Source organism: Rhododendron vialii, chromosome 9a (genome assembly GCF_030253575.1).
Source record: "Rhododendron vialii isolate Sample 1 chromosome 9a, ASM3025357v1".
Lineage (NCBI taxonomy): Eukaryota > Viridiplantae > Streptophyta > Magnoliopsida > Ericales > Ericaceae > Rhododendron > Rhododendron vialii.
The window spans coordinates 1,302,937-1,373,905 of record NC_080565.1 but is presented as its reverse complement, the minus strand read 5'-3'; the positions used below and the strand labels follow the sequence as shown (position 1 = coordinate 1,373,905).

Sequence of the window (70,969 nt, the reverse complement as noted above, 5' to 3'; positions counted from 1 at the left end):
TACCCTGGTAATGATACCTCATGTGGCGTGTTCAGACATGTCTCCACATATTTCCGTTTTGTTGCGTGTCCTCGCAGTGTCAGACTACAAAGTCTATCCAAAAATTAAGAGAGCTACACAAAAGTGGGTATAAAGAATTAATTCACTCCCTGCTATTTTCACTCTGTCAAACATATATTTTAACAAATACAAAGTGAGCATTTTTTAGAGACAAATAACAAAAGTTATAGATCAAAAAAATTCCCATCCTAAACAACAAAATCAATTTTTTTTTTCTAAACAGCAAAAAAATTCCCCAGACATGTCTCCACATGTTATTTCCGCCATGTCGCGTGTCCTCGCAGTGTCGGACCACAAAGTCTATCCAAAAATTAAGAGAGCTACACAAAAGTGGGCATAAAGAATTAATTCACTCTCCACTATTTTCACTCTATCAAACATACATTTTAACAAACACAAAGTGAGCATCTTTTAAAGACAAAATCCATTTCCTAGTCTAAACAGCAAAAAAATTCTCATCCTAAACAACAATTTTTTTTCTCGATAAGACTCTCATAAAAAAAATTCTCATTCTAAACAGCAATTTAGGCCACATTAATTTTTCCACAGGAAGACCCTAAGGAATTGATTTCGTGGATGGCTGATTGGTAGGTGTGCGGGACGGCTGATTGGTGGAGGAGCTTTGTGGGCACTGTTTTTTTTCTTTTCTTTTCTGGAGCTCTGAGGAGTGGGTTCGGGGGTTTTCTGGAGCTCTGAGGAGTGGGTTCGGGGGGGGGGGGGGGGGGGGGGGGTTGAAGGGAAGGATGGAGGGAGAGAGTATAACTATGGAGGAAGAGGGGAGAGAAGAGAGGAAACACGATGGAGAAGAGGAAAACTGCTAGGTAGACATTCATGGGAAATAGGTTAGAATCAATGATTTAATTCAACGGTGGTAACCTACTGAAATTGTGATCCAACGGTTAGAGGGGTTCTCATATTTGTATGGATAGATAAAAAACCGCTCTGTTTTATAATATAGATGTTAATTGTTACTATAGTATATGACAATTCGATTGATATTTTGAGAATTTAATTGTTGTTTATCTATCACAATAGGTTAATACTAGAGGTCAGGGCACAGCGATGCGTGTACAAGTCGGAATTTCACAACATTTTTGTAAAACTACTTCCCACTTATTGTTTGATCAAATTTTCACAAAATGTTGTGAAACTACTTCCCACTTATTGTTTGATCAAATTTTCACAAAATGTTGTGAAAATCCGACAAGCACACGCATCACGTGTGCCCCATCCTCTAGTTTCATTTAAGGCCACTCAAATACTAGTTACTTTAAAATTACTGAACGTATGAGATAATTTGTGTGGGATCCATTATGGGCTCTCAAGAACGGTCTGTGCACAAACTATCGATTCCCATGTCTTAAGTAGCACTTTTCTTTTATCACTTTGTCCATTCTTTGCAAATTGGTAGATCAAAAGTCGGACTCTCTGAGGCTTTGACCGTGTGACAACTCAACCCAATTTTCCACTTGCTCACACTTGCAAATTGTTTATCGTAGGAGAACCATTTCCAGTAGAGTTGGTTGCTTATTTCTCTCTTCCAATGGTGACCAAAGTTCGAATATTCCACGTGTAGAGACCCGTATTAAAAAAAATTTTATTTTTAATGTTGGGGATATTAGAGGACCCTTTTTAAAAGAATTGATTATTATGGTGGATAATGAATTGGGGATTGACGTGCAAGAAGTTGAAAATTCGGTGCAATTGTGAAATATGTGAGTGTATGGCATGTGATAGATGTATGTGTGGGTGTAGGAGATAATTTTCTCCTCAATTATAATTCTCTCTTCTCTCTCACAGTAAACACAACACACACCCACGCCACTCTCTCATCTCTCCCACGGCTTCTCTCTCTCTCTCTCTCTCTCTCTCTCTTCAAATTTCTTCCCCAAATCTCAAATTAACCAAGGGATCTTGGAGTATTCTTCTCCTAGAGTCGAGTTCTAGCCGTTGATCGCGTTGGAAAGCTCGGAGGAGGTGTTTTCGGGAGAGGTTTTGCCTGGAGATTCTTGGGGTTTTAATTTCAACGTTCGAGGTAGGGATCTCCTGCCTTCTTTACATGTTTAAGTGTTGGTTTAATGTACGAGAATCAAGTTTGATCATTTATTTTGAGTCTTGAACAAATCTGGTATATGCTGAAAATTTCGTGGGTTTTGGAAATCTGTCTTTTGGGAGCCCTTCTGCTAGGAATCAATTTTTGGTGTCTTCATAACAGTTAAAGTACGTTTCAATACGAAGATTTTGGTACCAAGATCATGAAAAACCGATAATCACACAATTAGTTATGAATTTTTGAATACCGGCTGTTTCCTGGATACGCGAATCTGTGCGTGGCTGTCTTCTTTTAATTTTCTGGGCATGATGAACAATTTGGTGGCTTTGGGTCTTTTACAGGAGCTGCATGTTTAAGTTGGGAAAGGATTGGCGTTGGAATCAAGTGATTCGGTTAGGTATACAATTTTTGGTGAATTTCTAACGTAGGGTTGGTCGACTAGGGCGAAAATGGTTGCGAATCTGTATTTCTTTTGATTGTTGGGTTAATCTCCTCTTGTTTCTGAACCTGGGATTTTTACTGAGTGTAGGGCTTGTAGTGGTGCGACTTTTGGCATTGGTTTCAATATTTTTGGGTTTAAGATGAAAGAGTTATGATTTTTCAATCAATTTTACTTGTTCCCGCGTTGAATCTGACAGCACCAGCGGACTTTGGTAAAATGGCCATAACTCCTAGCTCGGGACTCGAAATGACGCACCGTTTGTTTTGTTAGAAACTAGACACATAGAGCTTTCCAACGATACATCCCATGCATCATGGGTATGTCCGAGCGATAACAGATTTGCATCCAAAGTTGACCTAAATTCTGCCTTCGCACCAGTTTTTACTGTTATGTTGAAGCTATAATCGCAAGGCCGTAGTTAGGTTACCCGAACTTTGTTTTTGATGTATGACCTATGGATTCAAAGAAGAAGAAGTCTACTTTTCAATGGTTTAAGTGTCGCCCTGGAATTCATATTGTTTAATTGGATATGGTCAAGTGTGAATGATTAATTTCACCTATTGGATATGTGGGGATATGATGAGTTGATCTAGATGATTAATTATTGGGATATGAGAACTAATGAGCATAAGGGTTAAAATACTTATAAACGATTGGAATAGAAAATGGATTAGATGGATGATACGATCGATGATAAATTAAGTTGTGGAATGTTTGACGCGATGTGTAAATTATTCAATGTCTTTCCATGAGATTGAGTCTTTGGGCTTGCGGGATACTTGCAGTGAGTTAAACAGGATTTGGTGAATCACTTGGCATGAGTGCATGGTTGTTAAGCATTGATGGGTACTACAAAGATGAGGATCTTTATAAGTATTTGCAAATTAGACTCTTGATGGAGATGTCACAAAGGGGGTTCATTAGGTGGTAATATGAGATGTGAAATAAATGGTTGATTTACAATGTGAAGGATGTGGGTTTTTGTGCTTTCTTTATTGAAATGATGAAGACAAGATTATTTACGTGTAACTGAATCTAAGGATTGGTGTGAGAGATGTGTTTTGCTATGTGTGGGGATTAGAGAAACGGTGGATAACGAGATTACTTGTTAGTGAGAATATGTGACACTAATTGAACGATAATGAAAGCCACGGATCCACCGTAAGGTGTGATGCCGAACATGGGACGTACGGGGGTCCTAAAAGCCCGGAATTGAATCAAAAGGATTTTAGTGGACGCACGGGGGTCCTAAAAGCCCTGAATTGAATCAAAAGGATTTTAGTGGACGCACGGGGGTCCTAAAAGCTCGGAATTGAATTGGACGCACGGGGGTCCTAAAAGCTCGGAATTGAATCAAAAGATTTTAATGGATGCACGGGGGTCCTAAAAGTCCGGAATTGAATCAAAGGATTTTAATGGACGCACGGGGGTCCTAAAAGCCCGGAATTGAATCAAAAGTATTTTAATGGACGCACGGGGGTCCTAAAAGCCCGGAATTGAATCAAAGGATTTTAATGGACGCACGGGGGTCCTAAAAGCCCGGAATTGAATCAAAAGGATTTTAGTGGACGCACGGGGGTCCTAAAAGCCCGGAATTGATTCAAAGGATTTTAATGGACGCACGGGGGTCCTAAAAGCCCGGAATTGAATCAAAAGGATTTTAGTGGACGCACGGGGGTCCTAAAAGCCCGGAATTGATTCAAAGGATTTTAATGGACGCACGGGGGTCTTAAAGCCCGGAATTGAATCAAAAGGATTTTAGCGGACGCACGGGGGTCCTAAAAGCGCGGAATTGATTCAAAAGATTGTAGTGGACGCACGGGGGTCCTAAAAGCCCGGAAATGAAATCGAAATATGTGACAGTGAAAACGGAGAATCTTCATAGTATTTAGCATCATACTAAGATTGAAATGTCAGTTTGAGTTGGTAACTTGGATTGTCCAGTATGTCAATACATGTTTTATATTCCTTCCTTTAGACCTCCAAATCATTGTGGCTTGTTTTCCTGATATGTGGTGGTCAATTTGTTTTGTGTGAATGCATATTTGGTACCTTGTGGTGCTATGCATTGCGAGAGTTTCATAAAGGAAATCTTATTGTGAAGAGATTTTTACTAGATGTTAAACTTGAGATTTGAAGATTAATTTGGGGTTGACGGGTGAGTTTCCTTATTGTTGAGGTGCGGTATTGTTTGACTTGTCATTGCTTACCTTATGTTCTAGCTCTACATGCCTAGTGTGTATATTTTTTGTGAGAGGTTGGTTAGTTGTATAAGAAAAGAAAGTAAAACATTTTGTTAAAGAACTCAGACTAATCTTTAGGTCATTAAAATGGAAATGAAAAAGCAGGGATTGGGTTGGGTAATGCCGTAGCGGTAAGCTGAGATATTTAAGAATATTGGCGTGTGTGGTTGAGAGTGTTGGTGTTTGAGAAATGGAGTTAAATATTTTCCAGCATGAGTATGACATTTTGAGCTTCACTTTTGACAAGACACGTATGCTTTTGGAAAATGTTTTCCCTTGTAATCTGTCTTCGCTTCTGCATGTAATTTAGGTATGGATATCTCTACGAGCTAGTGTAGCTCACCCTATCCTTTCAGGTACTCGCCATGGCACTTAGCTTGGATTGCATGGAGTGCACATGGAGACGTCTCTTGGGAGCTTCGTTGGAATTATTAAGGAGTTGTTTATCAACTAGTCTAATTCACGTTGTGTACTTCACCTGCAATTGAATGTGGTATCTTTTGGTTTGAGCATATGTAAAGCTATGTATAAACTCATCTCTTTGATTATTGTGAAGCCCTTTTAAATTGAAGACGTTTTGGAGACTTTACGTAAAAAAAAAAAAAAAAATTTAGAGACAAGAAGAAGAGACTTTGATTCTTTATTTGGATTGGCATGTCAGTTAAGGGTAAATATAGTTTGAGAGGAAGACTTTTGTTATAGAAAATGTATTATTATTTTAGCTGAAAATCGAGGGCGTGACACCACGTGGTGGGGGCTTTGAGGGACAGGGTTATAGATGATCTCTAGATCCCCTGTGCTAACTCTAACACCCCCTATTAACTCCCGTTGATATATACAATGCTGACAGAAAAAAATTATGGCAGAGGCGCTGGAGAGTAAAAAAATGGGGAGTGGGTTTTTTAATTCTAACCCATATTGAACCCATTTTTAACTCAACCCATTATAAAATATGGGCGAAGCCAAGATTTTCGAAAATGAGTTCGAAAATTTGAACTATGTGTAATTCACTTTTCTAGTTGCTAATTGAAAGAAACAGTTAGGATTAACAAGTTACTCTAAAAGTAGATATATATTAATAACAAAATTTACAATTGACCTCGACGATTTTTCATACTCTGGAAACAATGGATTATAGCCTCGTTTGTAATGGTTTCAAAAACATCTTTTTCTATATATACAATCAAACTATCATGCATACATCGGTCACACATATGATTACGAGCTTACTTTTTACAATCTTCATAGTGGAAAATACTCTCTCTACCGTGGCTATGAGAGAGAGAGGGGAGAAGGAGATTCTTACCTTCCATGGAAATTTTGGTGCAGAGCAGTCAGGCAGAGAGTAGGAGAAGAGTATGAAGAGATCATGTCGAACGAAACCGTTGATTTATTTTGAGGAATGAACAAACTAGCACTATATTTGATACTTTTGTGGGTGAAAATTTTATTTTGACTCATTTTTTCTCTAAGTACAAAATCTTCGTATAGGCTGGGGCAAAAACAAATTTTAAAGTGGGTCAAATTAGTAAAACTATGGTAAAAATTATATATATTCCTATGAAATTTAGCAACCGGTGGGGTTGTCTGTCCTCTCTTGCCCCTATGTTCCTCTGCCTATGTGGGCAGATAGAGGTGAGTTAAAAAAATATGGGTAGGAATTGCCATTATATCATCAATCTAGATTCATATTTCTCGTGGGCTTGTTGCCGTCATTATTTTCGATTTTTCAAAGATGAGAAGCTTAATTCGAGTATCTACACATATCGCATCGAGGTGATTTCTTGCAATACTCACCTGGTTTTTTTTATAAAAAAAAAATTATTAAACGAATCGGATCACTCGTGTGGACCCAAACGGCATGTGTTAGGCCATCCACAGCCGCATAATCAAAAATGGATAACCAAAAGTTGACACATCAGCTTTTGATTATTCATTTATGAGGTTGCTAAGCTTAACAATGTTGAGATCCACAATGGTCACTTCTAGTCCATAACTAAAATAATTGATACACTACAATTACACTCTCTCTCCCCTTGTGTTTTCCACCATTGATCACTTCCCTCCATTACACTTTTTTTTTGGCAAAAATATATCGATTTTCTCCTTTAATTTTGGGAAAAAAATTGGTGACTTCCTTTCCTAATATTATGAATTTGGAAAAAAAATCATGTACTCAAAAAAAAAAAAAACAGATGTGTTCTTGAATTTGTAAAAAAATGTAAGGTTCTTTATGTACTCAACCACAAGGAGAGGAACGAAAAAAAAAAAATAAAAACGGAAAAAAAAAGTGAAATACCTTAATGCGGCGACAAATGTTTTCCACCATTGATCACTTTCCTCCATTACAATTTTTTTTTGGCAAAAATATATCGATTTTCTCTCATAATTTTGGAGAAAAAATCGGTGACTTTCTTCCATCATATTATGAATTTGGAAAAAAAATTATGTACTCAAATAATAAAAAAAACAGATGTGTTCTTGAATTTGTAATAGAATGCAAGGTGCTTCATGTACTCAACCATAAGGAGAGGAACGAAAAAAATGGAAAAAAAAGTGAAATACCTTAATCCGGTGACAATGAGTTGAATTGTAAATGATTGAAAGATATGAGCTTCACTTTTGGAGGGAAAGAAAAAGAAAGAGTTTGTGGCCGAAGAAAATGAGATATAGAGCACGCGAAGAAAATAAGAAGAAAATACCATTTGAAACACGCGTGTACATAAATTTTAGAACCAGTTAACTTATGTGGTGTGATATCCACAAATTTTGATTAGTGAAAAAGGTTGCTAGTTTTGGTTATCCAAATTCCAAAATTTAATTATTTCTAAGAATATTGTTAAGTTTGATTATACCATTATGAGCTATCTTTTACCCCAATATTATTAACTTTAAAAATAATTTGCTTTTGATTATGCCATTGAGGATGGCCTTAGCCAACCACCGCTTTTTGCCTTTCGGCGACTGTAGTGCTTCTCTCTCTCTATGGTCATCAAAACTCCCTTATCTTGAATCTAACTGTTCACGCAAAAGCATTTCCATTTGATCCAATGTTCTTTTTCTCCTCAAGTGAAGAATAACCCATGGCTGAGTCCGTCCTCATCGCTTCTGCTCAGACAATCCTGACCGGCTTGATTCCCCTTGCAAACCAGCAGATCAGCCTAGCATGGGGGTTCAAGGCAAACCTCGAAAAGCTCCGCCAAAGGTTAACTATGATTCAAGCTCTGTTATGTGATGCTGAGAAACGGGAAGTAACATCACAACTCATGAAAGCGTGGCTGAAGAGCCTCGATGCTGTCACCAGCGATGCCGAGAATCTGCTGGACGAGTTGAAGTATGAAGCTAATCGAAGGGAGTTTGAGGTACGGAACCGATTGAGAAACAAGGTACGTGACGTCGTCTCTGTAAAAAAAAATCCAGTCGCATTTCGTTTCAAGATGGCTAATAAGGTCAACGATATCAACTTGTTATTAGATGATGTTTGCAATAGCGCAAAAGACATGGGTCTTACACCAGCAAATCACCTCGTAGGCACTAGTGGTGCCCAACCAAGGGTATTCCGGCGGACTGTACCGTACATAGATGAATCAGTAGTTGTGGGGAGGGATGTCGATGTTTCGAAGGTGATAGACATGTTGCTCCGTTACGATGTGGAAGATGATTTATCTGTCATTGCCATTGTAGGAATGGCTGGGCTAGGGAAAACAACCCTTGCTCAACTAGTTTACAAACACGAGGATGTTGTGAGAAATTTTGGTAGTGCGAGAATGTGGATTTGTGTGTCTGATAATTTCAAGGTTGAAAGGCTGTTGAGTGAGATGATTGAATCCCTTACTGGAAACAAATCAGAGATACAAAACGTTCAAGGACTAGTGAAAAAGCTTGGAAAAGAACTAAAATTGAAAAAGTATTTGCTTGTGTTAGACGATGTTTGGAATAGAAGTGAAAGCGAATGGGAGTGCGTGAGAAATTCGTTGCTAGGAATTGGTGGCTCCAAGGGAAGCAAAATTTTAGTCACAACCCGGGGTATGGATGTGGTATCAACCATGCAAAAGATATCACCCTGTCTCACTCATCGTTTGCCCGGACTATCGCCTGAGGCTAGTTTGACCATGTTTAAGAAAAAAACATTCGCCAATGGAGGACCAATGGAAACTCAGTCTTTGTTGGATATTGGTGCAAGAATGGTAGAAAAGTGTGAGGGTATGCCCTTAGCGATAAACGCATTGGGAGGCATATTGTGGTCTAAGAAGTATGAAAGTGATTGGCATGATGTCGAGAAGAGTGGAATATGGAGTACACTTGGAGATAGCAACCATATCCTACCAATATTAAGGCTTAGTTTCGATGACTTACCATCACCTTCTTTAAAGCATTGTTTTGCTTATTGTTCTGTTTTTCCGAAGGGAAAAATTATAATAAAGGATGAGTTGATTCAGCTGTGGATGGCTCTAGGTTATCTTCAGCCTCCTTTAGGAACAAATCGGATAGCGGAAGATGTAGGTAATGAATATTTTAACGTCTTGTTGCACAGGTCATTGTTCCAAGAAGTTGAATTGGATGAGTATGATAATATTACATGTTGCAAGATGCATGATCTTGTGCATGATCTTGCTCTGACTGTCTCGGAGGGTAATTGTTTGACTTTGGAGGCTAGTGAGGCGAAGGACTATCCTGATGTTAAACATTTGTGGCTGTATCTTGGAGAAGAAACAAGGTTACAAATTTCAAAAGAAAATGTTGGAAAACTAAGGACATTGTTTTTAATCGGGCATCTCCCCATAAACACAGAAGATGTCAAATGTATACGGGTCTTGAGTATAGTAAAATCTGGTTTGGAAGAATTTCCGAGTTCAATATGGAAGTTCAAACATTTGAAATATCTTGACCTCTCCAATTCTTCTTTTGAAAAAGTGCCAGATTGTATTACAAAGCTCTATAATTTGGAAACCCTCAAATTGCCATATGTCACAGAGTTTCCAAAAAAATTTCACAAACTGGTAAGCATGCGACATCTTTGTATGGATGATAGCAATTCTAGTACAGGGATTCCAGCGTTGATTGGGGATTTGACTTCTTTGCAGACATTAACTTTCTTTGTTGTGGGTGATGATAAGGGCCATAAAATTGAGGAGTTGGGACGTTTGAGCAAGCTAAGAGGCAAGTTAAAGATTTACAATCTCCAACAAGTTAAAGAGAGAGAAGAAGCAAAAAAGGCAAATATGTTGGGGAAACCAAGCATCCAAGAGTTGGTGTACCACTGGGCCCATGAGGACATTATGGAATTATGCGTTGAGCATGAAGAAGGGTTGGAAGGACTTCAACCACACAAGAACCTTAGGGGATTAATTCTTGCAGGTTTTGGAGGACTAAGGTTTGCGTCATGGATGCGAACAAGAGATGCTCGGTCTCTTCAAAATTTGGTGAGAATCAAATTGAAGGACTGCAGACTTTGTGAGCAAGTCCCAACACTTGGACACCTTCCACATCTTGAAATTGTTGAACTGGATGGCCTTCATAATCTGAGGCATATTGGCTCTGAATTCTATGGATCACGTGCTGACATTAACGCTAGTACTACCAGTAGCGGAGCAGCAGGAGCCGTTTTTCCAGCATTGAGAAAACTTGCTCTTCTTAATATGATGAACCTAGAAGAATGGTCAGAAATATCATCGTCGCCCGCCGATGCCACAAGTATGAAGGAGTTCTTTCCTCGCCTTGAGAATTTATCAATCTCGAGATGCCCCCGGTTGATAGCCATTCCTTGTAGTTCATTATCCATCAAGGCCATAAAGATTTCATCCTTGAAAGCCTTTCATTTGCCCCTCGAAATGTCATATAGCCTGATGCATATGCCCTCCTTGAATGTATTGACAGATCGGGAGTCGGAAAATATTCTGATTTTAGTTGAAGATCTGCTTGAAAAAAGCTGCAAATTCCTAAGATCTCTGGAAATACGGAGATTGAATAAGCTGCGTTATTTTCCGGCCCAATTACTAAAACTAACATTTCTGGAGAAGTTAAAGATAAGTGGTTGTGATAACCTAAGGTCTTTTTGTGAAGATACGGAAGCGGCAGTATTCAACAGCCTAAAGTCTCTTAAACAGCTCCACATTTATTCATGCCATCGGTTGATCGTGACAGACTCAAATGAATTGCACAGCCTCACATCCCTTCAGGATCTTACAATTCAATGGTGTCCAGGATTGGCAAGTTGTTGGGCAGAGGGGCTGTTCTGTCTCAGCAGCCTTCAAAGTTTGATGATAGGTGGATTCTCAGGGCTTGACTATTTCCCCTGGCCCTCCACAAGTGCTGATGCTCTATATTCATGGTATGAGAAAGAGTTCAAGCATTTGCCTGATCAACTTCAGCATCTCACTGCCTTGAAAGAGTTGCGAATTATGGATATCATGGAGTTGGAAGCTCTCGAGGATTGGTTGGGTAACCTTTCGTCTCTTCAATCGTTAACCCTTTGGAGTTGCCCTAACCTGATGAGTTTGCCCTCACTGGAAGCAATTCAATGCCTCACCAATTTACAAAATTTGAGTGTGATTGATTGTCCCCTTCTAAAGAAACGATTCGAAAGTGGCGAAGAGGGGCACAAGATCGCTCATATTCCTTCTGTCCAAATACTAGGTACATGATTTTGGGAATTGCTTATTTTCATGGTTCATTCTCTTCTCTTCTCTCTCTCTCCCTCTCTAACAAGATTTGCCATATTGCTCTTGTTTCTCTATCCGTCTCTTTCACTGTGTGCATAAGTGAAACTAATACATGGAAGATGTTGTCTAACCAAGTTTATTTTGCATTAATTTTCGAGCTTACAGATTGATAGATACTGCCATGAGCTGAATTGAACCCTCTTCAATTACATTTCATGAGGATAAAGCCTGAATAGTCCCCTGTCAATCAGGTAATTTCTCATTCTGCATTTTCTTTAAGTTGCGTTTTTTTGGAGTACCATCTCTGTTCAACTTTAATAATCGGCTCTATTTTATAGGTTTCGATCATACACATCAAGCCATTTTGATGAGATGATGTCTACCTCCGGTAACAATCAAAGAACAGTGGCAGTGAGTCGTGATAACATTTGAAATAACTCTGTGGAAGAAAGAAGGTTTCAAGTAGTAAATCTGATATAACTTCAAAGAGTAGAACAACAAATCAATTGTGCTTTTTTTTCCAAATCAATTTCAAACGTTTTCTTTTTCAGATTCTTTGCCATATGCAAAATCTAAGGCACTCAAGGCAATAAATATTCTCAGAGGTCTGATTGTTATATACTTTTATCAACACTCCACACAAAGGTCCGAATGATCAACTCTGCTTACGGATGTTTTCCTTTAAAATTGTTTAAGAATCTTTGCTTGCTGGTTTCTGGCGAATTTCCTAGACTAATAAAGCTGAGACGTGAGCAGTTGCTGATTGGAAAGAAACTTTTTAAGGGCCGCTCAAAAGTGAAGCTATTGCTCATGGACTACAATGCCTAATCTCCGTTAGCGACAAAAGCGAATAATTCATCGTAGCTGAATCGCTCTCACAACCTGAAATGGACATTGCATACAGTAAGTCAGTAGTTTTCTGTTTGATCAACCAGTCCATAATGTCTTAAGTAGCACTTTTCTTTTACCACTTTGTCCTTTCTTTGCAAATTGGTAACACTTATTAGATCAAAAGTTGGACTCTCTGCAATCAAATTAGGGTCCCATTTTGCTGATCGACTCCTCTCTCCCACTCTTTCTCAGATCCAGCAGTTTTACAGCCATTTTTTTTTTTTTTTTTATCTAAGACAAATTTGTACACACTGTCAAGCAGAATTTAAGGAGAACAAGTTGTTGTGGTACTTGGTCATGAACTTCGTGGGCTAGGTGAAAGAAGATATTCGTATCTTGCATCATAGAGGCCATCTAAATGGTAATTGCGAAAACAAATATTGGTTTTACTTTCTTGAACTTTGAAGTTTGATATTTTTTTTTCTTTCAAACAAAGTTATGAAGGCGCACAAGCTCTCTAACATGAGGTGCTTATCTTCAAGACACCAATGGCGGTGCTATTTATTAGCATGGGAATTACTGTGCTCTCTACTAATTCAAAAGGTTAATCTCAAAATCTAATCTTGTGGTTTTTCTTTACATCCTCAAAAGACCCTCCCATCACTATCAATATGACCCTGGCGTTCGAGCATTTAGCTTGTTGGAGGCGAGAGATTACATAAATCACGCACTCACAATTGCAAAAGAAGACAAGTGTAGGGAAAGACTTAGAATACTTTGATTTGACTCATATTATGACTCAAACGTATCATTCGTAGGATTCACCCATCCTAACATAGCTAAATCCTTTGCTTCTCCCTCGTCTTCTAAATTGCTAGAATACATGGCGGTATACAGGACCCAAATATATAACTAATGATATCTAATTAATATGCACTACACCCATGTTCTGCACTTACATATTATGCAAGCCCGTTCAATGCCTCTACCATCATTAATTTTTCACTTCTCCATTACTTGCAGTAATTTACCAAAGCTAGTGTCAAGAAAAGCGAAATCATGTATTGTTCATTGTGTCTAAAACATAACCCTAGCATGGTATCAGAGCTAGGTCTTAGATGGCCTCACCTCTTGTGGGAAAGTTTCTGTCATCTCTGTCGCCCAGGTCAATCGCTCAGCTGTTGGTCTGTCACCTCCACGTGCATTCGGGCTGCACGTGAGAGGGATTGTTAGACTTGTCCCACATCGCTCATTTAAGGCCACCCAAGCTTGGTTAATATATAGTAGAGGTTACTTCACCTATTGTCAATTGGTTTTAGGTTGGAACCCTCCAAGAAATTCTAACAGCTAGAAACCAAAAAATCCAATGTAATGGGTTGATGAAATGGTTTGGTTTATTGCTCGGGCTAGAAATATAAATATCCAATGCAATGCTTTGGTTTACATATGTGTCAAAGTATTGCAGCATTGTTCAAGGGAAGTCATACTTAAGTGGTATCGTGAATTTGTACGATGATACGATTGACATGACTATTTAAACCAATAATCGTTTTACAGGATCCCACAAAATGAACCTATTAGGATCCCTTCCGTTGATGACTAGCCCACGAGTCTCAATTGTAATCACTAATCCTGGCGAAAGAATCTCCCAGATATATACATACAGTCGTACACAATTAGTTATAGAGATAGGAGAGAGTCGCAAACAAAAAGGTATTACAATTATGTAAAAGTGATTCAGGCAAACTTTATCATCATCTTTGTTGCAGATCAGCAATGGCTTCGATTTGATTATGCTCACTCGATTATGGGGACTGAATCATAGCTAGCTGAAACTTGAAGTGATGGACTTCATGGACGCTCTAATTCAAGTCGGCTGCTTTGGTAAGTTGAGTTCCTAGGGTTCATTATTGTTTGGATTCGTTATGCTTGAAATGGTTCTGCTGGTTTGTTTGTGTGCTACTAATGGACCTTTTTGTTTTATTTTCTTTTGCGAATAGCCGTGATGCAGAGGGAGGAGAAAGGTAGCACGTCGGCTTGGTTTATCGTTTCTTCTTTGTCTTCTTTCTTCTTTCTCCCTCTCCAATGGAAAGGTAATGATTCAGGTGAAGAGATTCGATAAAATACTATAGCTTTTTCGACGATCAGTTAACCCCTGTATTCTTTGTAACTAACTACCCGTGTAAACCTTCTTATCCTACTGTTATCTAATTTAAAGAGGGTGAGAAAGGAGTTGATTTGGTACATGGTATTTGTAGTTTCAAACTAACTGCAATTTGCCGGTTTTTTCTATTTGTGATCGTTTTATATTTGGCGTTCTCTGTTTTTTGAGGGTTATTTGTGATGCTATGTTCTTTTCATTTGCGAAAGAATTTTAAAAAGAATGACTCCCATGCAAATTCTTGTCCTATTTGGTGTTTGCATCTTTTAGTATGTGCTGAATATTAATTTCCTTTGATGCAGAGTGGGAAGGGAATTAGAGAAGGGATGCTCCTTGCACTGCTCCAATTCAAGTTCTAAAAATTAGTGGTTTTTTGCTTCCCCGATCCTTTTGTTCGAAATTTCTTTGTTTGTACCGAACCTCTTGCAGAATTAAATCCTGTTCTACAAGAATTTGCTGTACATCCTCCTTGCATTTATGCCAGAGACGTCGCTAGTGCTATGGGCTTTGGCTTATGTAGATCACAAATGATGAATGAGATTGTGGCACTCCACTTGCCGCCGATGCGCCCAATCTTGTATATGGCAATTTGACGTAAATATGTTGATATATTTTATCAGAAATCCTATTGGTACCGACCAAACCATAGGGAAAATGCACCGACGGCCACCGGACGGCCGATCCGAGCCGTCCAAAAATTTTAAAAAATAAAACCGAGTGGGCCGTCACGAGAATCAATGGCATCCGAGATGTGTAGGGTATTTGATCCGAGCACCCCTTTTTCGTGTATATTTGTATATACGTGTATATACACGAAAAAGGGGTGCTCGGATCTAGAACCCTACACACCTCGGATGCCATTGATTCTCGTGTGGGGCCACTCGGTTTTATTTTTTAAAATTTTTGGACGGCTCGGATCGGCCGTCCGGTGGCCGTCGGTGCATTTTCCCTATGGTCCGGTCGGTACCAATAGCAATACTCATATTTTATGGAGGAAATCAAGTTTTGGGGTGTCTACAGTTTGTATTTTTCATTTTTTCTGCCTCCTACGGTTGTGGCAGTTGTTTGTACAGGGTTTTTTTTTTTTTTGAAGGCGAGAACTTGTATTGGCTTTGAATGAGGGAAAGACTAGCCCTTTTTTTGTTTAGTGGTCTTTACGAACTCTCACTAACAGTGCATTTTGCAAGAAGGTCATCCAGCCTGGAATGAAGTCAATGAACTCATAAAAATCAGACGTTCTTTTCTAGGTTGAAGATGAAGTCAAGTCTCTTTGACATGCTCTGTGCAAGTCATTACATACAATTTCCAAAGTGCACTCTGGAATGTTATGGTGCCATATTACTTGGTTGCTTTCTTATGCTTCTTGTTGATGCTGCAACTTTTAGGAAGAAAATATGACTTCTTTCCGTCTACTGGCATGCTTGTTGCTGTAGCTGTGCATTTGTCAATTAGGTTTTGTTTTTGATGCATATATATGAACTACAAAACCATAGATAACAAACTTTAAGCACCGGCCATAGAAACAGCGGCTAAGTTATCAGCATCTTGCACTTGCGCTCTAGGTATTTTACAAGGCATTCAGATGCCTTCTCTTCTTTAAGATCTTGAATCATTGCTAAAGAATTAGTACCTTAACCTGGTGTAAATTGCGATCCCAACACCAGTGTAAGGCTTCCAAACATGTCAAATAGTCCACATGCAATGGCAAACAGGCTTGGAGAGCTAAGCTTCTCTTGATCAAACCAAAACCATCTTGTCTCCTAATAACTCAAGCCATGCCCGCACCCGCCTTCCAAGACTGGGAATGCCATGCTTTGCCTTGTCCATTGGCAAGATATAGATTGTTTGATGAGGTATTCGATAGCCCTTCTTATAGGATTGAGATACCTCCAACTCCTCTTCCTCTGGGTTTACTAGTTGTTGATGGGAAGAAAGCTCTGATCTCATTCACCAAAGCAATTATATCTCCAGCCTCCAAATGAAGGTAGTTTTCCAAAATGAGCTTCGTTCTATGTATCCAAACTAGAGCATTGCCCGTGCCTACGACACAATGCTTACATTGAATCGACATGCTACACAACGGATAAAATGTTGGTCTTGGTGCAATATACTTTATCGCGTTTGTTATTATTGCGCTAAACTTTTAAGGAATTCTATATCCTCAGTTGTAATAAATAGTTACTAGTAGTCCTTTGGTAGCTATGCTGTGAAATGAGAGGTCGTGAAGTGAACTAGTACTAGTAACTACTATGCTTTTTATTTATTCGCCAACTATTATGTACTATATGAAAGTCTAGATGACACTCTATGCTTTTTATTAAGGAAAGCTGAAAGTGAATACAGAGGCCGCTGCTCATCGCTAAGCCGTACTCGACACGTACTTTCTCCGATGCAAAGTCAAGATGTCCTTGATATGGTATACATAAAAATGTACACCAATCCATACATTTCATTAGTTTCCATGTAATTCCAGTTTTTTTTATCTGTCTTAATGGATTGAATTTGCATGCTTAAGCAATCTACTTTCAAAATTTCGAGGAATGTTTCAAAAAGTCGAGCTTTTTCTGGACATAAAGGCTGGTATGGCTTGAAAGGGGGACATTGGACTCAGACCTGCCGGAGATGTCATACACCTTGGGCAGGGTCTGGGAAATGCAGTTCCTAGGATGGACATACCATTAGAACAGCCCATGCATGATCAACTCTGAAGTTTCTGATGATATCCTTCATTCCATCTGTAACTTGTAGTGCCAAGGAACAAAATTTCCACTTCGTTCCATCGAAACATTAGAAATGTTTTTGTTTCCTATGGGACTGAATGGAAACACTGGTAGAACCGCTAGTAGAGTCACAAAATACCAGTGTTGCCAGCAAAAGACAGCAGAGTATAGCGAAACACATGAAGAACAGGGGAGCATAGGAAAACAAAGGTTGTGTCTACGGATTTGGAACTTATTTGATAGTACTTGTCGATTATTGTTTCACAGTAGCGTATACGTTTTGATTTTATCTTCCTTTCTGGAATTAATTAATGTACGAATCTAACCATGTTTTGATTAAATCAATTATTAGGCTTTTGCAGAAAAGTAGTAGTATCGTTTTATGTTTTTCTGACATATCTTGTGTTTTTCAATTTCCTTTTGTTTCTTTGTAATATTTTAGAAACTTTTCAGAATTGTTGCTGACCTCTTCACCCATACACTTCGCCTGCGTACATTGCGACCCATACCACTTGTCTCGTGTTTTACCTCAGCTTCCTCTGACTGTAACAACCACAACTACAAGCCAGTATAGGCTGCCAATATCTGTCAAAGCAGGAGATCACTCTGAAAGAGGATTTCTTAAAAGGGGAGATTATGACAATTCCCCTAAAACAGAAAAGTAGGCCAAAATTGTTGGGAAATAATTTTGCTACTCCATTTTTTGTTAAGGCCACTTCACTGTAGGTGTATTTTTGCACCAAAAATATACTTACAGGGGAGTGACATTAACAAAAAAGAGAGGCAAAATCAACAGCGAAATTGTTTTGCATTTAATCTTGTTTATTGGAGTGGGTCCCCATGTGTGAAAAGAGAAAGGATTGGCAGCCTTTGTGGACTTGGTGGAACGGATGAGGTTGAGCCGAATTAGTAGAATTGGAAGTCCACGCTTGAAGACTTTTGGTGCCTTGCATGGCCATGAACAGTTGAAGAACTCCCCCAGTAAATTAGGATGATATCTTCCCTTGTAAGTGTGGGGAAATAAAGAGAGGGAGCAGAGAGGAAGAGAGAATTAGGAGCCCCGGCGGGGGACTTCCCCCACCACCGGTGGGAGATAGAGAAAAAAGAGAGTTGTGAGAGTGTGAGGTTGAGTTGGGAGATTTGTGTATTCTCCTCCCTAATTTCATAATAAAATCTGCGTACCCGTTCTTTGGAGAACCAAGTAAAATTTGTGTTTGCGTGTGTGTTCGTAGTCGCTTCCGCTTTCCAACAAAAATGTCTTCTCTTATTATAATTTATTAATCTGTATAGAACGGGCCGGACAGTTGACAATGACCAACTCACCGAATAGGAATTAGGAGTGGACCTTTTTTTTTTTTATAACAAATATAAGGCTGGACTTGATATTTCGGATTTATCTTCTCTAAGATTTTTTAAAAAAATTAGAGCATTCGCGTCATCTGACGCGAACCTCAACAAACTTTTAAAGGACGAATCTCATCCTCTACTAGTACAAGCTTACTTATAATTAGGACAAATTCTTGTATGAACTCGGCTCCGCGAAAATCAATAACATCTAATGGGAAAAAAAACTTTTAAGTTCAAATTGCATCGATCTCCCCGAGGTTTTAGAAAATCAGTGGTCTTCCCTACTTTACAAAGTATTATGCGATTTTCACTTGTTGTACAAAGTATTATGCGATTTTCACCTGTTGTCAAGTACACAAAGAGAGTGTTACTTTCGATGAGTAAAACTCTGAAATGCCCTTAATATGGATAGAAAATAATAATCATAAATGTGGGGAGATTAAGAGAGAATTTTCTTAAAAAAATGGATGATGCCAGAATGTCTCTCGTAGAAATGGCTAGATAGTTAGCAATGACCAACTCCTCGAATAAGAAAAAAGCGTGGACTTTTTTTTCCTTTTTTTTTCAACTATACGGCCGGACTTGATATCCCCAAATTATCTTCTCTAATATTTGATTTTATTTTATACTGCATCGCATTCGCGTCAAAGTATAAACAACTTGACAAATTTTTAAAGGATGAATCTCACATTCTGAAAATCAGGACAAACTCTTATATGAACGAACTCCAAAAAAATATTTAAAAAAAAAACACCTAACATATTCCACATCTAAAACCTAATGAGAAAAAACCTTTACGTTCAAATTGCATTGATATCCCCTGAGGTTTTGGGAAATCAGCGGTCTTTCCTACTTCACAAAGTATATGCGATTTCCACCGGTTATTAATGTAACGCCCCGAAAATTCAGAGACATTAAAAAAATATATAAAGAGATTTGCAATAATATTTTTCTTTTTCCCAGGCTTTGAAATTTCCAAAGACAATTTTCTAAAGAGAAATCCATAGATTTACTACGTTATTGTTCCAAAAGCCCAAGTCACCATATTACAACCATATCGAATGTAGTTTAAGTATTTTGAATTTGTCAAAATATTACAATTTCTAATGAACCAGAAAGCTCTCAAAATCAGGTCGATTTAAATCAGTCAGAGCAACTAAAGGACAGAATTCAAAGCCAACAATCTCTTCATTGGTCGTCATCAAATCCTTCTTTGCCTATGGCCCTTCTGTTCCGTCTTCAATACCTGGCGTTCGAGTTACCAGGGCAACATAGTACCGTGAGCGATGACACTCAGTAGCCAAAACCCACCCGAACCCATAACTTACACACGACAAGAAAAAGAGTGCAATGCAAATGATGGCGCTTCATTTCATTACTATCTTTCAACTTATATGAAAGTCTAGGATCTCCACCTCGAGATCCGTCCTATCCTCAACCTCAAGCGTAAGGCAACCCAGTGTGATTCAGGCTGCTCCTTGCCGTGTCCCGCTGATAGCTACCAAATTATTTACTCGAATCTACAGTCGACGCAACCACGCAAGGAAGGAACCAAACCTGTTCTCGCAATCAATCACCACTGTGCCCTACCTAGGGTTACATTTCTAAACAACCTGGGCCCCCGTTAGCACCCATTAACACAAGACTGGGCCCCTATTAGCATCCATCTTAGCACAAGACTAGGCCCCTGTTAGCACCCATCTTAACATCATAACTCAATCACTTTCCGATTTATCCTTTACTTATCAGCGTCTACGTGATCCTCTAATGGCATCCCACCCCGGGTTCTAATGTCCATTCTATGTTTTCGAAATCATGCATGTCCACTGTTAGCCGGAATTAAGCAAGAGACAAAAGAAATTATGCTTCACAAGGACTAATAACCATGTTCACCTTTCATTACCAATTACCACTCAAACAGAGTAATCAATCCAACACCAATCGTCTCTTAAACTAATGCTTGCATTTGGTAGGTTTAGGTCTCCACATCATTAGGAAATTTCAACAAAAACATGCTAACAACATTTAATCGCGCGATAAAAACAAATCATGTGATAGAATTAATCATGTGATTAAAATAAATTAAGTTATCCTTATTATTTTCTCTTTTCTTTTTCAAAACTAAAGTCTACGTTTAATCTACATCATCTCAAAGTGTTGCCAATATTAGAATAGTTTGTATTTGCAACAAAACTAGGATCAAATTGAAACTAATTAACTTTGGGGCTTATACAATTAGCTTTTTAATACTCATGGGTTTGATTTATAAGCTAATCTAACTTGAAGGACTAAACTGCAATTATTACATTTCCATTTCAAATTCCAGGGCCGTTATATTTCGGAAAAACGAACGAGGTTTCGGCCGGACTTCGACCGGCGACGTCGAGTTAGATTATTTTCATACCAAAATACGAAACAAACAATACGGAATATAATATATATTTAGGGAGGTGAGTTCGGACTACCTCTCGTCCGGTGAACGATTTACGGAGGAATTTTGGAAAGAGACAGCGGCGGGTCGGAGCGGCGATGGAGCTTGGTCGAAAGGTGGTGAGCACGGCTGGTGGTTGATCTCGGTGGCGGTGGCTGCTCCGGATGGTGATGAGAGATGGCGGAGCTCGGCTGCTTTTTGGACTGTTTTGCAGCGAGTACCGGAGCTTGAACCATAGTTTTAAATATCGGCCGATACGGTTCGTATCGGCTAGTTCGTACCGGTATATGAGAGTTTTGGTTCGGATATAGGCCGGTATAATGGGGAGACTGAAATTCACAGGTAAACCGGCCGATTCCCGATACGTATCGGTATGTAACGGATTTGTGGACCGGTTCGGCCAAAAAAAAAAAATTTATTGGATATTTTTGCTATTATGTAATGTAAAACCTCTATGGTGTGTTTATTTTAATGTCTTCATCTTATTTTTGCTATTTATGTCAATTATATCGAAATTCATAATGTTGCATTTTTCTCATATTTGTAAAATCTTATTGACTTGCGGGTTTTGATAAATTATCGAATATTTCACATGAAGAGAATGGGCTATTACATGTCTTAAATTAATTAAAATATGATAGTTTAAGCCAATATTGGGGGCAAAAGTATATTTTTCAAGTTTTATACATGTTGCTGATTATTTTTAAAAATTCACGACTGCGACATCCGATTCTCACGACGTATCACCGATACGTCCCGATACTGATATACGGCGACCGATACCGCGATTTAAAACTATGGCTTGAACGAGCAGATTTTTCGAGCCGTTTCGGAGAGAAAACGAAGCTGTGTTTCGGAGCCAGAATGGGACTGATTTCAGAGCTCGAAAGGATTGATTAAAAGGTGGGTTTCGTGACTGGGATGGGCTAGTTTTGGTGGTGGGCTCGGCGATGATGATAAGGAGGAGCGGCCGGTTATTCTTCTCTCTCTCTGCCGTGTATTTTTGCTGGGAAAAACAAGAAAGAAATGGAAGAAGGGATATTAAAAGGGTTTGGACTATTGCATGGGGGTTAATAGCTGATGGACAATTATGTGGTGTCTCAATGGGAGGGAATTAGGGAGGAATTAAGGGATTTTGGTACTCCCTCTAGCTACCGAAATAAAGGAATGGGAAAAGGGTTGGGTTTGGTCTGGGTAACACATGCACATACTGGAAAAATTACACGCAGGATACGCGCGTACACGATCGATTATGGGAATAAATGTGGCGTGATGACATAAACAATTTTTCGAGCAAAAATATTATTTTTGTTTTGATAATTATTATTATTTATTAAAAAAATACCCAGACTTTACAATTAAATACACAAGACGGTCTTTACTTTTGGTGAGTAAACACTGAAATGCCCTTTAATTTGCGTAGAAAAGAGTATTAATGAAAGAGGGGTGATGGAAAGACTGCCCCTAAAGAATTAAAGGACACCCAAACGTCTTCTCTAGTAATTAGCATAGAAATGGCTGGATAGTTGGCAATGACCAACTCCTCGAAAATGAAATAAGGGTGGACTTTTTTTTTTTATAATCAAATATAATAGGCTGAACTTGATAGACCCAAATAATCTTCTATAGAAAGTTTGATTTGCAAAAGCTTACTTAAAACCCGGACAAAGTCTTTTATGAACCCGCTTCACAAAAATCTATAACACCTAAGAGGTTTAATTAAACCGTAAAACCTCATATATAGGAGACAACCTCTTAAGTTTAAATTGCACAGATCTCCCCTGAGGTTTCGGGAAATCAGTGATCTTCAGAACTTTATAGTACTCCCTCTGTCCCAATTCTATTGTCCCTAGTCCTATTCTAACCGGCTAAAAAACTAATTATAACTTTTTGAATTGGTAATACCGATTATATGTAATATAGATCTTGTTTAATAGATCGATCTCATTGAGCTCTTTTAAACGGTGTTTTCAAAATTACCTAAAATATTATAGATTGCAAGATATAATCAATTGAAATGTGACACGGACTCCAAAAAGGGACAAAAGAATTAATTGGGACAGAGGGAGTATAACGTATTATGTGATTTTCACCTGTTGTTAAATACACCCATACAATGTTTTTTTTTTTTTTTGATAAGCACAATTCCATTGAAAAACTCAAACGAAATACAAACTAAAAGGGGCATCCCCCAGTATGAACTCTACAGACGTAATAGGGGCATTCCCGTAGGAAACACACTCTACTTTAAGGTATCTACTGTCTATACAAAGAAACAACATTTACATTGGAGAAAAGATACTATCCGGAAGCCTCCATTTGTCACCCAAAGCCCTGTTCAAAGTGGAGTTCTTAACACGTCTTCTGGAGCATAGAAAATCTCTGATAGAGTTAACCACGTTAAGGGACGCGACGTCAACTTGTTTGGAAAGGCCTTGAAACACTCTAGTATTCCTCTCAATCCAAATACCATACACTGCAGCTGCTAAGGTACTATGTAACACTAAATTCTTAAAAACCTTAGATGTCCCATACTGGACAAGCCAGTCCACAATGTCCACGAGGGTGTTAGGAATGCCTGGCACCAAAGTCCTCACTAGAACTTGTTGCCAGACCATAGAGGAGAAGGGACACTGGAAAAATAAATGGTGGTGGGTCTCTCTAGCGTTATTGCAAAGCACACATTTGTCGTCCACCTGCATTCCCCAATTAGCTAACCTATCCTTAGTACACAGCTTGGTTTGAACGGCCATCCATAATACGAAGGCCCATCGAGGGACCATTTGTTTGGACCAAACAATTGCTGCCCAAGGTGGGTTTGGCCTTCTGATTCGGAGTGCTTCCCATGCAAAGGCAACAGAATAATGGCCACTAGGATGAGGGACCCAAACAACATAATCCTCTCTCAAACTATCTGGCTTTAAAGTACTGGGAGTATACCTGATTATCTCTTGAGTAACTCTATTACGAATTCTGGGTCATCTCCACTCTCCTTGGAAAATAATGGAGGACACTTTTGCTTGAAGAGATCGCCCCATATTGAAAACCACTTCTTCCCCAAATCTCTTATGCAAAGGCCCCAAGGGATGCCAATTGTCATACCATAAGAAAGTCCCCGCACCATTGCCAATCCTATATTGGATCAAAGGTTGCCCCAAGCCCCTAATGCCAAACAATTTCCTGATGGTCCATGAAGCATCACTGGGAGTCTTCATTGTCTAGATATTCTGGTCTTTAATGATATAGGTATGAATCCATTTTACCCAAAGGGTGTCTGCCTTCATACACAAGGCCCATAGATGTCGTATCATTGCAGCTTTGTTCCAGTCCTTGATCCTTCTAAACCCCAAGCCTCCTTCTGCTTTTGGACAGCAAACATGCTCCCATTTAACCTTAGCTGATTTGTGATTCATGTCGAAACCTGACCAGAGAAATGCCATCAGAGTACCCTCAATCTCCTTTATCGTTTTACTAGGGATGATGAAAATAGAACTCCAGTAGACTTGAATACTAAACAAAACAGACTGAATTAGCTGAGCTCTCCCTCCATATGTCAAACGCATGTGGGACCACCCATGAAGTCGACTAAGTATCTTTTCTTTAAGCACAAGACAATCAGCAGCTCTTAACCTGGTAGAGATAAGGGGAACCCCTAGGTATTTCACAGGAAAGGTAGCTTCAGGAATAGGTAGAATGGCCCTTAAGGACCCCTTAATATCCTCAAAAACCCCGGCAAAAAAAGTAGAGCTCTTAGCCATATTTGGTTGAAGACCAGAATAGTCATGAAAATCCTTGAGCAACTGGTTAATAAGGAAGAATGAAGGCCCAGTAGCACCACAAAGAACAAATAAATCATCAGCAAACACTAGATGGTGAAGATTAATCCCATTACATCTGGGATGATAGGTAAACTGACCCGAAGCAACTCTGTATGTCAACAACGCAGAGAAGGCTTCCATGACTATAAGAAATAAGTAAGGGGAAATTGGATCCCCCTACCTTAAACCTCTTTGACCTTGAAAGAATCCCTCCAAAGACCCATTTATCACCACTGAGTATCGGACTGTTGTAACACATTGACGGACCCAATGGATATACAAAGCCGGGAAGCCCATAATTCTCATGGTGTCAAATAAGAAAAACCAATCCACTGAGTCATAGGATTTCATCAGATCAAGTTTTATGGCACATCTAGGGACAACATTATCTCTATGATACCCTCTCACTAACTCTTGCATAAGAAGCACATTATCGATGATAGATCTGCCTTTAATAAAGGTAGATTGGGACTTATTTATGATTGTAGGAAGAATGGCTTGTAAGCGATTTGCTAAGACTTTAGTAACACATTTAAGTGTAACATTGCAACAAGAAATAGGCCTAAAGTCTTTAGCACTCAGAGGGGCACTCACCTTGGGAATTAAAGAGATTGCAGTAGTGTTCCATTCCTTTAACAAGAATCGAGTATTGAAGAAAGTTGAAACTGCGACAGTTAGACTAGGACCCACCACTGACCAATTCTTCTGGTAAAACATAGAATTATAGCCATCTGGCCCTGGAGCTTTATCCCCATGTATAGACCACAATGCTTTCTTAATTTCCTCTCCAGTGACAGGTTGAACCAGCATGAGTTGTTCTGTAGCAGAAATCCTATTAGTGATAGCAAGCTGCAATTGATCTGTTGCATCCACTCTACCATCATGAGCTAACCCTAAAAGTCTAATGTAGTAGTCAAGGATAAGCTTTTTAACTGCTTCAGGGTCTTCAACTCTGTTTCCATTGGCATCATTTAAGCTAAGAATAGTGTTTCTTGCTCTATGGGCACATACCTTTTGATGGAAAAACTTGGTGTTTTGGTCACCCAAAGCCAACCATTTGATCCTAGACCTTTGTCGCATGAAAGACTCCTCAGCAGTCCTTAACTCTACATACTTGCCTACGAGCTCTTTTTCTTGTTGGCATAGGCCTTCATCAAAAGGGGCAGCAAACAAAAGAGATTGAGTGGACATCAGTTTTTCTCTAGCTTCTTCCACTCTTCTACTAATATTGGAATAACACTTCAAGTTCATATTCTTTAACACACCCTTTAACCTCTTCAGCTTAGCAGTCAATGCATACATAGGGGTACCTTCCACTTCCTCATTCCAAGAAGACACCAAAATATGTTGAAACTGAGGATGTTGCAACCAAAAGTTAAAAAATTTAAAAGGCTTCCTTCCACCAGTTGAGGGGACCATAGTAACAGAAATAAGGCAGTGATCAGATATGCCTGGAGGTAAGAATACTGCTTCAGCATGTGGAAAAGAATCAAGCCATTCAAGATTAGAAAGAACTCGATCCAACTTACTCTTACTATCCCCTGCTCCACCCCTTTTGTTTGTCCAAGTATACCAGAACCCCTTAATGGGGAGATCATCCTGACAAATATTTGTAAGGCATTGATTAAATTCTGAAGCGGCTAATGAATGAAAGCCCACTAGCCTTTCAGAGCTAAGTCGAACAGTATTGAAATCACCCATCTGAATCCAAGGGCTGGTAGAATGACTCTGATGCACAGCCCTAAGATCTTGCCATAATAATCTTCTATCCATAATGCTATTATGACCATAGACTATAGAAAGTAAGAAACTTCTGTTGTCGTGGCAAAACTCCACTTTAACAACTAGCAATTGTTCAGATTTACACACCAGGTGGACAGAAAAGACTTCCTTATCCCATCCCAACAAAATTCTAGCCACCGGGCCATTAGAAAAATTATCCAACCACAACCAATCTTTAGGGAAACAGTTATGAGCAGTTACTTGAATATTAGGTAATCGAACTTTAGTCTCTACCACACCCATCAAACTAAAATTATTAGAGAAGATAATACTTCTAACCTCTTTTTGCTTAAGGGGATCATTCAAGCCCCTTATATTCCACGCTCCAATCTTGACCATTTTAACGTTTGTTTTTCTTACCTCCACGTCCCTTGCCAGCACCCTTGCCAGCATTCCCTTTTGCTTTACTCGCTCCTTTCACATGAAGAATATCCACAGAGACCAGATCTTGTACCATGCCAGCATCAAACTCCTTAACAGAAGGAAGAAAAGTCTGATCCTCCTCCAAAGTCCCAGATGTATCTTGAAGAACTGTAAACTTGTTGCGAGCACTTCCAATATCTCCCACTTGTTCAGAAACAGGAGAGGAAACACCCTTCACGAATTCCTTCCTATGTAGAGATATATCCCCCTCATTATTGATGCTATGAATAACCATATCTGTGGAAACTCCAACTAATTCAGTAATGTCATGAGCTTGGTTCACTTCATCCACCACAGGATTATCCCCTGATTCCCCCAAGGCTTCTCTCGGTTTACCCTTAACCATCCATACTTGATTTTGTGGCACTGGGTTTGGTTTCCTAAGCACCTCCTGGCAAGATCTATGCCCAAAAACCTTGCATTTATCACATTTCAATGGCTTCCACAGATACCACACCTTAATAGTGTACCTAGCCCCATTTTCTAAGGCAACCTCAAAACTATCAGGCAAAACAGAATTAATATCTACTTCAACACAGATTTTGGCATAATTGAGACGCTTACAGCCCTCGGTCATCTGGTCAGCGTATAAAGGCCTACCAACTGCATTTGCCACATAGCTCAACCCTTCTGCAGTCCACAAATCCAATGGAACATTATAAAACTGAGCCCAAATTGGAATGTTCCTGAGTTGGTCTTTTGTCAAATCCATCTGTGGATGCCATTGTTTAAGCACCAGCAACTTTCCGCCAAAATGCCAAGGTCCAGTCTCAACAATGTCTAGAAACGCACCAACTTTGTTAAACTTGAAGAAGAAAAAACCCTCCTCATTGGACAATACTTCTACCAGACCAAACCTTGCCCATGCACTTTCAGCAATGGACTTAACGGCCTTAAAATGAAGCTTACTGTCACGCCCCGCCCCGGAACGACACCCGAAGTGGGCCCGAACCGACACGGCCACGTGGCATTCCACACAAAAGACAAACAACTATACGACAACTAAATAAAAAATAGAGTAAAACCCCAGCGGAAGACTTAACATTAATAATAAACAAGGTGTCTACGATAATTACAAACTTGCATTGTACGAACGACACCCAACATATTTACAAACTCGAAGTCAAAGAGTACTTGACAACATTAGTCACAAATGAGTTTAGCAAAAGTACGAGTTTGACCCAATACAACCAATTCGACCAAAAATACCAACACTCGATACTAATACAAGTGTCCCCAAAACGTCGACTGGCAGTGGACCAACTCTACGGCCACCTGTGACCTGGCAATCCAAAAAGGAAAACCAGAGTGTGTGAGATATAGAATATATTCAATAAAATATCACACAACCCGAAAGAATATCTCACTTGAATGTAATTCACATAAACTCAACACAAGTACTCAATTATATAACCACATGTATAAACATCACACACACAATGGCACGTCTGCCACATTCCCATGTAACCAAGGCATTGTGTCCCGCACACCACATTCCCATTCACCGTTAATTAGACGGCATGGCCCACGACATGGTGTGACTCACTCCACAACCCTTTAGCGGTTACAATCAACACCCAATAAACATATATCATTAGCTAAATCTCTAATAGCATGATATACAATCACCACCTTGTAACATCTCATTGAACATTACCATATCAAACACACTCACCTTCGTATCGACCAAAGTATGCCAAACTAAGATTTCGGCACCTCCTGAAAGACCGGCTCTTTACCTAGCCACAAGTTAACTCATATTAGTTACGAATTCCACGAATACTCGGCACAAAGTTACAAAGCTAACAAGAAGCTAAACGATGACTATCGAATACAAATATGTCCATGTCAACACCTAGAAGTGTCTTGAAACAAGCATAAAGTTCAAATATAAAATAACTCTTGAAATCGGTTTGAAAACTTATGATCAACTTGTCTTATCTTAACCATAACTTCTTATTGGCCTTGAGCTAGCTCTTGAGACCACCACCAATGGAAAGTACACTTTCGGTACATGAATTTCGATATATAATTTGCCCAAAACGGAGTCCGGATGAAAAAGATATGATCGTCCGAAGTTCCACAACAATTGCTGAAAGTTACCCGAGAGGTACGGGTACCACAAAACTCAGTACCGGTACCCACCCAAAATCGACCCAAAAGTTTCAGCACTGATCCGCCGGTACAGGTACCACCAAAAAGTGGTACGGGTACCAACTGGGTTTTTCAGCAAAAATCCAGCACGACTTCCTTCCGATTCCCAACCTTTTTCTCTACTCAAACCACATCTAAACTCAAACCACATCTAAAACTCCTCAAACTACACCAAATCATGCTTTAACTCATGTATATCAAAGAGCTACTTAAGAAACTCAAAACCTATGAATCAAAGAAGCTTAAAACATAAAAACACAAGAGATTCAAGAGGTATTCTTCTCATACCCAACTTAACTTGCATCACCTAATTAAGGCATGAACCCAACTATTTAAGCATGAAATTAGACTTACCCAAACATGAAATTCAACAATTAAAATATGAAATTACCTAAATGATTAACAACCTAGACAACCAAGAACCTTCAAGCTCTCCTCTCTTCTTTTCCTTCTTCTTCTTCTTCCTCTTCCTCTTCTCTCTCTCTCTCTCTCTCTCTCTCTACGTTGGAAGCAAGATGAGAATAGGGGAGAAATATCCCCCAAAATATCCCCCAGGATATTTGATAAAGGCTATGGGAAAATTATTGTATGCAATTGAAACATGAACTTACTTATGCTCCACCCATGAATCACATACAAGGCCCTCGAACTTCCGTCATAAACAAATCAACCCCAAAAACATATAATTCAATTAAAAGATGAATTAAATACTCTAATATTCGGGACGGGTATTACACTTACGATCGATGAAATACCCAACAACACAGTCCTTCCATTTATCCAGTCCTAGGTTAACCACATCAAGGGGGGACAAACAACCACCTTATCATCAACTATCGAAGGAGCAAAAGATGCATACGGTTAGAGGAATCTAAGGCAATTACCTTGTCCTTCCATGATGGAACAGATGGCGCCCCAGGGTCCGCCAGTGGTATCGAAGCCAGGAGCTTCTCCTTTTCCTCCAAAAGCCCCCTCAATTTGGACACCTCAGTAGTAAGATCCATAATCTGCTCCGCAACAGGCCCATCGGATGCAACCGTCGTCAAGTGAGTACAGGAAGGAGTCGTCACCTTCTCCAGCAAGCGGATGATATCAGTTTTCTGAGGAGACCTAGAAATCGACGATTCCGAAACCCTAATTCGGGGAGGATTGGACCGAAGAAGATCTGGAAATTGTTCGCCTGGAACCCCAGCCATGATGGCCAGGGAGGAGAAACCGCCAAACAAACCAAAGATCGAGCCCTAGAGGGAGCCCAGAGAACGGGAGAAATGGCGGGACAGTTGGCAAAGACAAACTCCTCGAATAGGAAACAAGGGTGGACTTTTTCGCTTTTTTAATCAAATATAAGATCTGATTTGATATTCCTAAATTATCTTCTCGTAAATTCTTTTTATCTAAGAGCGTTTGCATCAGATTATGGGAACCTCAACCCAATTTTAAAGGACAAAACTGATTGTCTACAGAAGAAGGTTAACAATAATTAGGACAAACTCTTGTATGAGAGAGAGAGAGGGACAAACTCTTGTATGAGAGCGAGAGAGAGAGACTTTTATATTTTAATTGCGCTGATCTCCTCAGAAGTTTTGTTAAATCACCGATCTTCCAAACTTCATATATCATGACGTCTTTTTATATTTTAATTGCGCTGATCTCCTTAGAAGTTTTGTTAAATCACCGATCTTCCAAACTTTATATATCATAACGTATTATGCAATTTCCACCTGTTGTTAAATACACGAAGACGGTGTTATATTTGGTCAGTAAAAGTTTGGGATGCCCTTTGATATGGATTGGAAAGAGGATTTATAAAAGAGGGGTGATTGTGAACAGAATTCGGAGAAAGTCTTGTATAAACTGATTCCACAAAATTGAATAATACCCGGGGAGTTTCAAATCTAAAACTTAATGGAAAACAAACTTTTTGGTTTAGATTGAATTGATCTTTCTTGAGATTTTGCAATTTCCTCTAGACAATGACGGTGTTACTTTTGGTGAGTACCATAAACATTTATGTGGGTGTTCGAAAAAGATACTCGTGGTTTTGAAATGGTAAACATTAATTTTGTTTATTCTCCGTAAAAGAAGGTGAACATTACCTTCTTTTCTATTGATTGAAATGACGTAGATCACACAACGAAGTGATGTTATGTTTATAGAAAAGTTTATTTCAGTGGTGCGATCTACACCATTTCAACAAATAAGAGAACAGGTAACACCCTTATTAGGAGAGAGAACAAAATTGCACTCGTATAGTGGAGGTGGATGTGTGTGCTTTGTTTGGCAAGCTTATACGACAGGTAACACAATGAGGAAGTTTAATGGGTAAAATATGATGGCTCTCAGTAGTTTCTGCCGCAAAAATGAACGGAGGTAACGGTGAGGATGTGCTGCTGCATTTTTCAGAAGAAGTTTCTGAAACTATCAAAAACCATAGGGGAGGTCATTGCAATTTCCCTATTTCTAAATTTCAAACATTGACCAAACATCTAGTAGCGTAGGAGTACTTATAGCAGTCCTTTGTTCCTATGGTAATCACAACTCCCTTGTCTTCTTGCATTCTCCGAGCCAATTGTTTCCCAATAGTAATTCCTGACTTTGTTCCAGTAGAGAAGATGGCTGAGTCTTACCTCATCTCCTCTGCTCTGGCAATCCTGCAGGCCTTGATTCCACTAGCGAAGCAGCAGGTCAGCCTGGCGTGGGGTTTCAAGGGAAACCTCAAAAAGCTCTGCGACAGGTTGACAATGATTCAAGCTCTGTTATCTGAAGCTGACAAAAGGAGATCAGCAATATCAGAACCCATGAAAGTGTGACTGAAGAGCCTCGATGCAGTAACCAGCGATGCCGAGAATTTGCTGGAAGAGTTGAAGTATGAAGACAAGCGAAGGAATATTGAGGTACAAAATCGACGGAGAAACATGGTACGCGACTTCTTCTCCACCAAAAACCAAGCTGCATTTCATTTCCAGATGGCTAATAAGGTCAACAATATCAACTTGCTGTTAGAAGAAGTTTACAATAGGGCAAACGAAATTGGTCTGAAACCAGCAAGTGACGTCCATGGTGTCGAACATATGGAATTTAGGCTGACTGTACCCTTTATAGATGATAGAGTAATTGTGGGGAGGGAGCATGATGTCTCTAAAGTAATTGAGATGTTGCTCGCCTCTGACGTGGAAGATGATGAGTTACCTGTCATTGCCATTGTGGGAATGGCTGGGCTAGGGAAAACAGCCCTTGCTCAGCTAGTTTACAAACAGGATAAGATTGTGAGCAACTTCGGTAGTGAGAGAATGTGGATTTGTGTGTCCGATATTTTCAAGGTTGACAGGCTGTTGAATGAGATGGTTGAATCTCTTACTAAAAATAAATCTGACATGCAAAACGTTGAAGCAATTGTGGAAAAGCTTGGAGAAAAACTAAATGGCAAAAAGTATTTGCTAGTGTTAGATGATGTTTGGAATAGAAGTGAAACCAAGTGGCAATGCATGAGAGATTCTTTGCTAGGAATTGGTGGCTCCAAGGGAAGCAAAGTTATAGTCACAACCCGCGATATGGATGTTGTATCAACCATGAAACAAACATCTCCCTGTCACACTCATCATTTGTCCGGACTATCGCTTGACTATAGTTTGACCTTGTTTAGGAAAAAGGCATTTGCGAACGGAGGGCCAATAGAAACTCAATCTTTGTTGGTTATTGGTAGAAGAATGTTACAAAGGTGTGAGGGTGTGCCCTTAGCAATAAACGCATTAGGAGGCGTATTGCAGACTAAGAAGTATCAAAGTGAATGGGAGTCCATTGAGAAGAGTGGATTATGTAGTGCACTTGGAGATAGAAACGGAATCCTACCAGTATTAAGGCTTAGTTTTGATGATTTACCATCTCCTTCTTTAAAGCGTTGTTTTGGTTATTGTTCTGTTTTTCCAAAGGACAAAATCATAATAAAGGATAAGTTGATTCAGTTGTGGATGGCTCTAGGTTATCTTCAGCCTCCTTCAAGAACAAATTTGGAAGTGGAAGATATTGGTAATGAATATTTTAATATCTTGTTGCGCAGGTCATTGTTCCAAGAAGTTAAATTGGATGAGTATAATAACATTATAAGTTGCAAGATGCATGATGTTGTGCATGATCTTGCTATAGAGGTCTTCGAAGGGTAATTGTTTGACTTTGGAAGCTATTAAGGTGAAAGACCATCCCGAGGTTAAACATCTATTGTTGTGTCTTGGGGAAGAAACCAGGATAGAAATTTTAAAAGAAAATGTTGGAAATCTAAGGTCACTTTTTTTTGTCTGGGAATCTCCCCATAAACACTAAAGATGTCAAATGTGTACGGGCCTTGAGCATAGCGAAATTTGGTGTGGAAGAATTTCCGAATTCAATATCCAAGTTCATATATTTAAAATATTTGGACTTCTCCAAGTCTTCTTTAGAAAAATTGCCAGAGATTATTACTAAGCTCTACAATTTGGAAACACTCAGATTGCCAAATGTGGTGGAGTTTCCGAAAGAGTTCCACAAGTTGGTTAACTTGAGACATTTTTGTATGGGTGAGAGTGAAGTGATGCCAGCACTGATAGGTGATTTGACTTCTTTGCAGACATTAAATTTCTTTGTCGTGGGTGTGAATAAGGGCCACAAAATTGAGGAGTTGGGACGCTTAAGCAAGCTAAGAGCTAAATTAAAGATTTGCCATCTCCAAAGAGTAAAAAATGAAGAAGAAGCAAAAACAGCAAATATGATGGAAAAAACAGATATCCAAGAATTGGTGTATCACTGGGCCAATGGGGATAGTATGGAATCGCACGTTGACCATGAAGGGGTTTTGGAAGGACTTCAACCGCACAAGAATCTTAAGAGATTTGTACTCGAATATTTTGGAGGACAAAGGATTGCCTCGTGGATGACAAGTAGAGATGCATGTTTTCTTCAGAATTTGTTGACAATCAAATTGAAGGATTGCAGACAATGTGAGCAAGTCCCAACACTCGGACAGCTTCCATATCTAGAAGTTGTTGAAATTAATGGCTTGCATAATCTGAAGTGTATTGGTAGTGAATTCTATGGATTGGATGTAAGTAGTAATAGTAGCAGCAGTAGGGCAGCAAGAGCGGGAGACGTTTTTCCAGCGTTGAGAAAACTCACTCTCGATAATATCCCGAAGCTAGAAAAATGGTTAGACGTATCATCATTGCCCGCTGCTACCATGAACATGAAGTTTTTTCCTCACCTTGAGATGTTATCAATTTTAAATTGCCCTCAGTTGACAACCATTCCGGGTAATTTGTTATCCATCCAAAGGATATGTATTGCATGCAATTCTAAAATCTTTCGTGTCTTTCTTTATGATAAAACGTCATATAACCCCTTCTTCCCCTTCGAGACTGATCCCTTGAGTTATGTTGAAAGACGTATAGCCCCTCCTTGAACATACTGGTAGATGAGGATTCAGAGAATTTTCTCATTTTGGTTGAAGATTTGCTAGAAAAAAGCATCAAATACCTAAGATATCTGGGAATTTTTGGCGTAACTAAGCTGCGTTATTTCCCGACCCAGCTACTAAACCTAACTTCTCTGGAGGAGTTAGTGATAGAATGGTGCAAGAACCTAACGTATTTTCTTCAAGACACGGAAGCAGCAGTATTCAACCGCTTAGAGTCTCTTAAAGAGCTTCGCATTACTAGTTGCTGGGAGTTGGGATGTTTGCCAAAGGGGTTGCTACAACCAACCCTTGAAACATTAGTGCTGGAATATTGTTCTCTTTTAAGAATGACTGACCCAGATGAATTGCGCAGCCTCAAATCACTTCAGAATCTGAATATCCAAAACTGTCCAGGATAGACAAGTTGGTGAGGGGAGGGGCTGTTCTGCCTTGGCAGCCTGCGATATTTGGGGATAGGATTATTCTTAACAGAGCATGAACCTTTCCTCTGGCCCTCCACAAGTGCCGATGCCTCCACGAGTGGTGATGATGCAAACGTAGAGTTTGTCGAGCAGTTCCCCTTCATCTCCCTGGAGGGTCTATATTTACTTGGTTTTGGAAACAAGCATCTGCCTGATCAACTTCAGCACCTCACCGCCTTGAAAAAGTTGCAAATTTCTGATTTCAACCACTTGGAAGCTCTCCCTGAGTGGTTGGGTAACCTTTCATCTCTTGAATCGCTGAAGCTTCAGACTTGCCCTAAACTGACGAGTCTGCCCTCAGTGGAAGCAATTCAACGCCTCACCAATTTACAAATATTAGATGTGTTAGAATGTCCCCTTTTAAAGAAACGATGCGAAAGTGGCGAGGAGAGGCACAAGATTGGTCATATTCGATATAAGAAGTTCAATGATCGGACAGTTAGAAGTTCAACGATCGGATAGTTTCCATATAAGAGGTACATTGCTTATCAAATTCCCTAATTTCTTGGTCTCTTCTGTTTGCCTCTCTTCTAACTAACTGATTCCATTTGCAATATTGCTCTTGTTTCTCTATTCGTGTCTCTCATACCAAGATTTCCATGGAAGATGTCATCTAACCTAGTTTATTTTGCATTTATTTATTCATTAGGCTTACAGATTTATAGACACCAATGGGCTGGAGTGAACCCTCTGCGATTATATTTCGTGAATCATGAAGATAAAGCATGACTAGTCCCTTTTCAATCATGTAATTTCTCACTCTCTTTTTTTTTAGTTTACATTTTTCCGGACTATCATCTCTGCCCAAGGTTAATATTTGGTTCTATTTTATAGGTTCTGATATCACGCATCAAGACATTTTGATGTGGTGATGTCTGCCTCAGGTAACAATGAATGAAGACTGATCGTGGGTGGTGACAGCATTTGAAATAACTCTGCAGAAGAAAGAGGTTTTCAGATAGTAAATCTGGTGTAATTTCAAAGAGTAGAACAACAAAAAAGTTGTTTTTTTCCGGATCAATTTTAATTTTTTTTTTTTCAGATTCTTTGAGGCACTTTGCACTTAGCAAAATCAGAGGAACTCCTGGCAAGAAAAATTCTCAGAGGTCTTATTGTTAAATAGGTTTGTCAACACTTCTCTACACAGGTCCGAACGAATCAACTCTGCTTTTGGATGTTTTTCTTTACCTATAACTTGTTTCCTTTCAAATTGTTTAAGAATCTTTCCTTGTTAGTTTCCAGAAAATTGCCAAGTGTTCAGGGCCTTAAGGCCTATTGCCCAGAGTTCACACCAATAAGGCTGGGATGTGAGCGGTTTCCGATTGCAATCAAACTTTTTAAAGGCAGCTCAAAGTGAAGCAATTGCTTATGGACGTCAATGCCTAATCTCCATTAGCGACACAAGAGAATAATCCAAAGTAGCCGAGTTGCTGTCCCTACCTGTCATGGACGTTGTATATGAGTAAGTCAATAGTTTTCTGTTCGATGAACCAGTCATGTTTTGATACCACCGCCTATGGTTGATGAAGATGGAAAGTTTCATAGGTGTCATTTTTGTGGAAATGAACTGGAATCAGCAGACCGAATCTCTTTTGTTGCGCTTTGATGGAAACTTTAAAAGACTGGTCAACCTGCTTCAAATGCTGGGGAACACAGCTGGACTTCTCCAATATCTCAAAGGGGGGATCTCTTTGAATGGGGAAAAGACTCTATCCCTTTTATTGTTTCGTGGTCTTTACGAACTCTCACTAATAGCGCATTTTGCAAGAGGAAAATCCAACCTGGAATGAAGTCAATGAACTCGTGAAAATCAGACTTTCTTTTCTGGGTTGAAGATGAAGTCCGTGCAAGTCATTACAATACAATTTGCAAAGTGCTCTGGAATGTTATGGTGCTATATTTACTTGGTTGCTTTCTTAGGCTTCTTGTTGATGCTGCAGCTTTTGGGAAGAAATATGACTCTTTTTCGTTTACTGGCTTGCTTGTTGCATATGTCATTTAGTTTTTGCTTTTGAATAGCTATATGTTATATGTGATAAGCTACTCAGATGAACCTCTTCTGCAACTTTGCTTCTCTCCTATCCCTTTTCAACTGTATGTGTCTACTTTTTTTAGTTAAAAAAATAGTACATTTCTTTTTTGATTAAAAAGTGTTCTTTTCTTGCTGATCAAAAAATTTATGTTCCTTTCTTTTCTTTTATGTTTTGGGAGAAATTTGCTGATGCCTATATATGCACTGTGAAAACATAGATAACAAACCTTAAGCACTGGCCATGGAAGTAGCGGAAGTTACGGCCTGTTTGGATAGAGGATTTGATTTTGGGTGGATATAAAAGAAGGGTGGATTTGAGGGTGGATATAGAATGAGGGGTGATATGTAAGAAGGGTGAGTCCACCTCATAAGAAGGGTGGATTTGTAATCCAGTGTTTGGATATTTTTTTGAGAAGGGGATATAGGAGGTGGATATGAAGAGATTAGTTGTCAAATGACTCAATTGCTCCCAGTTTGTATTTTAATGGACAAATTAGATTAATTTTATTATAATTGTGATAAATACATTTTTATCATTAGTTGTGGGATAAAATAAATTTGTTTTTTCTTATAAATGTTTAAACCTCATTTTTATTACAATTTAAAAAAAAAATTCAACAAATTTTTCAGGTCAAATTTTCAATAAATACCACTCATTGTTCTTCATCTCATCTCCATTTTTATCATTAATTGTGGGATAAAATAAATTCATTTTATCTTACAAATGTTTAAACCATATTATTTGTTAGAAAAATATTATTTTTTGAAAAAAATTAAAATGTAATTGAAAAGTGATTTTTTTATAAAAAAAAATATATAAGGTAAAAGAGATTTCAAAGGCAACCAGTTGCTACCTTGACCAAATTATTAATTTTTCTACAAAGAGCGTAAGGGACCAACTTAGGAATAAATACCAAATCTAGGGGTGCAAAAAATAATTTGCCTTTAAAAATTGAATTATTTCTTCACACGTGTTCGGTCTTCTTCTTCTCGTTTCCTTCTTCTTTTTCTTCTGGCAAACCCTAGGGCGGCACAACAGGTACTCTCTCTCTTCTCAAAGGCAAGACAGACTTTGTCGTTCACAAATCCACCCGCAGGTGGATTATGAGTCCCAAGTCTGCAAATCCGGGGCCAAATTAGGGTTGGGATTTTGGCTGCCAAAGACCGGAGAAGAGGAAGGGGCGGAGAACAAATCCGGCCGCATCCTAAATCCGGCCGCGTCCTAAATCCACCTCCAAATCCACCAGCCAAGCAGGCGGTTATGAGCATCTTGCACTTGCGCTCTAGTTATTTTACAAAACAAACCTAATTTAATAGACTAGAGACCCAATTTAGCAAAATACGTATCATAATCTAACCTCATTCAATCTTAATCTAACCTCATTCAATCTTGCTCATTTAGATTTCCTAACGGGACTCGAGTGTCATCTCATCCCTTGTACTAATGGTTTGATGGAATTAGGGGTGGACCCACGTTGGGGCACATGGGGTCACGTGCCCCATAGCTTTTTCGATATTTTAGGGATAGAATGTGTAAGGTTGAGACGTGAGAAAATTCATCAGTGAATTCCCTCGAAGCAAGTCCAGTGGTCTGAAATGTCTTGAGTCATTGTACAAAAACAGCGAAATTTGCAAAAAATGGGGCCCCAATGGTGTGTCATTTTCGGCTTCAATGGCATCAAAAATGGATTTGGCATTGGTGCCACGTCACCAAACCCAACAACCAATTAGAAATGGCATTTCACTATTGCACTATCGATGGAAGTAAGTAGGAAAATGATACAAATGAAATCTTATAGAAAATTGCATTGCACAAAGGATACGTATCGGAAAAATTAAGTGTACAGGGATAATTTGGTCATTTTAGTAGTAGAGGGATAGTTTGGTAATTTTAGTTATTTAAATTTACAAGGGTAATGTAGTCATTTTAGTGTACATTAATATTTTAGTCATTTTAAATTTTAGTATATAGTATGTAATTGAATTAATGAGCAGGTTGTGTTTGCTTTTAAATAAATGGGTCGGGTTGTGTATGGGTAATTAGACTCATAATTAATGGGTTTAAATGGGTCATAATTAATGGGTTTAAATGGGTCAATGACCTATTAAAGACCCAATCCAGTTGCAACTTACTTATTTTGGCCCAAATCCGTCCATTTGCCACCCCTATCACCAGTGACAATAGAAGCTCCAGCTTTGATCGTCCAAGTTCGGCGAGGCCCATGACGAGCACAATCGGGAGACGACAAATACATGACATGCTCCGATCGTGCGATTGGTTGAGAGCGTGAATAACTTACAATGCGTCCCGTTCTACTATGATTCAAGAATAGTTCCATTTCAAGGCTGTTTCCAGAGCACAATGAAAGCCCAAAGCTTCAATAATCCCAGGAGAGAAGGAGCCTTTGGAAGAAGGACTCCATAGATCTACAACAGTGGGTTAGATCTGTGGATACAAGACTTTGCTCTGATTTAATTGCACCCATATTAGTGGATAGTGGAATTGGTTCCTCGTGATTTTGTTACCGCCTAAACTAGCTTGGACATCTTGCATAATTCGTACAAAAAGAAAAAGAAAAGTCATTTGGACCCTGGATTGGAAGTATGGTATAACCATTCAATTCAAGCTAAAGTCATTATTAAAAACATGTACACTTCTACGATGCATGAACACTTCTAAGAAGTTGGCTTGTTGTGTCGGACACCAATGTGATACTCATTAGACAATCCCCCGTTCCATGAAGTGCGTGGTTGGGGATGAATGGAATGATTAAAGGAACTACTTTTTTCTTCAATGATCTTGGTTTATTGTAGCATTTGATGTAATAATTGCATGACATAATGGTGTTTATTTAAATTATCAAAATGACTGCTGTGTGACTGTCCTTGTGGAAAATGCTGTCTTGTTCGATCTTATGCAGAATTGATCAACTAGCTTTAGGCAATGTTTGGAGTCTCTTGTTTTCCAATGAGTGACGCCACATGCCAACCATTCAACTAGAAGATTACAAAACCAACCTCTTCATAGAGTTCACAAACAATAGAATTCTGTCGTTCTCTTATGTAGAACTAATGATCAGCCCTCTTGAATGGTTGGAATCCGTTCATCTTTCGTTTCTGTTTTTTTTTTCTGAGTCAAGTCACATCCATTGAGCTAGAAGATTATGATTTGGCAGCCAACCATGCTTTTCCCAGTAAATGAGGAAGATATGGAAACAGACAAATAGGAGAGGCTTAGAAAGACTTCTGTCACATTATTGAGCTAGAAGATTACTATGATTTTTCCAGCAGTCAACCATGCTTTTCCAAGTAAATGTGGAAGACATGGAACAGACAAATGCGTAAGACTTGGAAAGACTTCTGCACATTACAAAGACAAATGGAAATATACGCGTTCTTTGATTTGTATGTACGCGTGATTTCCAGTCAAACCACAAGATTTTTCATCGCAGTGATTTATGTATACGCGTTCTTTTATTTGTATTTGTAGACTCAATCTAATTAGAGGTCTATTTCCACTGCCCATTAATTTCTGAAAACCCCTCTCTCTCTCTCTCTCTCACTCTCTCTCCATAATACTGTATATAATCTGAAGTTCTGAACAAATACATATAGGCTAGGCTTGAACGGATCTCCCTTGATTACCAATCCATTTGACTTAGGAAGAGGAAAGTAATGGGTGGATCACCAACACCATCAGTTCTTTGTGCCTTGGCCTTGTACTTTGTATTCCTCCTGGGTTTGGACCGCTTGGTTCAGATTGTCCGAGCTCAAAATGGTACTACTCCTCCTTCCGAAGGTACTCTCTCTCCCTCTCTCCCTCTCTCTCTCTCTGTGTGTGTGTTTGGGAGATCCATGCCTACTATGGTGTTACTCACGTGTTACTTCCAACTATTTATGTTGCAGCAAATTTTCAGCAGGTGTACTATCATCTACTTTTATTGAGTAGTTGAGAGATAATGAATGAATCAAATTGTGTGGTGATGATCTTTCAATTGTAGGGAGTACCATATGCCAATGTCACTTGTACCAAGAGTACTGAATAATTGGCCTTGAATGAAAGTCTACTTCCTCCATCTTTTTAAGTTAGGAAAACATGTAGAGAGGTAGATAGAGAAAAACATGTAAAGAGGTAGTTAGAAAAACTCGAAACCAAACAAAGATGTTTCTTTCTTTTTTTATGCCAAAACAATAACAGGTGCTGAAAAACAATATATCAAGAGGAAACTCTATCCCTAAAAACGGGATCAAGAAACTAGCAGTAGGGGACTCAGTCCAAAAACTATACTCAACTCCAATTAAATTCAACACTCTAAACAAACGGAGCACTCCAGAAAATAGTCAAAAAATCCACACAGGGATGATAGAAGCCTCACAAACAGAGAGCAATCCCACACAGGGACACCAAAGAAGAGAACCAGAAAAAAAAGAGAGAAAAACTAGAAACAAACAGTCATCAGATACATGGCGGAAGAGTTGGAGGAGGGGCGGCGGATGGTAGTTTGGGGAGGAGGAAGATGGGGGTGAAGGAGAAATGAGAGAAAACCTCTGAAATTTAGGATCGAGAGATGGAAAAACCCCACAAGGGGGAGAAATTCTTCCCCTCCCCGTTCTTTACGGTTAGAGTAGTTGTTTTTTTTTTGAACAACAGGGTTAGAGTAGTTGTAGTGGTGTTAGTTTGGTACTGGTTGCAAAGGCAGTTGGGTTGAATTAGGGATGGGTTGGCACTTTTACCCAAGTATTTTGAAAAATAACCATTTTGAGAAATAATCACTTTGTAGCGCAAAAATATCGCTAAATTATCACTTTTTTTTTGTTAAATAACCTTTTTTTTTTGCACTAAAAAGTAATTATTTCTCAAAATACTTGGGAAAAGTATCAATAACCCATAAAACTTTAGCGCAAATTAATAAATGCGAAAAAAATTCAAATTAAGACAAAATTTTCAAATTTAAGTTAAGTCTAAAAGAATGCTAAGGAAAACAGGGCTTTGCATGTGGAAGCGCAGTAATTGGTGTTTGGGGGCTAAGCAAATATATGAGTTTTGGCACAACACATTTTTGGTTTTTGGGTTTAGAGAGCAAAAGCCAAAAAAAGGCTCGGAGGAGTTTTTCCCATTCTCCTTTTCTACTTCTCATATTTGTTGGAAACAAAAAGACCAAATTGCCCTTTACTTATTTTGGAAATAACCACACCCCTCAATAAATAATTAAATATTAACCTCCCTACACGTCCCTACATTTTACATTTGCCTTGGAAATTTGAAGATCAGCAGAAAGAGTGTTCTTGGGTTCCTAATCGTTAACTACTTTTCGAACTCAAACCATCAGTTCCGTGTAGAGCATAACAGCCCATCAGTTTTGTGTTTTTGTCTTTGGCATCTCTTTAAGAGATGGTATAATTGCTAATCTTCTGAAATTGGCAGTAATATTGGGATTTTAATCTTTGAAAATTTTCTTGGAGGCTTTCAATTACCAAAAAATAAAGAACAAAAAAGACTTCAAACCAAAAAACTAATCCTTATGTCACATTGTTATTTTACCTATTTTTATTTCTTCCTAATTACCTATAAAATTGAAAAATAGTTTGAGACGTTCAAATAACAAAGAAGAAAATAATTTCCCAATATAACTTTAAAAAATTTATTAACACATTACTTATATACTATAATAAAGGGGCAACACGGTAAAAAACCCAATGCATAATTTATTTTCAACACATATCATCCAAACGCTACTCCTGTTGCAAAAAGTTAAAAAGGTAGAAAGTTAAAAATGAAAAGCCAAAAAAGTAGGCTCCCAAATATCCACGTAGTTTTTCTCGCTTTTTTTTTTCCACGAACAGAACACTTGTATTTAGTAGCTCTGTAGGGGGCACCAACATATTGCACAATGAGGAATTCAAGTGGCAATATTTGTCACGTCCTCGATTTTCAGCTAAAATAATAATACATTTTCTACCAAAAAAAGTCTCTTTTTCCTCCTCTCTAATTTTTTTTTTTTTAAACATAAAATCTCCCAAACGTCTTCCACTAAAAGGGGCTTCATAAAAAAATCAAGGAGAGGAGTTTATACATGGCTTTACATATATTCTAATCAAAAGGTACAACCTTCAATTGCGAGTAAAGTACACAACATGAATCAGACTAGATGATAAACACTTCCTTAATGATACCAATGAAGCTCTCAAGAGACGTCTCAATGTGCACCCCATGCAACCCAAGTTAAGTGCCATGGCGAGTACCTGAAAGGATAAGGTGAGCTACACTAGCTCGTAGAGATATCCATACCTAAATTATATGCAGAAGCAAGGAAAAACATTTTTTTTTTTCGAAAGCATATTTGTTTTATCAAAAAGTGGAATACAAATACCATACTCATGCTGGGAAATATTTAACTCCATTTATCAAATACTGATGTTCTTACCCACACACACGAATGTACTGGAAACCTCAGCTTACCATTACTACCAAATCAATCTCTACTCTTTCAATTTCCATTTCAGTGACCCACATATTTATATGTGTTCTTTAATAAAATGTTGTCTTTCTCTTCTCTTAAACAACTAGCTAACCTCTCACCAAAAATACACACTACGCTTGTAGAGTTAGAATATGAAGTAACAATGACACATCGAACAATACCACACCTCGACAATAAGGAAACTCACCATGAACATGCAAAGCTTGATACACAAAATATACTCTTTTTATATATACGTATTGAAAAGTTTTTCATGCTTTCTTCTCTTTCAATATTTACAATGAAGTTATAAGATCCCAATTCAAAGTCTAGCCAACACAGCAAAAATAATCTACGCATTATATTAAGCATTTCCAATTTTTTCCTTTCCTTCAAATGCTCAAAAGAATGCCATTAAACCACAAACTCAAATCAAGTCTCAAATAAAGGAGATTACCCATAAAAGTCAAGACAGAAAACAACAAAGCTCACAATAGAATAACCAACCAAATCGAACATCAAATTTACTCAACACCGAGACGTAAAATTATATGAGTAGCTCACCAATGCAATCAACCGACAACCGTACTAGACGTCTCTAGCACATGCACTTTACGGGCTACTAACCCGAAGGACGAAGCAACCTACCCCGCGCGGGTTTACGGATTTTCACCGACGGCGTCACAATTGACCCAGTAGGTTTACGGACTTTCACCGACAGCGTCATAATTGACCCGAGTAGGTTTACGGACTTTCACCGACGGCGTCACAATTGACCCGAGTTCCCTGTTGACCCAACTCAAAATCACTAAACTATTATATTTCAAAATATCTCAAATACTTGGCCTTAAAGCCCAAATCAACTAAAATCAACCAAATTTCCTTGAATAACCTACCCAAATCATCAAAATGAATGAATGTAGAACAAAAATTCAATGAAGTCTCAAAAATAAAAACATTAGCTACATACATGTATTCAACGAGTATCCCAAGCCATATATCACGAAATTTCTTTCACCCGTTACTAAATGCAAAGACACGAGTATACTTGGTATAGACTTGTGCCCATATAAATTACTTCCATTTCCTTAAACACATAGTGTGCATAAACTAGATAATATCCTTGTATCACTTAAATTCATGATTTTGATCATTTAAAAGGTGAACCCACTACTAATGAAGAGCAAGTATGCCATGAAATTCCGAATGTGACCGATTGAGATTTTGTTCGGATAGATGCATAGCCCTTTGTCCGTAGATCACGTTTTCTATTTTTTTAAAGGCTTGGATACACCTTAGGTTCTCGAACGACCACTTTCTCTTCACCAATTCAATTACTAAAACACACCATTTTTAACAAAATCAACTTTTCACATGTCTTAAATTAAACCCACATACTAGCTCAACGTCAAGGCAAGAGTATTCAAAGATAGACAAGCCTAAACTTTTTCTATGGCCCCCCCTTTTCTTTTTTTTAAAAAAAAATCTGACTCAAGTTTTCCCCAAATCACACCCACCTCAAGCATAGGGTTTAGACACTCAATAATGTACTAAACTACCACATAAACAAGCATAGAGAGAGAGATCCCTAGATTAAAACTCAATTCTTCCAAAACCCCCAAAAGTCCCGGCACACAAGGCACCACAAATTTCGTTGAGCAAATTTGCCATACTCTCTTAGAAAAAATCATAACCTTTTCATCTTAAACCCAAAAATATTGAAACCAACACCAAACATTGCATCACTACAAGCACCACACTCAGTAAAAATCCCAGGTTCATAAACGAGAGGAGATTAGCCCAACAATCAAAAGAAAAACAGATTCGCAACCATTTTCGCACCAGTCAACCAACCCTGCTTTAGAAATTCACCAAAAATTGTATACTTAACCAAATTACTTGATTCCAACGCCAATCTCTTCTTAACTTAAATATGCAGCTCTTGTAAAAGACCCAAAGCCACCCAAAATGTTCATCATGCCCAGAAAGTTAAAAGAAGACAGCCACGCACAGATTCACACATCCAGCAAACAGCCAGTATTCAAAAATTCATAACTAATTGTGTGATTATCGGTTTTGCATGATCTTGGTACCAAAATCTTTGTATTGAAACGTACTTTAACAGTTATGAAGACACCAAAAATTGATTCCTAGCAGAACGGCCCCCAAAAAACAGATTACCAGAACCTACGAAATTTTCAGCATACACTAGATTTATTCAAGACTCAAAATAGATGATCAAACTTAATCCTTGCACATCAAACCAACACTTAACACATATAAAGAAGGCAGGAGATCCCTACCTCGAAGGTTAGAAGCAAGCCCGAACATGGAGGAAACTTCGAAGTGCTCCGATCATGAACTTTCTTGGATGGATCGGAAGCTCTCGTCGCGTAGAACAACTTTAGTACTTGAGATTTTTCCAAAATCTCATTCATAGTAGACGAAATCGAAGAGAGAAGGTGAGAGAGGTGAGAGCCGAGAGAGAGAAGACAGAAGAAAAAAAGAACAGGCTTGGTCATATCACATTGACCCAACTCAATTTTTTGACTTATATAGCACATGTCCCTTCCACTTCTATTGCATTACGTCAACTCCCACAACTTACAAGTCATATCACATTGACCCAACTCATATCTACATCATTATTCATACTTTGATAATCCAAATACATATTAAACATTTAAAATTTGAGGAAATAATTATGGGTCTCTACAATATTCCTTCAAATTTAGAAATACGATAGCAAATCTCATCATATCATCTTAAAAAAGAGAATAGTTTTAGAAGGTCAGCCCCAAGCCCCCAACCTATTCTCCACAATGTGTTTCCCCAACTTATGCTGTCCAAAGATGTCCTTCAAAATAAGCAATTTGCTTCCACTGAAATTTCTTTATGTTGGAAATTCAATGGACCAACTACACTTAAACTGTTGGAGATAATTTAAAATTTTGACATTTAATATGGCTTAATTTGGATTCTTTGCTCATTTATTGTGTCTGGCCTCATTACTCTCCCCTTCTCATCATATATAACATTTACTACATGCACCATGCTGGTTTCTTGATTTTGGAAATCTACGTATATATATATCTATACCAAGTCATTACATAGAGATACACACTTCCCAGCATATTACTCTCCCACAGGAAAAGAAAAAACCAGAGAAGGTCGTAGGGAACACAAATGATTTTTTGGTCTTGAGTTTCACTACATATATATTTTCATTGTTTTGAGCATACGAGCGATTTTTGGTCAAAAGAAAGTTTTAGCTGCACACAAACCTTTCTAAGCTTATTTTATCTTGGGAGTGGAACGTCATACAACTCGGTGCAAGCGGGGACGTATCTTCTCTTAAGACAACGCTTTATGCGTGACGCGATCCACATACATTTTCTCTTAAACTGCTACTTATGAGCTTATATTATTCTCTCAATATTTTGTTGTTGTGGTGTTGTTTAATTTCCGGTTAGAGGTTGTTTACAGAAATTCTAACGAAGGGAAAAACTATAATATACATCTCTTATTTTGGTGTCTATCATATGCACCCCCAAAATATTATAAATTAGAGAGAAAATGTAACGAATTGTATTGCTAAAAAGTTATGAATCGTATAAAGGTTACGATATATACCAAAATGTTATGAATCATAATGAAAATGGTACGAATCGTACTGCTGAAAAGTTATGAATTCTAGAATAAAAGTTACGAACACTAGAATGTTATGAATGAACTATAAAATAGGTACACATGGTACACCCTTTTAAGAGGTGTGTATTGTAGACTTTCCCTCTAATAAATATTTCCAACATAAACAAGTAAGAGAGACGTGAGAAAGGAGATAACACAGTATTTGTGTAATAAACACTTCACATTATTTCATGTACACATAGACTACTTCATTGTGGTGCATAAACTCTACTCAACCTCCCTCTTTCTATTCACTCTCCCTACTTTCCATCACCTAGGGAACATCTTAGAATCACTAGAGTACATAGTTTATATAGACTCCGCAAAAATTTCGTGTTGCGCAAAGTTTTTAGATTGGTTCAGAAGAGCTGAACAAAAAATGAGCTTAGAAATAGCATAATTAGATTGAGGTTGAACCAATACTTGATGTAGCGGCCTATCATAAATCAATGTGAACATCACAAACTGCTCCATAAGAAAACTAGTCGTTACTGCTACCTGTTTCTGGATGTCTTTTTTTAAGAAGCTGGATACAACGAAAAAATAAAGTTATTGGAACCTAGCCAACTACACAAACTACTAAATGACTCTTTACACGCATACATGAACACTTCAACCAAACTCCTGAATCAAGTTTTCTTTTCATAACTTTCTTCATAAGAAAACCATTCATGTATCACGTGTCTACTAAAATCAAGTTTTCTTTTCAACACTTTCTTCAACGAATTGATCAGTCACCATCCAAATTTAACTCCTTTGACCTTGTCTTAAGTAAAGCTTTTGACCGAAGTGTAATTTTTTTTTTTTCAAGCGGTAGTAAAATAAGTATAAGAATTAGAGAATGAATTCTGTCTGGCGCCGGTGGACAAGGGGGTTTTTGCCACTCCGGTGTGGGCCCCTACCGCACGTTTTTTTGGTAATCCGAACCGTGCATCTTGTAGGGCCCGCAAAAAATTGGCTTGTCAGGACATCGATAAGTGTGTCAAAAGTTAAATTTTAGACGAAAATATGGACGGCATGGATCTGTCAACTGTTTTTTAAGTTAAACTGTCCACAGTAATTCATTCTTTCATCTTAAACTCAACTTTTGACATATCTATCGATACCCGGACAAGCTGATTTTTTGCGTGGATATATTATTTTGCCGGCCCTATTTAATGAACGGTTCGGATTACACCAAAAAAAACCAAAAAAAGAGGCCCACGGGGTGGCGGAAAACCCCCCTTTTTCTCCGCCACCGGAAAGAATGTTTTCTCTAAGATTATACTATAAAACTGTAGAATTGTATTGCCAATTGACTGTTAATTTGCGTTATGATTTATGCTATGTTTGGATTGGTGTTTGAATTTTTTTTTGAAAAATAGTAGGGGTAATAAGTGGAAAGAGATAAGGAAAGAGAAATATTGGAAATAGAAAGAATTTAGGGAGAATTTTTAAAAAAATTCTTTTTGAATTGTAAAGAGAACAGGGCATTAGTATTTTCTTTTCGAAACAAGATTACCATGTCAGCTCTAACTCTTTCTTTTCTTTTCTTTTCTTTTCTTTTTTGGAAATTTGGGCAGTGAGTGCTTTGAACTCCGTCTTCAGCCAATGGGGACTATCCCCAACATATTATCAATGGAACATTAGCGGAGAACCATGCAGTGGAGCCGCCATCGACACTACGGCCGCTACTGCTCTCGATGTCACCTTTGGAGATTACAATCCCGGTATCAAATGCGATTGCAATGGGACTGTTTGCCACATTACCCAACTGTAAGTCTCTTACTAGAAAATACTACTAGGAATTTTCTCCACAATCCCCGTATTATGATCCATATTCGTCGTTATTCAAATTGCATTAGGGACAAGTTTGGAGTGAAAACAACTACAGATTGTATTAACCATTGGAGATGGGATCATCATTTGCAGTGTAGGTCAATTAGGGATCAGGTGATTTTGAATGACGACGAATGATTGAAAACGATTTGAGCTGGGATGATTTTTGAATTGTATTGAAGGTGATAAAAGAGGTAGAAAAAGGCCAAGAAGAGAACTAATTACTGATTCCTGATGAAGTCATTTTGAAGTAAAGCTATCGTGATTTACTAAAATTCTTAGATTGATGCTAGGACTATGATTTGTCTTTGACGGGATTACTTCAATCACACCACACAACAAAAAAATAATAATAATAATAGGGCTGTGCAAAATCATGATACTGGTCTAGACTGAATCGATCCGTGTTGTGCGGCGGACCCCCAAAGGACCCAACCGCAACCTGACGATTGTTGATGGCCATGATATTGGGAAAATAACCAAACCAAACCAAACCAAACAAATGCAAAAAAGCAACGGAGAAACCAAACCAAATAAAGAAAACGAATAAGAGAGACCAAGATATACGTGGTTCGGCTTATGGCTATAAACATACTCCATGGGCAAGCGAATAAGAGACAATTCCACTATGTAAAGAGAACGATGCTCCGAAGAGCTACAATGGTGACGAATAAACAAAGCCCTCACAAAGAGACTCTCACCAATCCTAAAATACAAGTTCTTTTACCAAATTAAAAATCCAATTGGAATCTCTCACCAAATTTAGGCTCTCTCTCATTGAGTCTCACAAAATGGAATATTGTTCCACAGATGTGACCGGATGTCACACAGAAATAGATGATTCTTACGAAACCTTACAGTTTCAATCAAAAAGAATCATCAAAATAGATGATCTTCCAGATGGTCGAAGGCCTACAAAACCCACCATAGAAAGGGCAACTAGAAGCAGATGAAGATCGAATAGACGAACCCTAAGATTTTACAGATGAGACCCCATAGGGCCTATCAGAGGGATTCACTCAAGAAGTCCAAACCTGAATAAGAGGCAAGGCTATATTTATAGCCACAAATTGCTTCATAAAGTCAGAATCCTTACCAAATTATGTTTCCTTTGCATATAGAGTCCAAAACCAAAAAGGGAACTCCAAAAATTGGTATCTATAACGTGGATCCCGAGTCCCTGCAGTGAGGAGAAGTCACTGCAAGCAGCAGTGCCCCAAAACGACGCCGTTTTGGGCCGAAACTGGAGTACTACTCATGTGGTCACGTGATCCCCCTCTGCGCAAACTCTCTCTCTCTCTCTCTCTCTCTCTCTCTCTCTCTCTCCTCTGTCTGGTTTTTTTTTTGTGGTAACTGTCTCTCCTCTGTCTTCCTAAATTCATTTTCTTCTTCAAGTGTCTTCCTCCACCTACAAGAAGTACGTGAGCTGCAACAATAATCAAAGAGGGACCAGAGCAATTTGAGTAAACCTTTGATAAATTATCAGAAGAAGATGATTACGGTACAACAAAATAATATGATAAGAATTTGATCTCTATCTTTTTGGGGATCCCGTGTTAAATGTAACCAAATTAGAGATTTGTTTTCTTTACTGGTGTTGGACTTGATATTTGATTGGGTTATATGGGTTCTTGTGATTCAGTCTAGCTTAGTAATTGATTGGTCCAGGAAAAAAATTTCTGGATTCGATTAAGCAAAAAAAGACGACCTGTTTTCTAACTTAGGTTTCTAAACTTTTGAACCTAAAATTGATCTACGAATTCACAGGAGGACGGTTTGAACTCAACTCCATTGCAAATCAAGGGTCCGCTTAGAACTCAACGATTCCACATTATAGGGACCCGCTCTGATACAGAATGAATTCCTAGATTAATGCAAGGACTACGATTGGCCTTTGACTAGATTACTTCAATCACACAACAAAAATACCAATCACACAAGGATCAAAGATAAATCATGGGAAAGAATCATGTACTAGAAACATAGTATCATTACAAGTATTCTTATTCACGACTGTGTATCCTCACCAAGAGTCCTAAGAACTACTTGCTGAAGCCACACTCATGGTACCCTTGCACGATCGCTACATCTTGAATCCTCATACCTTTCAGAAGCGCCTTTTGAACTCCACGAAAGGTCTTGCTTTGAAGTTTGAACATAGGTGATAGAATACCGCTTGATGTCATGACTTGATTATTAGGTTTAGAGATCCATAGATCTTCACGTTTCTTCAAAATACACAGACCCTAGCACTCCAAGAAGTTTGAAGATGGAAATGAGAGCTCTGGGAAATGAATACAGAGCTTGGTACTGTCCTTGACGTAACTAATCCATTTTTATAGAGAAGCCACAACTTGACAATTTTGCTTGAGCAAAGAAAAATCACTCGAGCGAACTCATTTTTGCTCTAGCGAAAGCATCCGGTAGACCTCGCTTGACATCTCGCCTCATGGTCTCTGGAACAGATTTTCCAGCTTCAATATTTCTTCAATGCTTTCCGACAACACTGGACTAATGACTACCGGACTCATATTCAATAAAAACCAAATACAAATTCCTTTTCACAACCCTAGACAGACACTTTAGAAAGAAAGTGAAAGAACCCTACAAGTCAATAAAAGGGAATATTTGCAAATGCGTGTTTTGGTCAAGAACGTGCCAACCAAAAAGGAGCTCGGCCTATAGAGCTTACATTTACCATGAAGTTGAAGTCAGAACCTTGAATTATGAACTCAATCTCTTAGTACCGTTTGTCGAAGTCTTCTCACTTACTGCTTGCCTTATTTACTGTTTTGTAACAGCAAAGTCTTTGCTCTGGATGTTACTGGAGGAATCCCGGAGGAGCTGTGGTCTTTGACTTCCCTCACAAAATTGTATGTTTACCCACTGATGTTTTAGTTTAACCAATGTTTCGTTTTCCTTGCCAGAAAAAAATGTTTCGTTTCCTCTATGTGAACTGTGACGTACTATAAAACTGAAACCTGCAAAACCGATGCAGATTGTCTCCATATATCTACTTCTTGTCAATATATATATATATATATATATATATATATATATATATACATACATGTGTAATGCATCGTTGGATAAAATTTTTTCTTACCATGTCATTCCCAATTCTCTCTCATCACACAATGGTTTACTAAGTTTCTTCCATATTTTGCAGGAATTTGGCCCGAAATTACCTGACTGGTCCCCTGTCTTCATCCATTGCCAATCTAACGCAAATGGAGGAGCTGTAAGCCACCTTATTTTCTATTTAACATTGTTTGCAGGTCGTTAATATTTTATCCTTGTCTAGCTAAACTCCTTTAACGGTTTGACACCTCATTTAATTGTTTTCAGGATCCTGGGGGCTAATGCATTATCGGGGGAGGTTCCAAAGGAACTTGGAAAACTAACTAATCTCACATTATTGTATGTTATTCTTGAATTTGTACGTCTGTAGGTGGTAACATCATGTTTTAGTTTTCTATTAACAGCAATGCAACTCATTGCCAACAAGTACGAGTCTGTCCACGTATAATCATCTTGTGTCCTCAACCGTGTCATCTACGTAACAGTTTGTAATTTGGATTTTTTTTTATATCGAAATCAGTTGTTTGCTGCAGTGGCATTGAGTTCCTTATTCCATTGAAAATTGGAATCACTCGTACGTATAACTGAAAGATGAGCCTATTTTCTGATATTGTTAACTTGGTAATTTGCAGAAGCATTTGCATGAATAACTTCTCTGGCTCTCTCCCATCAGAACTGGGGAATTTGGTAAAATTAGAGCAACTGTACGTGCTGAGACATTCCCTACTCTAGTTGCTCTTTTTTTTTTTTTTTTCGTTGAGTAAAAAGGGTGAGGAGGGAGCGACGGGGCATAGCAACTCTCCTCTAGGCCTGACCATAATGACTCCAGACCCACGGCGGGCCTTAGAAGGGACCAAAGGGCCATAACAACTACAGCCCCACCAAGGGCTAGTGGACTACTTCCGAGCTTCGCAGAAAGACCAAGTTCAAGAGGGGGTTGTTAGCATGATTCGAACCGGTGACCTCCTGACCAAAAATCAGCAGTTACAAAAATCTACCCGGTTAAAGGAATTAAACCAAACCAAGTTCCTAACAGAGAAACTTTAATAATTTCAGTTTTTTAATTGCAAGGAAACAAAATACAGTTAATAAAACTGAAGTTCTGTATATTCTAGTTTCTATCCGTCTCCACAACGATTTTACAGTAAAGGAACCCTGATGTGTTCTCAAGTTTCACATTATAAACATCATAAAGTTTTAAGGCCTGTAAGCTGTATAAGGCTGGCATTGCATGCAAAAAGTTCGAGCATCATACTTACAAAATTATCTGCCTTGACAGCTTCTTCGACAGTTCTGGAGTTAGAGGAGCTATTCCATCTACATTTGCTGCTCTACAAAACCTGCAAATAGTGTAAGAGCTTTCTGGCTTATCTTTTGTCTTATCTGGTAAACTTGAACATGTTTTTAATAGTAATTGTTTTTGTGATCAAGAAAGTTTTTTTTTTTTTTTTGAGAATTTCAGGTGGGGTTCGGATAATGAACTCACAGGGAGCATACCTGAATTCATAGGGAACTGGTCAAAACTTAGCAACCTGTAAGCAATATGTACGCCGTATCCTCTTTATTTCCACCATCGTACCTTGATCATTGCTTTACTTAAAACTAGATACCAATGTTTGGTAACGGAGATACTTTTTTAATTAAAGTATTGATACTTCATTCAGTAACCTCTATTTTATGTAATCGGCGAATTTACGTAGTTACTTCAACTGTAGGAGTTTTCAAGGAAACGCCTTTGAAGGTGGAATACCATCAACATTTTCCAAATTGACCTCTTTGACGGACTTGTGGGTGTTAACTCTTTCTACATCTTTTCTTCATGTTTAGCATATGAATGATGTTCTCTTCTCTTCTATAACATATTGCCTTATTATATAGGAGAATAAGCGATTTATCTAACGGAAGCTCTTCACTAGCATTTCTAAAAGATATGACGTCTCTGAGTACCTTGTAAGGCAACACTGTTATAGTTGACAATCAATATTGATATATTTTCGTCTTTATGATCCTCCATTAGGAAAATTTTCAAAAAAACTGCTGAACTTACACCGCCATATCCCATAGACCTCCAAACTTCTGTTAATATTAATTTAACCTCCAATGTTTACCAAAATTTTTCAATTATGCCTTTGCTGTCAACTTCCATCAATTTCCAAACAGGGAAAGTTGAAGTGGCCCCCTCTCCGTCATCCCATTTGTTACAAACCCTAACACCCAATCCGCAGAGGTATTAGCTCCTCTCCTGCACCAGGTAAAGGATAATCAAAGCTCAGTCCGGAAGCTCAAATATCCGAGAAAATAGGCAAGCAATCCCATGGAGAGTCATCGGTGCTGGCGAAGGTGGGGAACTGCAGTGGTGGTGGGTGTAAGGGTCTGTGTTAAATTGAAAGTCTTGGACAGTGAGGATGAGTTAGAGAGAGAATTGGAGGGTTTTGGACACGTGGTACTTCATAAGTGGGGACGGAGACCATGTCAGCATGTATGCTTGTTACACAAAATATTTGTCAACATATTGCAACAAAAAATTGATGGATATTGACGGCAAAGGCATAATTGAAAAATTTTGGTAAACGTTGGAGGTTAAATTTACATTTACACAAGTTTGGAGGTCTATGTGACATTGCGGTGTAAGTTCAGCAGGTTTTTTTAAATTTTCTCCCTCCATTATTGTTTACAAACTTAACTAACCAAGTGGTTTCTCGCCTGGCAGAATTCTAAGGAATAACAATATTTCTAGTACCATCCCCTCCAATATTGGTGATTTTCTAAGTTTGTCTCAACTGTAAGTTATAGCTGCTAAATTTGCATCGGCTTCCATACGCTTCAACCTAAAAGTTTGGCAGTTAATAATCAGATTGATGAGAATGGGTCAACATCTCTTTATTAAGTAAACGTAAACGTCTAGTAAGTAAACGTAAACGTCTAGTTTTTAACGTTTTACAGCTAACTTGTAACTACCATGTTCTGTCTAATTCTCAGGGATTTGAGCTTTAACAATTTAACTGGACCAATTCCAGATTCTCTCTTCAATTTGAGCAAGCTTTCCTACTTGTAATAAACATTCTCCTTCTGATAAACAAGCTGTGCAATGTTTTTTTCGAAAAGCATTTTAGAAAATATGAATGTTTATGAGTTGAACTAGTTCTTGTATGTTCAGGTTTCTTGGGAATAATAAATTGACTGGAATGCTTCCCGCACTAAAGAGTCCTTCTCTTCTGCATATGTAAGTCAGTATGCAGGTGGTACTTGAACGTTTATGGTCATTATGTAGAGTTCCTAGAATGTCGTGGTTAGATTATTTCAGAAGCATAAGTGCATAACCCACTACTGTACAGTCATAAGATTTGATTCATGGTTAATGCGCATCTTGCTACTATGTTTTGGTGTATGAGGAGACATGGATACACAAATATGAGAACCTGTATCGTAAAGAAGTGTTTGGGAAATGAAATCTTGATTCATGCAGTCATGGTAGTATACTGATATGTAAGCTGATGGCGAAATCTGAGGCTTCAGCGGTCAAATGTAAGACGACTGACCAATTTATCGGTTCTCGAAAATCTCAACTAAGCATCCCCATTATGTCGTTGCCTGCAGAGATGTGTCATACAATCAATTATCGGTGGAACTTCCATCTTGGGCAAACAACAGGTGATTCTCTCTGTGCTGTATGTTTTTAATGGTATTCTGTGGTCTATGAACATTTAGTGATGCAAAAAGAAAGTTGAGTCATTTCCTATATACAATTCGAGTGTTGAACCACACGATGATAGTGCTGTTTAATGCACGAGTTTGTTAAGTTTAGAGGATGTATGATCCTAAATGTAAGTGGAAAATGGATATTTTTCAAGTTGTTCTGATATGAGATACCATGTCTGGATTCTAGAGTTTATTTCCTCACCCACAAATTCTGTGAGCAGCTGAATGAGATTTACTGAGTTTTTGTATCCCTTTCTTCTATTCAGTGCTCTTGTGTAATGGGACCGGACTCTTGATGAAACTGGCTGCCATCTGTTTTGCACTTTCTAAACCACAGATGATAATTTTGCAAAGTAATTTGTGCAAACTGATAGTTAGAGGTGCAGCGAATGGGGCCTATGTAAGAAGTTAACTAGACAACTTTGGAAGCATTTTTGACGACAACTGCAAAGATAGAATTGCAATGGAGTGAGATTATGAACGTCCTCTTCCAGATTCTTGATAAAAACAGCGCATACCTGGCATCACAAAGATAATGTGGAGAATTCATAATACATGTCCTTTAAACAAGTACCGGAGTAATAATAGTTGAGAGCTTAAACATTGATTAGTTGTACTCCATGCTCATGTTCTTTGTTTCCACAAGATGTTGCTTACTGTACCTGATGAATTATTCAACTTCAATTGCATTAGTTATGTGGCAAATTCAACTTGCAATAATCAATATCCATTCTTCTTCTGCATACAGTGTTCTGGCTACGGGATTGGATTGTATTCAACAGAAATTTCCCTGCCTTGGGAATATTCGCAGTTCTCCTAAGTGTAAGTGCAATTTAGAACCTCCCTTTACCCATGATTCTGAGACGGGACACATAGATTCTATGATGCTGGAAAGAGGATCTTTGAGTTTAGTATTCTTTGAACCATCAAATCCTTTTGATTCTAAAAGTAGATCAACTTAGACTGGTAACTGTTAGCTGACTTGGTACACAATGCTGGGCTCTTTTCCTAATTGTTTTAGCTTTTGGAATAATTGGTGACTTGATGGTATTAGAACTTCAGTTTATAGAGGTCCTAAGTCAATCCAAGTCTCGTAACTTCTGTTCATTCCATTGTTTTATGTTACCATGCACTCTCTGTGTGTGCATCTGTACACCTTATTCGGTGTACTGTTGTGTATGTGGTCATGCAAAATCCTTTCATGCGGTTAATTTTTCTTGAAGACCACTGCATTGAGTTTGATTGTGGTACTACCTTTGAGATTTGAAGCCTATGTAGATTTATTTAATGCTCCTTTCCAATTTTTTTTTCTTTTATTTCCACCAAGTGTTGTTGCTAGTCAATGGCCTATTTTTTGAGTTCCAATCTTACGATGCCCTTTGCCAATGAAAGGCCATAAGAAACCATCTTTTTTTCTTCTTCTTTTTCTTTCAAGGTGACAATTTTATACTAGTCAGATGAAGTGAGAAATTCCTTTCCTTGTTAATGTCAAAACTTCACATGTAAAATGCAGCGAAGTCAAGTTTGTCTTCATAAAGTGTAAATTCCCACTTCCAGAAGTTCATTAATCCCATAAGATGCATCACATGATCAAGGAGATGTGGCTGTTTTCTCTTTTTTTCTGGCGCACCTATTTGAACTCTAATCTGATGAATTCCTCTTCCCTAATGGTTTGCAGATTCCTACTTTGCGATTAATTGTGGTGGTCCAGAGATAACATCTAGTAGTCAGATTGTATATGAGTGGGATGACGAGACTCTTGGTCCAGCTACTTATTATGAGAGTAGTACAAAAAGGTGGGCAGTAAGTAATGTCGGGCACTTCAACGATATAAACAATCCCCAGTATACGAGTGTCTCTTCATCTCCGGTCATAACTAATTCAGACTCGAGGCTGTTCCAAACAGCACGGATATCGCCGGGATCACTAAGATATTTTGGGCTGGGACTTGAGAATGGTAATTACAATGTGACTCTCCAGTTTGCAGAGACAGCATTCTTAAATCCCCCAACTCGGAACAGTCTTGGAAGGCGTGTTTTTGATATATACATCCAGGTCAGTGCCACGTTATCACAATTGGTTTTTTTTTTTGATAGTCTTAATCTTTTTTTTTGAAAGAAAAAATAACTACAAAAAACAAGGAAGGCATACCTTCCATTACAAGAGACAAACAACAGAACAATAACTACAAGCTAGGAACTACAGCAGGAGTCCTAGGAGCAATCTGCCAAGAACAGCATAGGGCCAAATTTAAGGGGGTCAGCTTTACATTGGAGAAATTGGACCCCTTAATTCGAATATCAAATGTAATTTTTTGGAGAGAGAAGATTGGGGTCTTCGAATCCCCTGAAAATCATGCAATTCCTTTCTTCCCAAATATAAATGACCATAGCTGCCCAAGCCATTTTCCTAATGGTGTTCATGAAAAGATTTGCCACAGAACTTCCCTACGAGTCAATCAACTTCGGAGTCCTAAGGTTGAGGAGTTTTAGAAATGCCATAGTAGTAAAGGTGGTACATGCCTTCATTATGCAGATTACAGAGAAAACATATTGGGAAGATTCGCATGCCCCAGCTGATGATTTTATCATTTGTCGCTTTTGTACCAAAAACATAATTTATAAAACAAGAAAATAACTATTATTATGAAGAATCAAGGGCGGATCCAGGATTTATAATCACTAGGGTCAAGTTATCTGTAGCATGAACTCCATAATTTTGTATTAACACATGATAAAGGATAAACAAATTCAATATTAATACTAGACAAAAAAAATAATACCTATTTATATACTCCCTCCGTCCCTATTTAAATGTCCAGTATTCCATTTTGGGTTGTTCCAAAATAAGTGTCCATTTTGAAAAATTAATGGGTAAAGTGGAGGATAATTTTGGAAAGTGAAGGTAAAAGTTGATGTGAAAAGCATAAAGTGGAGGATAATTTTGAAAAGTGGAGGATAAAAGTTGATGTGAAAAGTGTAAAGGGGAGAGAAAAGTTGACAAGAAAAGTGTAAAGTGCAGGTGAAAGTTGACTCATTCAATTGCGTGTTTTCAAGCATAGACATTTATAAAGGGACAAAGGGAGTAATACGTAAACAAAAAGTGATTTGTCAATCCATTACACATCATTTCACTTACAATTGACCCCAAAGATTTTTCATATTTGGTGAGCAAAACAATGAACATAGCACACAGAATAACGTGACCTAAATTTATTCTAATTTTTAATTAACAAAACAGGGTCACAATATAAGTTTGCCGAGGTAGTTAGGTTGGATTAATGATAGGGCTTAACATTCACAAAATTCAAAGTCCTAAATTAAAATTGACCAACGTAACGTGGATAGCAAACATTAAACAATCTAATCAATACTTCCTCCCTTCCATTTTGTTTGTCCATTTTTTAACACAAAAGGCTAGTATTATTGTTGGCGAAATTACCCAAAAAAAGAGATTTGAATGGTTAAAAAAGACCTGGGGCAAGTATAATACTTTTCGGACAAGAAACAAAGTGTAAAATATATATGGGGCAATTATATTTCCTTTGGGGCAAGAACCAAAGGATCTAAATCTATGGGGCAAAAACAACGGAAATTTCTAAAATTTAATGTATATCCTTGGGGGATTTCCACCTTTAGTGGGGTCAATAGACCACCCTTGCCCAAGGGTAGGTCCGCCAATGCGAAGAATAGCGGTTAAGTTCGAGATCGTTCACGGGGAGTAAAAAGCTAAGTTATTGTACTTCCAATCAATGTCTAATTTAATTTGAAAAGCGAAGGGAAGTTGGATTTTGATTTGAGTAAACTAACTAGAAAGTGATAAAGTTTTGGAAACTGATGAGAGAATAGGGACTAGGGTTTCAATTCAACCTCCCCTTGCAATATAATTGTGGCGAAATTTAGGGTTTCATCCAACTTGTAACCAGACCACCGATAGGGTAGCAATTCATATCAATAATCCCCAAAAATATGCTCAAGACTCGTACTTAGTATAGGCTATCTCAACACGGCACGGACCATCTCACTAGATTTAACCAACAGTACAACCCACGCTGTATAGTCTATCTCAAAGCCTATCCCGAAACAATGAAAACGATCGTATGACAGTGCTTGATATCATGAATTAATACAAACACAAAAGATAAATCAGGAAAAAGTGACTTTTATAAAAACTATAAATCATCCAAAGTCGGACAATCAATTGTTGAATAAAAACCGGCCCTTGAAATCTAAAGAATCATATTACTTGGAGAAGCATCTTTGTCACCCTAGCCGAAGTGTTTAGCCGATCATGGAGTTTTTCCCTCTGCCGCAGCCGCGGCTATTATGCGTGTGAAAAAGATCCCCCGAAGTCCGGTTGTTGTCCCTTTTTATATTCATCCCATGCCCTAGTTTCCTAACTAAAGGCCCGTTTGATAAATTTATTAGCCCTTAGGATTGGACTACCAATCTCATCATCTAATTTCATCTCAAACAAATATGATATTAATAATCTCATCATCCAATCTCATCTCAAACAAACATACTCATTACTAATCTCTTCTCATTACCAATCTCAATTATAATCACATCTCCTTATGAATATCACTCATCTATCACTGTTATCAAACGGGACTTAAGAGAATAACCTTTCTTTTTGTCTCGATTCTATTGCCTTCACCAATTGTAATTTAATGCCCCATAACATGCATCCACCAATCATCTTCCAAATAATCTTCTCTCGTGCAAGCTCAAACATATATTCTTTAATTAATTGGTGGAGCGTTGGGCCCACCATTTTAGAAATATTTTAATTTAGACCACTTAATTGGCACATGCTATGTGACACTCACATGCATGCCTTTAAATTGAAGGCCAAATTGGTTGGACTGTCACCATTTGTTCGCTCTTCACATATAACTCCTCAATTTAGCTCTGAATGTCATTCAAACGGCTCCCCAGATCCTGAAAAGAGCAAAATGAGTATCAAGCTCTAAGTAGTGCGCAAAATGGATATAACAAGTCTAATTTAAGGGATGTAAATAGGTGTATTTACTCACCTATCATTCTTAGTCCTAAGGCATTCTCTAATGGCCATCCAAAGAACAAAAAAATGTCGAGTAATGGACATGGAATACCAGATTAGGTGATGCCAGAGTACTATAGGTTGGTGGATTCTGATAGCATTCCAAGAGAATCCAAGTGTATGCCACCCTAATGGTAGAATGTGAAGAGATTGTCCATGGAACTTGATCAAGTCTAGCATAGTTAGGATGGAAATGTGGAATGAAAAACCCTAGATCGCCTAGGTTTATAGATTTGCTATGTTTCAAACTTTTTCAATACCCACAATCACACAACGGAAAGCAATAAACAGAAGAACACCGATATACGTGGAAAACCCCAGAAAGGGTAAAAAAATCACGGGAATGAATCAAACACTATAAAAACATTGTACGGTTACAAGTAATCTTACCCTACGATTTTGAATCCTCACAAATTGCCCTAAGACTTACTTGCTGAATCCACGTTCACCACACCCAGTGCTTGACCGCCGCTGCTTTGACTCCTCAAGCCTTCCACAAACCTTCGGTAATCCACCGAAGAACAACTCTAAAGTTTGTTGAAATAAAATTGTGAACATCTCTTGGAGTTTCATTGTAGCTTGAACAATTGAAATAGGAACTCCAAGATTCAAATATAAAACACCACTTTGTTGTTTGAACTTCAACTCCATGTATATCACGTACTGCTCCTCCTTTTTTCGTTTGTTGAAATGTTCAAGGGCAAGTGTTTTTTCTGCCTCCTTTCTCACGTACCCTGATGCAGGAGCAAAATAATGATAATCGGGAAACAAAGAGTTATCTTTCTTATTTTTGAAGTGTCTTTTGGTTTCTAGTCAATGTCCTTTAGTTTTTGGTCTAAGTATTTATTATGTGTCTTAACTATCTAGTAAGTTGTGTCTTTGGTTAACAGTTGTCTAGGTATTTGAAAGGTCTATGTTGAAAATTGTCAAGTATTTATTATAAGTCTTGAAGAGTCATCTTTGTAATGCTTATAAATAGTTGATCTAATGAAATGAGAAGGAAGAGTTTGAGTTTATGAAAATATTGTGCAAGTATTTCTGACTTGAGAGTGAGTGATTCCTCCGATAATCAAGTGTGTGACTTGGTCGCGTGAGTGTCTTCTGCGATTAGCAACGTCGAGTGACTTCCGTTGCCCCCGGTCGAGTGGCTTCCCGGGACTATCCCAACCTCGCAGTTTCAGCCTGCATCATACCCTAGCAGCCTAGAAGACACTATTTATATTACTTGTGCCACATCAAAAATTTCCCAAATTACCACTCCAAAATTTCCCCTCATATCGACAAGTTGCTCTGATTGATATTCGGTCCGTTTTAGCTTGATTCACCCACTCTCAAATAAAGATTTCTTCCACTTTAATCCTATACAGACTCGCTACGCTTAGAAAAGATAAAAAGAAATTACAAATCAATAAAGTATGGGAAACAAAAGAAAATGCGTTTTGTGAATGGAATTGCCAACCAAAAAATAGCGTCGCTTTTAGAACTAACATGGAAGACGAGATGTTGGGAAAGGCCAAGTCCATTGAGTGATATAAACAAGATTTGGACACTTCAGCATCAGCACAGATACCTGATGAAGGGACACAATATATGCTTAGGGGCCCTTGATTGTCGTGCCAGAGGAATGTGCTATTCCCATCACCAATAATATTCTTGATAAAGGGTCTAGCAATAGCCCTAAAGGCTAATAATTTTTCTCCATGTCCATGAACAGCTAGAAGGAACTTCTAGATTCCAGAAACTCTTTCTTTGAATAAGATGCTTATAGCACCACTTAACCCATAGATAATTATGATGAGAGCAAATATATCACAGCTGTCTTAGGAAGGATGCATGATTCCAATCCTTAATCCCTCTTAAACCAAGTCCTCCTTTTTTAGGCAAGCAAACATTGGCCAAGCAGCTTTGTTAGAGTGGGAATATGCTTCAGTACCAATCCATAGGAAGTTTCTGAAGAGCTTCTCAATATTCAAGCAAACTGAGTTGGGAAGAACAACATGCATGGTCCAGGAAACTTGTATACAAAAAAGGACTGACTTTATGAGTTGCAATCTTCCAGCGTATGATAAAGGACTTATTGGCCCGACTTTTGATTTTATCCTGATTTTTAGAAATGAGACCTTCGCAATCTGCCACAGAGAGTTTAGAGGATAATTGGGGGACATCCAAATATCTAACTAGAAATGTACCCATTTGGAAGCCCAACAGAGAACACCTGATCTCCTTGTCCTGATTTTCCATGCCTAAAAATACACCCTACTCTTGATCTTGTTAGGCTGCAGACCCGAGTATTAAAAACAACTTGAAAAGACTGATTGTTGGGGTTGCACAGAATAAACATCTCATCGGCAAACATATGTGAGTAATTCCTAGTTCTTTCTACCGAGGGTGGTATGAGAACTGCCCTGAATTAATGTGAATAAAGAATTCCATGAGAATAGGTATGGGGAGAGGGGTGATACAAGGTTTTGGGCAGAATTCATCCCCAAAAGTTAGCTATTGAGTGAGGGAGCCCTCGCGGTTATATACTTCATCTTACTTTGGTACTGAGGCGATGTGGGACTTTGCTTCATACCCAACCTCAAGCGCAGCGTGCTCACTTGGCAACGCCTGTCGTGTGTAGGCCAGAGACACACACCCTACCCATTTTTGGTACCTAGCATTGATACCATGGTACGCGATCTTGGATAGAAGTCAACACCAAAAGCTAGCTACTAAAGAAAGAGTGCCCTCACACTTATATAATTTCATCCTATTACTTTGGTATCCTGTGAGACTTCGCTTCACAAGGGGATCACCTTAAGTGGTTACTATTTTTTTGGTACTTAAGTTATCAAGCTCTTTATTATAGGGGAATCTGGTTCGGAAAGATTTCGACATAAAAAAAGCGGCCGGTGGGGTCTCTTTCAAAGCTGTTCAGATTGATTTCCGAGCTCAGGTATCGAAAAACTATCTTGAAATCCATCTATTTTGGGCTGGTAAAGGGACTTGCCGTATACCTGCTCCAGGTACATATGGACCTTCTATTTCAGCAATCAGTGCTGTCCGAGGTAATACATTTTGTAAATATTTGATGCAAGTTTAAAAATGTTAGTTCCATTTTTCTTACGACTAAGATTTTCTACAGATTTCATCCCCACTGTTGGTAAAAACCCTAAAAAGAGTAAGACTGGTTTGATTGTGAAGATTGTTGTTCCTGTTGGAGTTGTAAGCTTTCTATCTGTCCTCGTGCTCTATTGGTTTGTCCTTTGCCGAAAAGGGCTTGGATGGGACGACGATGAAGGTAAAAATACTCAGGAAAATAGTAAGACGAGTGTGTTATTGGGATATGACTTTTGCATCACAACAGATTCGTTGCTGTCCTGTGTGTGGTTTTGCTATTTGTTTATTTGTAATGCCGTTTTAGATGTATCGGTCCTATGCTAGTTATTTTTGTGTTCTTAGTAGCGTTAGGCTTGCTAAATGCTTTCTGTGTGATTCGTGGCGTGTTCAGACATGATGGAGGTATGTGTATATGTTCTCTTAAACACTCCCCTTTCTAGCCAACCACAAATCCTATGATAAAACAGCCCATCCCTCCCCTTTCTTTCTCTCCAGTGAGTACCTTAAATCCTCTGGTTTTCTTTGTCGAATGAAGGAAAAGAAGTAAACCCGTAGTCGAAGAAACACATTTTGGCACTGCCCTTGGTGTCCTGCCCAAAATTAGTATGTTGGAATATCCATTGTCTTACATAATCTACTACTCCCTATGTCTCAATTTGTTTGTCCACTTTGACTTTTAATTGTCCCAAAATATTGTATATTTTTCAAGACAAATGGATCAAAAGCTACACAATACCCCTTTTACACCTTACTATTTGAGTTTAAGTAATCATTTTCCAAAGGTTGGAGGGTAACTTTTGGAACATTGAGTTTTTATAGGTGTAATGATTATGTTCCTTAAAACGTTCAATTCTAAATTGGTTAAATAAATTGGGATGGAGGGAGTAACAATGTGCTGCAGAATGATAATGATCATTGTTTAAGCGTAATAGATACTTAAGTTGAGTATTAACTTCCTTGCATATTCACAAACACTGGTTTTAACTGTACTTGCAGAGCTCCTAGGGATGGATGTTAGGCCCTACACTATCAGTTATGCAGAACTAAAGGCTGCAACAGAAGATTTTAATCCTGCAAACAAACTTGGGGAGGGAGGCTTTGGACCCGTTTTTAAGGTAAAACATCCTTCTAATAAAAGACAAGCTGTCCTGGAACAACTTCATATTGCTTTTATGAAATAGCACCCATCGACGGACTCCCTTGAATATTGCCACTTCACCTCTGCTTTTCCCTTTTGTATTCGATCATTATGGATGGCAGTAGTACGCTTGTACCATCACATTTTTGCATTGCTTTTCGTTAAAATAAGACCATGGAAATTACAAACCCTGTTGTTCTAGATTACTTGCTTAGAACTACGATTTATTGGTCCATGCCATTTTTGCTTTTCATCAGATCAGAAACATGGTCGGGACTACACAATATTTCTCAAAATTTTAAAAATTTCATATTCTCTAGGGAACACTTAATGATGGGAGGGTTATTGCTGTCAAGCAACTGTCTGTGGACTCCCGCCAAGGAAAGGATCAATTTGTTGCAGAGATTGCTACAACATCTGCTGTTCAACACCGAAATCTTGTGAAATTGTACGGATGCTGCATTGAGGGAAATAAACGACTGATTGTTTATGAGTATCTTGAAAACAAGAGTCTTGATCAAGCATTGTTTGGTACAGGACATCACCTCTACTGTCAATGCAAATCGTAGATCTTGAATATGGTGAATAAGTGAAACATTTAACTGTTTGGCATTTGTTAAGCAGGGAAGACAAGTTTGTTTCTTAACTGGCCCATCCGCTTTGATATATGCTTGGGTGTAGCAAGGGGTCTAGCTTATCTTCACATGGAATCTCGGCTTCGCATTGTACACAGGGATGTTAAGGCCAGCAATATTCTTCTTGACTCTGACCTCAACCCCAAAGTTTCTGATTTTGGTTTGGCCAAACTTTTTGATGACAAAAAGACCCACATCAATACTCGTGTTGCAGGGACATTGTAAGATTGTCGGCAGTCAATCTCCATGTATTCTTCAGTGTTATTGGTTTCAATATTCTATTTTGGTACTGTTTGTAGCTAAAGTATTAACTTACATGTGATGAAATTTCAATTGTTACTGATGCAGTGGGTATCTTGCACCTGAGTATGCTATGCTTGGGCAACTTACAGAAAAGGCCGATGTGTTTGGCTTTGGTGTTGTAGCTTTGGAGATTGTCAGTGGAAGGCCAAATACTGACCCGAGCTTGGAAGAAGAAAAGATCTATCTTCTTAAATGGGTATGTTTCACTTTCTTTTAGGCACTCATTTGTTGTTGATCCTTCAAAAAGTTCCAAATGGCTACATATTCGGTTGTGGGCACAGTTTGTTTTGACAGTGGTTATTGATTCGGCTACATCTTTTTATAATTCTTTATGAAAAAGAAGGAAGGATTATTCTATCGAGAAAATTTCAAAATAGCCCGCAACCTTTACACCAAAATTCAATTAGACTCCCAACCTTTTTAAAACTTCAATTTTACTCCCAACGTTATCTTCCGTTAATCAAAATGCCCCCTTTCGTCCGAATGACTAACGAATTTCGTTAAAGGCTCCGTTAAATATCGTTCCGATCGAATTTTGATGATCCGAGCTGCTCAATGTGTTCAAAACGTGATTTTAGGGGTACCCTCAAAAAATCAGTAAAAAAAAATGACTGCGAAAGGCTTCATCTGAACAGTTTTTTATTGAATAGTTTAATAAAAAACTGCTCAATTCAAGCCTTTTTCGGTCTTTTTTTTTTTGCTGATTTCTCGCAGATACCCTTAAAATCACATTCTGAACACATTGAGCGGCTCGGATCACTGAAATTTGATCTAAAAAGGGAAGGTGCAGACCGAAGCAAAATCTGGACGTCCGGACTTGAAACAAAATCCTGATCGATCCACACCTCCCCTTTCTCAATCGAATTTCGATGATTTGAGCCACTTAATATGATTAAAACGTAATTTTAAGGGTACCCGCGAGAAATTAAAAAAAAAAATGATCCGGAAAGGCTTGATTTGAACAGTTTTTTATTGAATAGTTCAATAAAAAACTGTTCAGATGAAGCCCTTCCCGGTCTCCTTTTTTTGTTGATTTCTTGCAGGTAGCCTTAAAATCAGGTAGTCTTAAAATCACGTTTTGAACACATTGAGTGGCTCGGATTATCGAAATTTGATCGGGACGCTATTTAACGGAGCTTTTAACGAAAATCGTTAGTGATTCAGACGGAATGGGGCATTTTGATTAACGGAAGATAACGTTGGGAGTAAAATTAAAGTTTTTAAAAGGTTGGGAGTCTAATTAAATTTTGGTTTAAAGGTTGAGGGTATTTTGAAATTTACCCTATTCTATCTTGGAAACTTTAGGATGTTTCGCTTGAGCATCGTTAGAAAGATAGTCCTATGGTACACACCCTTTATTAGGGAGTGTACCGTATGCATCATGATTTTAAACCCTTGGATTTAAAAGTGAATAATCCAGACCACCCATTTATTAAATCAATTAATAAAATGAAAAAAGGGCTTAGCAGGTAATAGGTTGTTCTCTCCTCCTTGACTCTCTCTCCCTCTCCCTCGTTTGTAAAATACTGCAAATTATATAACATAACCAGAATTGTTATGACAACACAAAAAATTGGTATTTTCTTACTATAATGTGTCGTACCAAAAGAACATTTAGAATTGTACATTCAATATACTTGATATGAAACCAATTTCTCTATTGTCATCGAATGTATGATTGACTTACAACCATGACACTATAATGATGATTGAAACCATTGATTTCATTATGTTTGTTGATTAAATAATCCACGTAATTTTTTGGCTCGATAGGGTTTAGAAAGCCCTTTCATCGGCGCCCGAATTCAATAGTAAAAAGATTTTTTTGTCTGATTAAGGGTCCAATGATAAGCGATCAACTTCATTCTTAGTACATGTGATCTCTTCATATTATATAAAAGATAGACGGTTCCGATTAGAAAAAAAATGCCTTAGATGGGGCTCGAGTGGTGCATTGTTAGACTTTAATGTATCTTGATACATTAAATATTTTTCGATTACGCAGGTGTCAATAGCTAATTTTGGTTACAATACTGAATATCATATGACTTGATATTTTAATAGTTATAATCGATCATTCTAAAAATATACTCACTAACGACATTTAGTTATGGTATGGTATTTTGCCGATTATAACTATCGTTAACTGAACATTCTAATTGAATTTTTTTATACGACACGTTAATTGTGGGTATGAAAAAGTCAATTGATGGTATTGTCATAACAAATTTGGTTATATTACTGAATTTATGGTATTTTAGACATGTGTATTGCTTGGGTATAACTATTGTTGTTTGTGGTACGACATATTTTGGTCTCATTACGGATTATTTTAATCAATTTCCTTTGGTATAACACATTGTGGTAAGAAAACGTCAATTTATGGTGTTGTCATAACAATTATGGTTTGTTATATAATTTGTGGTATTTACATATGTTTTCTTTTGATACAACACGTTGTAGTAAGAAAATGACAATTTTAGGTGTTGTTATAACGATTGTGGTTATTTTATATAATTTGCAGTATTTTAAAAATATTTTTGGCTTGAGTATAACAATTGTTGATTTTGGTACGACATATTTTGATTTTGTTACAGAATATCATACAAGTTAAAGAATTTTTTGTACGACTCATTGTAGTAAGATAATGCTAATTTATGGTGTTGTTATAACATGTATGGGTAGCATTATTTAATTTTTGATATTTATGCATATATTTGATTGGGATACAAGTATTTTTGATTCTGGTACGAAAAATTATGGTTACATAATAACAATATTTTTTAATTTTGGGTAACCTGCTAATGACTTGTTCAACAGATAAATTTTAAAGTATAAGTCGTAACTAGCATCATAAATATGCATTATAAAATCAAAAATCGACCTAATGAAAATCACAAATTGTCATAATTTAGACATACGGTATACTCTGTGTATCATAGCTTCCTCCTTAGAAACAAGATAAGTTGTTCAAATACTATGCAAAGAAACTTATAAATCCCCTGTATCTCTAAAACTGAATTCTAGTATTCTTGGTGTTAAAACGTGCATCAATGCCAATGAATATCTGATCCACTCATCCTCTCACCCAACCCAGAATGGGTGCTTCCCACTCTAGTTACATGATTCTATGACATTCCTTTCTTCCCTCCTTTTTAGGCCTGGCATGTGCATGAAAACAACCGTGAAGTTGAGCTAGTGGATGCTAGATTGTTAGAATTTGACGAGGAAGAAGTAAAACGAGTTATAGGAGTAGCTCTTTTGTGCACCCAGACATCCCCACAGCAACGCCCCTCCATGCCGCGTGTAGTGGCGATGCTTTCAGGAGACATTGAAGTTGGTGCAGTTACTTCACGACCAGGATATTTTACTGATTGGAACTTCGACACAACCAGTTTTATTACTACGGATACTCCAAGTGTAGAAAACAAACATAGCCAATTCAGTTCATCAACGAGTCGGATACTCCAAGTGCAACGAACATAGACAATTCCATTCATTAAACTGGAATGTGTTTATTCGGAAAGGATGTGTAACATGGGGGTGCCTACTAGGGGCGTTGCCCTTCCCAATTAATAGATGTCCACTAGAGGTATGGCTCTTTGCAAAAAGGTGCCCTGGTAAGAGGCATAATTTTTCCCAATTTATTGTCTTCAAAAGACATGATTCTTCTTAAGACATGATTCTTCTTAATGTGCATCTAATAAAGACGTGGCTTTTCACACAAGGGTGTCTGTAAATATGTAAATAGATCCTTTGTAAAGTCATTCAACATAGCAAAAACTTCATATTGAGTTGTTCTCTCCACACACTCTCTTTATTTTAGGCTTACTAATATTCTAGTATTTTGCAGAAATAGAATATTCATTTTTGGTTCTTTTACGTTTGCTTAGTGGATATTATATCTATGATCTCCATTATGCAATTGCAAACAAAAAGAACTCTGAATTCAGACTTCGTTGTGACCATGTCGTTACCGTATCAAATTGAAACAAAATTTTTACAACTACTGCATAGAAAAAGGCTAAGTTGTATCAGTTTGAACTAATTTCTACTACTTCAATTCGAGAACGGGATTCAAATTTAGTTTTTGTATTTTAAAACTAGGAAATCAAAAGAGTTTCGATTTTTGTAAAGCTGATGGAAAAAGTTGAAGGGTATAGAATCTGATTTTCTCCTTCAGCTTGACTTTGCTTGATTTAGATCACTGTCCATTAATATCAATTCAAGAGCTATTAGAGATTTTTTTTTTCTCCAAATAAACCCACAGGTCTCTTGGATATCAAGAGTTTACGAGCTTGCATGTGAACAAAATATCATAGACGCATAGTTCAAGTGATCTTACTAGGATGAGCTGTATCTAAGTACGCTTCGTTTAATAACATGCCTTGACTTATAAGTTATAACGTATAACCTATCAATCAACTCTGCAAATAATAACAAACGTGTGTACTTGTTTGACATTTAGAACTTCAAGTTGTAAGGATTGAAATGCATCATCCTTGAATTTCCTCTTGTTCTTCTTTTGCATTAATGTTTTATTTTATAGCCTTGTTTCCGAATTAATCTTTTGGTTTTTTTTGGGTAATCGAGGTGTCCAAACCAGCTTATGCGTACCTCGAGGGAGACTAGCACAGCAACCTACCACCATGGCCCCCCACTAAAATCATGGTTTGCTCCCGGAGGGAATCGAACTCTGCCATGTTGCACCCTTACAGGCTCAGATTCGCCCTCACCATTGGGGCAACCCATGGGTGGGTATCTTTTGCTTCTACTATTAAACAACACCAAACAAGATTTTCGTTTTTGCAAACAAAAAAAAAATACAGCTTTTTTTTATCAAGGTATATAGAGAAGAAAAAAAAGTTTTTTTCTTTCCAATATATTATAGTAAGTATCACATAGAAGATACTCC

The 70,969-nt window shown here is 38.1% G+C and overlaps 4 protein-coding genes and 3 long non-coding RNA genes across 20 annotated transcripts; 5 read left to right on the top strand and 2 right to left on the bottom strand.

Annotated features, from left to right (window-relative positions):
- The first annotated feature begins 1,743 nt into the window (after positions 1-1,743).
- LOC131300679 (uncharacterized) lies at positions 1,744-5,418 on the top strand. The gene is made up of 2 exons (XR_009191027.1): positions 1,744-2,095; positions 5,155-5,418. It is a non-coding gene; the product is annotated as an uncharacterized LOC131300679 (long non-coding RNA).
- A 2,370-nt stretch (positions 5,419-7,788) lies between these two features.
- Positions 7,789-15,025, top strand: LOC131300678 (putative disease resistance protein RGA4). Of its 7 annotated transcripts, XM_058326627.1 has the most exons (8): positions 7,789-11,434; positions 11,626-11,711; positions 11,799-12,363; positions 12,614-12,712; positions 12,788-12,894; positions 14,061-14,175; positions 14,292-14,384; positions 14,755-15,025. In XM_058326627.1, the coding sequence occupies exons 1-2, from the start codon at positions 7,882-7,884 to the stop codon at positions 11,628-11,630; spliced, it is 3,558 nt and encodes a 1,185-aa protein (XP_058182610.1). In that variant the 5' UTR covers positions 7,789-7,881; the 3' UTR covers positions 11,631-11,711; positions 11,799-12,363; positions 12,614-12,712; positions 12,788-12,894; positions 14,061-14,175; positions 14,292-14,384; positions 14,755-15,025. The 7 variants fall into 7 exon arrangements, with proteins under 7 accessions (XP_058182610.1, XP_058182606.1, XP_058182611.1 ...); XM_058326623.1 differs by lacking the exons at positions 12,614-12,712; positions 12,788-12,894 and having other exon boundaries at positions 11,799-12,105; positions 12,217-12,363; XM_058326628.1 differs by lacking the exon at positions 12,614-12,712.
- An 8,207-nt stretch (positions 15,026-23,232) lies between these two features.
- LOC131301592 (uncharacterized) lies at positions 23,233-24,165 on the bottom strand. Its single transcript, XM_058327955.1, has 2 exons — positions 24,053-24,165; positions 23,233-23,890 (listed from the first exon to the last, which is right to left on the bottom strand). Exons 1-2 carry the CDS (start codon positions 24,163-24,165, stop codon positions 23,233-23,235), a joined length of 771 nt encoding a protein of 256 aa, XP_058183938.1.
- Positions 24,166-32,042: 7,877 nt separating this feature from the next.
- Positions 32,043-34,394, top strand: LOC131301590 (putative disease resistance RPP13-like protein 1). The gene is made up of 3 exons (XM_058327953.1): positions 32,043-33,283; positions 33,610-34,302; positions 34,391-34,394. Exons 1-3 carry the CDS (start codon positions 32,043-32,045, stop codon positions 34,392-34,394), a joined length of 1,938 nt encoding a protein of 645 aa, XP_058183936.1.
- An 88-nt stretch (positions 34,395-34,482) lies between these two features.
- On the top strand, positions 34,483-37,181 carry LOC131300677 (uncharacterized). 2 transcript variants are annotated; one of them, XR_009191026.1, is made up of 5 exons: positions 34,483-35,453; positions 35,681-35,779; positions 35,866-35,981; positions 36,074-36,178; positions 36,274-37,181. It is a non-coding gene; the product is annotated as an uncharacterized LOC131300677 (long non-coding RNA). The 2 variants fall into 2 exon arrangements; XR_009191025.1 differs by having other exon boundaries at positions 36,267-37,181.
- Positions 37,182-40,580: 3,399 nt separating this feature from the next.
- Positions 40,581-69,724, top strand: LOC131300671 (probable LRR receptor-like serine/threonine-protein kinase At1g56140). 7 transcript variants are annotated; one of them, XM_058326610.1, is made up of 23 exons: positions 40,582-40,862; positions 48,777-48,969; positions 51,834-51,905; positions 52,202-52,273; positions 52,381-52,452; positions 52,746-52,817; positions 53,393-53,464; positions 53,576-53,647; positions 53,829-53,900; positions 53,992-54,063; positions 54,824-54,895; positions 55,093-55,164; positions 55,271-55,336; positions 55,711-55,764; positions 56,561-56,634; positions 57,491-57,867; positions 63,728-63,926; positions 64,004-64,159; positions 64,975-65,093; positions 65,437-65,647; positions 65,738-65,972; positions 66,100-66,250; positions 69,214-69,724. In XM_058326610.1, the coding sequence occupies exons 1-23, from the start codon at positions 40,739-40,741 to the stop codon at positions 69,538-69,540; spliced, it is 3,006 nt and encodes a 1,001-aa protein (XP_058182593.1). In that variant the 5' UTR covers positions 40,582-40,738; the 3' UTR covers positions 69,541-69,724. The 7 variants fall into 7 exon arrangements, with proteins under 7 accessions (XP_058182598.1, XP_058182593.1, XP_058182594.1 ...); XM_058326611.1 differs by having other exon boundaries at positions 65,741-65,972; positions 69,214-69,723; XM_058326615.1 differs by lacking the exon at positions 64,004-64,159 and having other exon boundaries at positions 40,581-40,862.
- On the bottom strand, positions 43,113-46,051 carry LOC131300676 (uncharacterized). The gene is made up of 2 exons (XR_009191024.1): positions 45,828-46,051; positions 43,113-43,306 (listed from the first exon to the last, which is right to left on the bottom strand). It is a non-coding gene; the product is annotated as an uncharacterized LOC131300676 (long non-coding RNA).
- Positions 69,725-70,969: the final 1,245 nt, after the last annotated feature.

Excerpts from the sequence above, each read along its gene's own strand:
- LOC131300678 (XM_058326623.1), top strand. The coding sequence starts at position 7,882 with ATGGCTGAGTCCGTCCTCATCGCTTCTGCTCAGACAATCCTGACCGGC.
- LOC131301592 (XM_058327955.1), bottom strand. The coding sequence starts at position 24,165 with ATGAAGACTCCCAGTGATGCTTCATGGACCATCAGGAAATTGTTTGGC. Across the intron at positions 23,891-24,052 it reads GGTGCGGGGACTTTCTTATG|GTATACTCCCAGTACTTTAA; the intron begins GTATGACAATTG and ends AGAGATAATCAG.
- LOC131301590 (XM_058327953.1), top strand. The coding sequence starts at position 32,043 with ATGGTACGCGACTTCTTCTCCACCAAAAACCAAGCTGCATTTCATTTC. Across the intron at positions 33,284-33,609 it reads GCTATAGAGGTCTTCGAAGG|ATTGCCAAATGTGGTGGAGT; the intron begins GTAATTGTTTGA and ends GGAAACACTCAG.
- LOC131300671 (XM_058326610.1), top strand. The coding sequence starts at position 40,739 with ATGGGTGGATCACCAACACCATCAGTTCTTTGTGCCTTGGCCTTGTAC. Across the intron at positions 54,064-54,823 it reads ATGACGTCTCTGAGTACCTT|AATTCTAAGGAATAACAATA; the intron begins GTAAGGCAACAC and ends CTCGCCTGGCAG. Across the intron at positions 65,094-65,436 it reads GCTTTGGACCCGTTTTTAAG|GGAACACTTAATGATGGGAG; the intron begins GTAAAACATCCT and ends CATATTCTCTAG.